The sequence below is a fragment of the Pempheris klunzingeri genome, chromosome 2 (assembly GCF_042242105.1).
Source record: "Pempheris klunzingeri isolate RE-2024b chromosome 2, fPemKlu1.hap1, whole genome shotgun sequence".
In the NCBI taxonomy this organism is placed as follows: domain Eukaryota; kingdom Metazoa; phylum Chordata; class Actinopteri; order Acropomatiformes; family Pempheridae; genus Pempheris; species Pempheris klunzingeri.
This window is the reverse complement of record NC_092013.1, coordinates 3,888,366-3,942,365: the sequence shown is the minus strand read 5'-3', so window position 1 is coordinate 3,942,365 and position 54,000 is coordinate 3,888,366. Positions and strand designations below refer to the sequence as shown.

General features: G+C 45.7%; 3 protein-coding genes across 4 annotated transcripts; 1 reads left to right on the top strand and 2 right to left on the bottom strand.

Moving 5' to 3' along the window:
* Positions 1-13,233: 13,233 nt before the first annotated feature.
* On the bottom strand, positions 13,234-23,227 carry LOC139214477 (RNA-binding protein 38-like). Its single transcript, XM_070845347.1, has 4 exons — positions 22,718-23,227; positions 20,414-20,537; positions 20,017-20,071; positions 13,234-15,064 (listed from the first exon to the last, which is right to left on the bottom strand). The coding sequence occupies exons 1-4, from the start codon at positions 22,928-22,930 to the stop codon at positions 14,725-14,727; spliced, it is 732 nt and encodes a 243-aa protein (XP_070701448.1). The 5' UTR covers positions 22,931-23,227; the 3' UTR covers positions 13,234-14,724.
* A 2,116-nt stretch (positions 23,228-25,343) lies between these two features.
* rae1 (ribonucleic acid export 1) lies at positions 25,344-31,663 on the bottom strand. 2 transcript variants are annotated; one of them, XM_070844533.1, is made up of 13 exons: positions 31,570-31,663; positions 30,729-30,845; positions 30,537-30,641; positions 29,688-29,780; positions 29,506-29,592; positions 29,334-29,420; positions 28,553-28,624; positions 28,340-28,447; positions 28,087-28,193; positions 27,828-27,903; positions 27,144-27,338; positions 26,295-26,380; positions 25,344-25,752 (listed from the first exon to the last, which is right to left on the bottom strand). In XM_070844533.1, coding segments are annotated over exons 2-13 (1,107 nt in total). In that variant the 5' UTR covers positions 30,819-30,845; positions 31,570-31,663; the 3' UTR covers positions 25,344-25,751. The 2 variants fall into 2 exon arrangements, with proteins under 2 accessions (XP_070700634.1, XP_070700626.1); XM_070844525.1 differs by lacking the exon at positions 25,344-25,752 and having other exon boundaries at positions 26,291-26,380.
* Positions 31,664-35,759: 4,096 nt separating this feature from the next.
* LOC139211647 (bone morphogenetic protein 7-like) lies at positions 35,760-44,375 on the top strand. Its single transcript, XM_070841964.1, has 7 exons — positions 35,760-36,156; positions 40,223-40,418; positions 43,116-43,264; positions 43,534-43,740; positions 43,846-43,919; positions 44,027-44,137; positions 44,226-44,375. The coding sequence occupies exons 1-7, from the start codon at positions 35,760-35,762 to the stop codon at positions 44,373-44,375; spliced, it is 1,284 nt and encodes a 427-aa protein (XP_070698065.1).
* Positions 44,376-54,000: the final 9,625 nt, after the last annotated feature.

Below are 54,000 nucleotides of genomic sequence, written 5' to 3'. Positions count from 1 at the left end.
TCAGTGTCCTTGAGCACAGCTCCGAGCTCACAGCCAAAGCTGGAGGCTCCAACAATGGCCCAGTCATCACGTGAACGCCCCCCCACCCCCCAGTTTAGGCTGGTGTCCTCTACACAAATTCATAATGCCATCAGCCCATTTGTGCCCGAGCTTTTAATAACATGCGGCCCTATTGAATCCTCCTCTCAGGTGAATGGGAGGCTGAGCCGTGCCCCTCCAGGCTGGGGCGTATTGCTCTCTGCCTTTGTTGCATTTGTTGTCATTAGACCTAAACTGAAGGGCAGGTGGGTTTTTGTTGATACACTGCTCATACATGCTCAGTGATGCTCGTCCGCTGTTTGCACATATTGAGCTGTTTTTTTTCTTTTTTTTTTAAGTCAGACTCCTTTTTGATGGCTCCTTCCTGAGGGATCTGTGAGGCCCCTGGCTGCTCCAGCCTCAGCTCCATTTGGCCTCACAGCTCTCTCTCTCCTCTCACCGTGCGAAATTCAGCTACGTGGTGAGCTTCTTCACTCCTCTCTGTCATGGCCTGTAAAGCTTTACGGCTGTTTAAGGAGAGGGCTCTCTCTCCACGGCGGGGTCTGAGTAAATAAATCGAATTTAAGTATTCCGGCACAAGATGCACGTCTGGGAGGTTTTTTTTTTTCTGTACCTCCTCTGGCAATTATGAGAGGACAAATGGAGTGTAAATACAGTGCAATCATGTGGGCAGGCTGTGTGTTGTGTGTCCACATGAGCACACACACACACACACACACACACACACATCTATGCCTCTATCATGTCTGATCTCCTGTCAGCGGGGGCCTGTCTGTCCATTGGCTCTTTGTTTGGATGGTTTTGTACGAACTATGTTTCTTTCTCCGGGGCTCTCCTCCTACTCCACCTCCGTCCCGGCGTTCCTGAGCATGGAGAGAGAGAGAGAGAGAGAGAGAAAGAGGCTGACACACACACACACACACACACATACAGATACATAGGGATTTAACATAAATCTGTCGATCCTTTGTCCCAGCGCTATGTCAGCTCTCATGCTGAATTGAAGTTTTGCATGGGACAGAGACATACAGACAGAGGTTGAGACAGCTGCTGGTCCACTGAGAAGACCCTCTGTCCAGCCAGGCCACGCCTCGGCTCTACTCCTGCACAGAGACGTATTGTCTTCAGCGCTGCTTCCACTATTCTGATGTCATGGTTTGTCCTTCCCCAGAGGGCTGCTGCTGCTGTTGGTAAAGCTTGACAGACCTTTTAGCCCGCAGTCAGAAGCACAAATGGCTTCATGGTGAGACAGTTGCAAGTATCACACCCACAAAAACTCCACTGTGCTCTCACCTCTCTGACCCTCCCTCCACCATGGCCTGCTTTGAATCTCATTTGCTTCTCGTTTGCATGGCAGTTGATGCTTTACTTGTGTGACACACATGCAAATCTCTCTGCCTGGTTCAGCCTCACCTGTCTGAGCTATGCTCATCGCTGAGGAGAAGATAAAGATTCCTGGGTCCCCTTTTCAGCCTGCCATTCCTCCAGGGTGTTTTGTACAAGATAAGCACAATCAGCCACAGACAACACACTCAACTCACAGTATCAGAGACCACAAAGCCAAGTGTCGTCTATATAACAGTGGTTATAGACCCCTATAGACCTGTATTACATAAGATCCAGCCTGTGTGATCCATGTTTAACTAGATTTAGTTATTCTGAAACTGCTGACACTGCAGATTAACAGTGAGGAGATGGAGATGAAGTCGTTATTTGGCTTCACTTGTAGTCAGTAAAATAACAGTGAAATTAAAATATTCCACAGTTTTCTTGGGACACCCTGGAACGCCCTGGTCTGTGAGGTGTAAGGTCATTATCAGCTGTGCTAGTGGCAGTTTCCGTTTGTGTCTGTTTGCTGGTCGCTCAGTGGGTCAAGTACTGATTTAAATAGCTCAACAACTATTGGATCAGTTGCCAAGAGACTTCACACAGACATTCATGGCGCCCAGAGGATGAATCCTACCGATTTAGTTGAACTCAGGCTGAACTCACATTTATATTTTTTAGTAAAATATCTACTGGATAGTTTCTCCATGATTTTGCAGCACCAATATCTTAGCGTTAAATGTTGACTTTTCCTCTAGCACCTCCACGAGACGACATTTGTGGTTGTAAGTGAATTATCGTGACGACTATTAGATGGACTGCTATCAAGTTTTGTAGACATTCATGTCTCCCTCAGGACGCATCCTAAAGAGTTTGGTGATTCCCTGACTTCTTCTCTAGCGCCAACAACGGGTCAAAGGCTCAGGTTGGGAATATAAATGATTATGTTCATCAGATCTAGTGAGCAAAGTCGATACCAATCTGGTGACATCTGATGAGATCACAATTAGGGGGCTGAAGATAAGCACGAGGTCTGATTGCTGTCACACCCGAAGACCACAAGCCACTATGACGAGCTGTTAATAATCACGAGGGCAATTGTCAGCCCGTGTTTGCTAAAAGTTTTATCAGCCAGTCTTTTCTAAAAGCTCAAGTCAAGCCAACTCCCTGACCAGCCCTCATCTGAAGATAATAAGTACCCAAAGCTTTTTCTGCTTTTCACCTCTGCCTCAGTAGCAAAGTCCCCTGAGAGCTGGCTTGGGGCCACAAGTGTTTGACCATACGTTGTTAGAATCACCAGGCAAGAAGAGAGATAAGAAAGAGAGCGGTGGGCGGATAAGAGTGTGCCATGTTAGTGTGCTGTTTGTCATTGGCAGTAAATTTGGACAGCAGAGGTCAAAGCTCTTGAAAAATTTGCTTCCCTTTAGAGAGATAAGGGTAGCAGAGCTATGTAGTGGGGACCCGTAACAGGACTATGTTTGGATGTACTTTAATTTCCACACAGATTTTTAAAGCCCCTCAGCATCTCCATGTAGAGGGTAAATTGGAGCACCGGAGACCCCTTGGGTGGCTGTGGGCCCTCAGTCTCCTCCCCGTGGAGTCTCCCCCATGGGGCTGGATGGATAAAAGCCCCTTTTGAAGGGGCTTCCTCCGAGTTGTAGGAGGGCCGCGGGGCGAAGAGGGGACATCACCGGCACTCTGGTTAATAGTCGTCTAAGAGCGAAGGAGCCACAATGAAGAACACTTCTCTCACCACCCACCACTTCTCTGTCATCCTCCCTCCATCCTCCCTCCATCTCTCTTTCGTTTCCTCTGTTATTATCACCCAGATCATTATCAGGCTCACTCTCCCCCTCGCTGCGATGGAGAGGAGGGCCTGCCGCCCACATGGCTTTGGTGAGAGATTTCTAACAGCAGCGCAGGAGGAGCGGGGAGAGAAACGAAGACAAGAGGCCCAATAAAGTCCATCTAAATATAGAGGCAGCAGGGCCTTTTTCCCCGTGTCCTTATAAAGAGCTGCTGGTGGATCCGGGACGATCCTCCTCGCTGCACTGAGAGCTGATCGCTCCCTCCAGGACCGGGAACATAACTGTTGGTGCATGGAAACACACACACACACACACACACACACACACAAACACACAGGGCTGAGTTGTTTTATGAGAGCGAGTGGGAGCTTAGTGAGTTTTTTTTCGTTTTCTTTACACGAGAGGGCAAATTATGTTTGGTGGAACATACTAAAATAGGAGAGGTTTGAGGAAACTCCGAGAAGAAATGATGGGAGAAATGAGTGACGGGGGAAGTTTCTGGCCTGAGAGTTCAAGACAGATTAGGGAAGAAGATAGAAGACAGACAGACGGATTCATGACCAAAAATATCTGGAAGGATGGATTTTACAGTTTAATCTATATAAACACAATCTCCAGTTTCCATCCATCGACGACCTCTTTTTGCTTGTTTACATCTCTAATCCAACCTCAGTCATCGTCATCATGTTTTTCCAAAGAGAGATCTGTCCTCTAAATTAGCGTTCAAACTAGCATCGTGTCTGTGCTGGTTGCCTAGCAACAACAAGACCCAGCCCCCGGCCAAGCCCTTTGTAAAAAACACAAATTGATGTTTCAAACTTAAATTTCTGAATGGATTAAACAAATGTAATATAACATGTTAAAGGTTTTTTTCTGGTATTAAACATATTTCAATGCCGTCAGTCGCAAAAATGGGCTGCAATGTGATTCTTTGGGGCAACTAATGGTCCACTTTTGGTCCACTAAAAGTGCTCGTTTGTGCCACTGACAGATGTTTATTCTAAGTGGGTTCGAAATGACTGTTATTCTGTGTTAGTTTGTCGGATCCAAACTAACCCCAAAACACCAAACACTCGCCGTAACACAAACAAACTAACCGATCAAGGCCGCAGCAACATAAAATTACCATTTTTGTCTATGGAGTCTGGTGGCTTTGAGAAGAGCGGCATACCAGCTGTTTGTGGTTAAACCAGAAGGATCTTCCAGGTCTCTCTCTGTAGGGATCCTTTCCATGATGCTGTCACACACTTAGAATAACAATCTGAGCCTGTCAGTGGATAAAACAAGAACTTTTAGTGGACCGACTTTGATCAGTTGTCCCAAAGGATTACGCTACAGCCATTGCAGCCTGTTGGTGATCTACTGGACCAATTCTAACACTTTTTGTCCTACTGCTAGTCATTTAGACACCTAAATGTAGACAAATGCCAGCGTTATCCCTTGAAGGGTGGACTTCTGAGGTTTTGTTGCCTTTGACAGTGATAGACAAGCTGTTTTCCCCCAATTTACAGTCTTTGTGCTAAACTAGGCTGCCCAGTTTCTTCCTGTAGCCTCATATTTACAGTATGGATGTAGGAAAAAAGTGAATACGCTCCAAAAAAATCAAACTATTTCTTTAAAAATGTCTTTTTTGACCACTTAGTTTCTCAGTTTTCCATCTCTTCCCTGCTCAGAGTGCCGTACTGTGTTTGCAGATGAATAAAACGACGAGTTGAAGCTCTCCACTGTTAAAAAGGGAAAAGACCTTATCAGTTTTAAACAATCAGGCCGCAGTCAGCAGCTTAAAGGTGACCTCTTCACTCAGGACCCCCCCCGCCCATCGCCTCCATGACAAACTAACAAACCCAACAGCTGTGTCATCAATGCAAGTGACTAATGTGACTTACTCTCATATGCCGCACACTGCTGCTGTCAGTCTGAAGTGCAGTTATCAGTGACGGCCTGTTTTCTGCTGTCGTGGTTTGTGACATCAGCAGCTGCTCTCTACCATTAAACGACCACACGTGTTATAAACGGTCGTGCGCTGGTTAACGCGGACCACAGAGAGACGTGTTTCAACAGAAGCGGGTCACTTATCAGCACAGATATAATGTTTGCTGCGCTCTGCATGAAGCAAACAACAGGTCATTTTCGCAGCTGCCCTCGTTTGCCAGCATGACAGCAAAAGTTCAGAAGTCAAACAGGAGGAGGAGAAAAAAAAAAAAGGTTCACTGTGTGTTTTTAACATCCTCTTTTACACCTGTTGCTTACTGTCCCCTGCGGTGTGTGTGTGTGTGTGTGTGTGTGTGTGTGTGTGTGTGTTTGTGGCCACACACACACACACGCTGAACACGCACGCAGAGCAGTTTCACAGTGGATGTGTGAGCTGAGGCCGTGCACCAAAACCAAGCACAGAAAAACCAGAATAACATCACACACACACACACACACACACACACACTGAGCATCAGCACTTGTTACATAAGAGCTCCTCGTCCACACAGACAGCTCCACAGCACAGTCCGACAGAGTCAATGTCAAACTCTGCATGACAGCGAAAATGGGTATAATTCGTGCTTGACCACTCAGTTGTTATGTGTACAGCTGAGGTGGATCGATCAGTGTGTGTGTTCTCTGTGTGTGTGTGTGTGTGTGTGTGTGATGGTGTCAGTTTGTGGTTGTGAAAAGCCCCTCTGAGAGAGGAAGCTCAGCTGTCAGTAGCTGTCAGGCACTGGGCCTCTCCTCCCTCATTCTTTGCTGATCCTGTTGTAGTTAACATCACCCCCCCACCCCACCCCACCACCCCCACCAACCCCCTCCACGAACTCCCTCCCACCCCCTCCGTCTCTCATTTTCTCCCCTCCTCCTCTTTTCTGCCCCCCAACAGTGGCTGTCTGGGTTTGAGGTCGAGGTGGAGGCGTTCATTTGTACAAGCATGTTGGCCAGAGATAAGGAAATGTGGCGGAGGACCAGCCAACCTCCCTCTGGGCTGGACATATTTCAAACACACACACACACACACACACACACACACACACACAGCAAAGGACGTCAGAAATATTGTGGCCAAATATCAAGAAACTGAATCTGTGGTGCTGTATGTGGTGCCGATATTTTAACCTCTAACCCGAAGCCTAACCCTGGATTTACCACTTTTTGCCAACTCACCTCCCCTCTTGTCTCATTGCTCTCTGTCTCACCCCGTGCAGGGTATTACCCATGCTACATTAGCTGCTCACGTGCACGGTGACACAGAACAAACGTCCTCTCTCTGCAAAGCTTGTTCGGGGAAGGGGGGGGGGTGTAATTTCTGTGGGTGCATGCCAGCACTGCCAGACTGGTGTGGCGTGGTGTGAAGTGGACGTGAGGCTGAAAGCGTCTGTGGCGCCTCAGCTCCGCTCGCTGTTGGGGGATGTGGAGTGTTTGGATGGGGGCTGTTGGTGAGAGGAGTGTGTGTGTGCGTGTGTGTGTGTGTGTGTGTGTGTGTGTGAGGGGGGGTGTTGGGGCTTGTGATTACAGCTCAGCTCTGATGGATCTCCCCAGGCTGTGATGGACTGAGACAAACTCAGACCACATTACAGAGCTGGAGACTTGGATGTCTTGGACACAGAGTGAAGACACACGTTTATGAAATAACAAGCACACGTTTTATTTCCCCACTTCTTCAGACTCTTCACTCAAGAGTGCAACCTGCTCCGGCTGTCTTTTTCTGTCTCGCCAGCTAATTAACTAATCTCCACTCCTATTAGCTCTGATAAACTTTGCCACAGGTATCAGTCTGAATGGGGCCATTGCCTCATTATCAGCCGCCCCAGCAGAAGTGCCAGAAGCAGCTGGAGGTGTGAGAGCGGCGTGCAGAGCCATCGGAGCGGCTGATAGGATGCAGGCCTGATGGCGGATGAGCGTCTGTTTCTGCCAGAGCCCCGAAAACTCACACTGATCCAGAAATATCTCCGTCTTTATCACCGCGAGACTCCACAGTCCTGGTAGTCTCCGTCTCTTCCCAGTAACATCTTCACTGACCTACAAATGACAGAATAATCATTTCTCAACACAAAGTCATAAACTCTGATGAATGTTCTAAACATTAGCAGGATGCATTGAATAGATTCATATTCCAGTGGATGTATGACATAAAGTAGGCGTGCTGCTTCCTCATAAGGGAGTAAAAGACAAGTGCATTCTTTGGGTGGTCAGAAAAACTAGCGGTTAAAGGGACATTATGTAACTTTTGACAGAAAGAAAAATAGCACATTTATCTCAGGGGTTTTTAATCCTGCAGTCTTTCTTGGTCTGGTATGAGCAGTGGACTCCGGGAGCTAATGTGAGCTAACATTGCATTGTTGAGTTTGTCCCATTTCTCTACTTGGGCAACTGGGCTGCAGTGTGTTTTAGCATTTAGTGGCCTGCAAGTTACACAGCTTCATTTTGAAGCTGCATCCCCAACTAGGCCGTTGTGCACTTTGCCGTCAAAAACACCAATTTCACAGGGGACAAAGGGACACATTTATGTGACGACTTGACATGTGTCCAGTCTTACTTGCTGAACCAGCTGCACTCATCTGAATGATCAGGTTGCTCTGCTGTTGGAGGCAGCTTTGCGCCCAGTCAAACTGCTTTTAATCCTCACTTCCTCATTTCTCTCAAGCCTATGACCCTTTATAATTTGGCTTGTGGCGTCTGTGAATCGCAGGAGTTGCTGTACATAAACCTCCGACACGTCATCGAGGTAAACGATACCTTCTTTGGCACCATTCCTCACGCTGTGGTGGCATCACGGGCCGGGATCATGGTCACATAACAGCCCAGCGCCGAGCAGGTATCCCAACTGTGTGGAAATTCTTGAATGGTGACTCTGTCAGCTGCTGTTGTTCTGAGCTCCAGTTCCCATGGCTTACAGTTAATCTCTTTTGCCCTACTTCTCCCTAGCTAGTTAATATGTAAACAATGGTAATACACCAAGAAAAACAAAGTGGTATGCAGCAGTGTTTTTGACCTTCAACTAAAGTTTATGACTGATTACCAACTTAGATGGTTTCTCTTAAAGCTGAGGTAGGCAGTTTAGTTTTGGTGTCACTGGATATAATAAACTTTCGGTATGTTGTAATGAAAACTAGACTTCTGCACCTCCTCTTGGCTATTTTAAAGCTTCAGGAAATCTAGTCTGTGGGTCATTGATGGTGTCATTTTGGCCAATCACAAGTAGTCTCAGAGAGAAAGAGCGTTCCTATTGGCTGTTCTACAAACGCAGATGCGTGTGCACGTCCCTTCGGATGAAAGTCTGATTTAATGGTGGAAAGTCCTGCAGAAAAAGTTACTATTCCAGCATTGCAACAACTGTCTACACAGCAAAGCAACACAAACAAAGGAAGACAGGAGTCTAACTTTGCGAAGAAGCCGCTAACTTCATTATGTTGTTATATCTAAATGTGTCGCAGTAGTTTGTTAGCTTGTGTTACGGCTGTAATGTTATTATAAGACCTCTAATAATACATCAATTGCTGCTATACAAAATAAAGGCATCAGTTGAAGCCGCTAACTTCATTTTCTGTATGACCTGCGTGTAAATGTCTGTGTTTATCCAGTGGGAGGGAGGTTGCACAGACAAGGCAGAGCTGCGTTCCCGAGCTTTCAGCCGTCCTGCACCTCATCCTCCTCTTACAGGGACTTTTACTTTTCCCCTCAAGCCACCTGCTGTCTGTCCAAACCAGACTCTCTCCAGACCGGATCGTGTTATCTATCTGGCTTACTGGTGCGGGGAAAGAGCACGGGAAAGAGCACGTGAGGTCTTAGAGGGCTCTTCGCTATCTGACGCCACCACGCCGACACTCTCCAGGCCCACAGACACCCGTGAGGGACTGGACTCTGATAGGGCCAGTCAGGTGTAAGATGCTTGGTTTGGGTTTTAGGGGCCATTTATTAAGGGAGCATTCGTGTGAAATAATGTCACCGCATGGATCATAGCCCATTACAAAAAAAAGGAGCTCATAAAACTGCTGTTTATGACTCACTATGAAGCATTAACCTCCAGAGGAGATTAAACTAGAGAGGCTCCCTGAGTGCTGCCAATGTAATTCTATAGCATTTCATATTTATGTGGCTTGTACTTTAAATGATGACCCACTTTGTTTAGATGTAATTAATCAAGCAGGTGCAATTGCTTAGTGTACACACAGCAAGCATATAGAGCCAAAACAGCCAAACACAACAAGATGAGGCCCAAAGCTTCTATTAACTATTGTGTTTTTGTCTGTTGAGCCTAAAATGATTACTTATGCATGTATAAAATCATTCCAGCCAGCATTTCAGCTGATGTTGGCCATTAACATGTTTGATGTCTAATTTTCGCTCACAATTACCCAGCAAACACCAGGCCTCTGCTTCAATCACAACCAAGTAATGTAAGGTTTAATAAAGCTTTTCTTTTTCATGCTGAGTAATCTGGTGAAAACAATCGGGTCACTTGGTCAAATTTGTCACCAGGAGGCATTGGTGTGGATTTTTTTATTGAAACTGGGGCTTCGACATGACTGGGAGTCAGCTGCCGTCACACAGTGTTGTGTTTGTTCTGTAAAAACACTTCTGAACTTCAATCAGCACGACAAAGATAAAAATAAATACTGACACTAATAAAACTAAACTGAAACAAGCAAACCCAACTGAAACTGAATTATTAACAAAAAATTAATAATCAAATAAAAATAGAAATTAATTTAAAAAAAATTAAATATATATATAATATTAACTCGGGCTCAGGATTGAAGCACAAATGCAACATAATAGTAAAAGTAATATCTTCTAAATCCAAAAATGTCGCTTCACTCAATCACCTGAAATCAAGAGGAAACTTGTTCTGCAGCTCCTCGGTTTGTTAACACATGTTAACCACAGCACCTTTCTGTACATGATACCAACCCAGGCCAAGTCAAACTTGTCTCACATGGTGCTGAGCCGGTGAAAACAAGAGGCATCTTTGCCTGGTTGTGATTAAAGCCTGAGGCAGAGGTCTGATAAGGTGGGACTGTTTTTTTATGATAGTTCTGAGGAATCCAGTGACGTCAGAATTGCACGCCGGAGCGAGAAGCGTGCAGAGAGTGAGATTTGACCGAACCCACTTTGTATGTGCATGTGAAAGAGAGACAGAGAGGGGGAGAGAGAGAGGGAGGGAGAGAGAGAGAGGGAGAGAGGCCGTGTGGTGACTCAGCATAACAAAGTCTGCTGGGCCTGTACGACCTCGTTCATCAAGCTGACACCCGGCTCTGTTTCTGCTCCTCTCCGGTGTGATTCACAAGAAGGAGACAGAGAAAAAGAGGGAGAGAGGGAGAGAGAGGGAGAGAACAGGGGGAGGGGGGGGGACAAGGAAGAAGAGAAAGGAGGAGGGAGAAATGATGGCATGTGAGGAGAAAACAGGACCGAAGAGGGGAAGACAAGAAGAGATGAAAAACAAGCAACAAGCACAAAAAAAAAAAAAAGAAAGAAAGTTGAGTAAATAAATGTGAGAGTGAGATCCCAAACAGAGAAGAGAGGGGTGGGATGGTGTGAGATAAACAGTGACAAAGTGAGGAGGAGAGAGAGGAGGACCAGAGCTGCCTCACCACAGCAACAACACAGCAAACACAGCAACAGCTCGGACATCAATTCTGCCCGACGCAAGTGTGTTTAGAAAATCTGCAGCATGATTCAGCTGTAAAAACGACAACTTGTCCCTCGTGTTGTCGCTCGCCCTAACACCCCCCAGACATGGCTTCCATCGAGATGTGTGCGTGCTGAGCGCTCGGTGTTCACATATGTGGTTCACATCAACACACCTTCACTAAATCTGGAAGAGTTTCACACTCGCTTGACCTGCGAAAACATTTGTTTAATTTCCTCCGTGGGTCTGGAGGAGCTCTGGTGATGTCTTGAAGAAGAGATATTGTGGAGTTTAAAATAAATATCTACCAGGCAGGGCCAATCACATAACAGTTGGGTTATGGGAAATGTAGTTGTATGGTATGTTTGACCAATAAGAGAGGCCTTTAAATCATAGTGTCATCCAGAGCAGCTCTCATTGCCACTCCCCTTTTTGGGGGAAAACAACTTCCCAAAACTTCATCAACAATTTAAACCAATAACACGATGATATGCTGTCTAGTTGGCTGCACCAGGATTAAATACTACATTGCCGATTTTCTCCAGCTCCAAGCTACATGCTAACACTATGTGTTTGTGTGTTAGCCGCTGTGCTGCTAATTAGCCGCTCTGTCAACAACACAGTCAGCTGTGTTTCTTGACCCTTCGCCAGCTTCGCTTATTCAAAGGGCGCAAAGCCAAAAAACAATGTTTCAATTCATTTCTGTTGACTAATGTTAGTGGCACAGATGCTTTTAGTGATAGCACATGCAGGGCAGGACAGCGGCAGCGAGCCTCATCCTCTTTGCAGTATCAAGGAAGCTAATAATTGTATAAAAATTCACAGCCATGTCCAGCAGTTACTGGTTGGAGCTCAGGCTACACTGGTTAATGTAAGCTAAGTTATAGGCTATAGTGGTCAGTTGTCAGGGTACGGTACTGCTATCTAGCATACTATTAGTAGAGCAGGACTGAAAATTGAAATATATCACTGGTAATTTGCTTTTTGCATCAGGTAAATTGTGGAGAATGGAGGGACGTGACTGAAGGTGGATCAAATTAATCTTTTACGTGTATCTTGCACTTTCTAGGCCGAGCTGAGAGGACTTATGTTTGCCTGAACGTCATATCTTCATAAAGTAATTTTATTCAGCTGGTTTTTTGTTTCCCCAAAGAACAGGGCAGGAAGCCAAAGTTCCCAGATGTGCCGATTTGATGTGTTCTGCACTCATGGCACTCACTTAATGGTTGTGAGCATGTTGGCATGGTTATGTTAGCATTTAGCACAGCACAGCCTCACAGAGCTGCTGATACAAACCACTAAATCAGTCAGATTGTATTTGTATGGCACTTTTCATACAAACAAAATGGGCCGCACAATAAAAACAACGCTCCCCGACATCATCCAACAATAAAGCAATAATGATTCTGTAATTAATAAAGTGCTCAATAAAAACAGGAACTGAGGAAACGCTATCATAAATCTCATCCATCTACAAAGAGGAAACAGCAGAGGCAGGAACTCCCAAGCAGTAGATAAAAAAGTAAATGGAGGTTTTATGGCAGGTCTTGTTGTCCCCAAACATAATGGAAGTACAACACTAAATTGTTGGAATAACCCTCTAACAGTCTTGGAAAGAATACAATCAATCATGTGAACTGAAACTTAATGAAATGATAAGTAACATGACAGGTTGCCAACGTAATTAGGTGAAGAATTTCATGAGTAAATGGGGCTTTTATGGACTTCGATCAAAACGAAGCACCACAAAACATCTGCCATATTGTAAATCATCACCGAGGGGATAAATTACACCCTGGGTAAAGACAAAAAAGATAATGGATGTGTTTTTGTTTCCAGCAACCCTTGCCTGTGTTTTGTTCTCGAGGCCTAAGTGGGGTTTAGAAGTGACACATCTTCTAAAGTAGCTGATTTAAGCACAAACATGTAGAGACGCTGCTGGGAAGCAGAACTAGCTGAGCTTGTTTAGCAGAGGGGGGGAAGAAAAAAAAAAAAAAAAAAAAAGAAGCTCTGGGGAACGAGAGCTTAAAGCCTCTTTCTGACAATTTTTTATTTTTTTTCCCCCCTCACACGAAACTCTCTCGGTGAGAAAGAACGAAGGCCCGAGGGAACACCCAGCACCCCTGGCAGGTGGTGGTGTTGTGGCTTGATAAAAGTGTGGGCCTCCTGACCCCATCCCCCCCCCCCCCCCCCCCTCCGCCACCTCGTGCAGGGTCTAAACAGCCGTGATAACAAGCACACGCACATAACTCAACCCTGTCACCCCCACAGAGTTTTCACAGTATCATCGCAGCAGGACGGGTACGTATGTGTTGTTGTGAATACAGTGACGCTGCAGTAACCCTGTAAACACAAATAACTCAAGAGGTGGCGTGTTAAACTCTGGTGACACGAATAAAAGTCCCTCTGTGATGCTCCAGTTTAACAAAGAAGAAGTCAGGAGGCATCTTTAAGTACAAAGTCTTTATTTTTTTTTTGGTATGGCTTCTTTGAAGGGACTGTAAAAGACATTTTTATTGAAAAAAAAAAAAAAAACTAAAGAATTTCTGATGCAACCAGTCAAGGATCTACAAACAAGCGTCTACCATAGTTGCCGTGCACCCGAGCAAATCCTCCGACATGGTGACATATAACAAAATGACACCTGTTGATCTGCAGGTATGCCTCTGCAGGTTAAATGACATCAGTGCCACAACTATAGTCATAGTGACAAATAAAAAAAAAAAAAAAAAAGCTATTTTAACTTAGTAGCTCATATAAATACCTACATATAAATATTGTCAATGTACTTAATGACTGAAAACATTTTAAAATGCTGTACATGAATGTCCTTTTGAGAGCAACAGTGACAATCTCAGTGAGGAAAAAGAAACAAAAAACATAATACACTGGTGTTTGAGCTCAGTGTCAGCTACCTTTCAACGCAGATACGCAGCGCTCCTGGTCCCCATCGGCCACATACTGCATGTGATTATCTACATCCATTTGAAAGCATCTTGACCCAAGGAAGCCAGATTAATGTCACCGACTGCTGAAAGGCCAGTCACAAAGGGCTCTATGCACTTGGTTCTGTTGTGGGGACGGGGCGGCGCTGGAAAAATCAGAAGATTCAAAAAGGATTCTTTTTTTTTTTTATTATTAAGGCCTCTTTAATTAAAAAGAATTAAAAAACGTGTAGTCCTGACATCAGTCTCAAAACAATGGCGCTCCCACTGTCTTATACACTGAAACTTTCCGTTTTGTCCTTGAGGTGAAATCGCTTCTCGTCCTCCCGTGTGAGGCTGAACGTTGGAAGGTTTGTTCGCGGGGGGCCACAGATGGGCGGAGAGGCTGGCTTTAGGGCCTCCCCAGATCACCACCCTGTGGCCCACATCTCCGACTGTCCCTCGGTGTCCTAAAGCAGCAGTGCCCTTCATATCCACACCAGACACTCTGGAGTCAGGAGGGAAGAGATGGTTCATGTCCCAGGCAGCTCTCAAGTCAACAATATGTACCATGGACACACATAACTTCCACTGATTGAGCCAACAACATGATAACATTGATAATAATGGCATACAAACAAACATGGACAACGACATTAATAAAGGACGATAAAAATAATAATAATAATAATAGTAATAATAATAATAAAAATGAAGTGTCAGCTTCTGGAAGCCCTTGGAAGCGACCACATACTTGATGCTGTTTAGCTTCCCAACCTGAACCTCGACAGTCCTCCAACCCCCCCACCCCTCTTACCCTTAACCAACGAGCAAACGGCTCATCCTGATCGTATAGTGCAATAGTCCCTCCCTTTTTCCTGAAAGCCCCTGCTGACGATAGCAGGGTCGCCCTGTAGGGCGTTATGCCATCTTCTGTCCAAAGGTCCACAAACCACCACTCCCTCCTCCTCCTCCTTCCTCCTCCTCCTCCTCCTGTAACGCTCCCCTCACCGGCTCACTGCATGCGGTCCGGCTGGATGTGCTGCTGCGGGGCGTAGTGCAGGAAGGCCGACGCCGGCCCGCCCGCCGAGGGGAGGGTGGGGTGGACCGTGGCCGGAGCTGTGGCGGCGGCGGCCGGACCGGTGGCTGTGGGGCTGGTGGCGTAGCTGTAGCCCAGGAAGCCGGCTGGGGAGGCGGCGTACGGGTACTGCTGCTCAAAGGCTGCCTGGGCGTACTGGGTGTAGGCGGCGTTGTAGTCCAGGTAGGGGCTGGAGCTGACGGAGGTGGAAACCTGAGTGGGCAGCACCAGGCTGGGCTGCACAAAGGCTTGTGGATACATGTACTGCTGGGCCATCCTGCACACAGACAAAGACCAAACGGGAGGGAGGGGGGGGGGTTATTAGATGGACGGACTTAAGCAGCAGAGCAGAGAAATCCCAGGGCCTGGCTTCTATTGTTTACATTACTCCCAGAGAGCGAGCGTGTTGGGAATATAAACTCTCTGTAGGTGTTCTGAACTTGGGAGGACTCTCACGCGGATATCCACTGTTGTTAAAAGACTAAATAGATGAGAGGCAGAGGAGGTTAGGAGGCGAAGGTGACTCAACCCTCTGTCTGTGTCAGTTAGTAAAACCTACTGAACCTGTTAGGTAGGGCCTCCTGAGGTGGACGGGAGGGGAGGGGAGGGGAGGGGAGGAGGGGTGAATGATAGAGTCAGCCGTTACTGGCAGGTTTTCAAGCTCAGGCATCAACAGAGTGTTTTAACAGCTGCTGCGCTTCACTCGCTGAAAAGCACACACACACACACACACACACACACACACACGGGGAAGTGCATGAGGGCTGTGCAGAAGTTGCAGCCTCGTAGTTCTCACTTGGTGTGTAAATCTAAAGCAGACCATCACAGGTGATGCTAGCTGGGGGAGGTGATGGTGGCGGGGGAGCTCATCAGGGCTGGGTGCCAGGCTCCGCTGGGCCTCATGGGACAGCACTCAAATGCAGCTGATTAGAGCTGTGGGGTCTGGGGACTGTGGCGTCTCTCCTCTCTCTGTCTCTGCTTTGCCACTTTATCCACGGAGGAGAGGGAAGGGGAGAGGGCTTCAGGGGTCTATTTTTAGTCAGGGCTTGAAGTATCTCGCCTGGGTTGGTTGTCTACAGGGAGGGATGGTTGTGGCAGAGCGGAGAAACACCCTCCCTCCTCCATTTAAAGGGTGATGTCACTGACTTCTTTTTTTTTTTTACCCTTGATACTACGCTTTAGAGGAAAAACATCCACAGACACACACACACACCCCGAGACAAAGACAAAACCGTCACAACAAATGTCACTCGGACGAAAGCTCTTCAGCTGCATCTCAGTACTGATGAACATCTTCCTTTCATGGACTCTTCAAACTTCCATCTTTGAATGTTATTTCTACAGATTCGGTCCAGGAGAAGAAGAGGATCAGTAATGACACGGCAGACATGAAGTCAACACAGCAAAAGATGGATGCATGCACGGATAGGGATGTCATCACGCTCTCACACCCTCTCCACACTCCCCTCCCCCTCCCTCCCTCCCTCTACCATCCACCCACACACCAGTTACCACTGCAAACCCCAAACCATGCCATAATAGGGAAAGAGTCACACCGCAATCAGCAAAACCTCTTCAGTTCATATCACACAAAAGGGAAAAGATAAAAAGGCACTCCAATCCATCACAGCACACTGCACTGCACTCTCAAGCCATCACTGGCACCTTGGAGAGAGGCTGGCTGAGGGAGGCAGGAGGGGGGGACGCGGGGCGACATTTTCTGTCAGACCCCTCCTCGGGACTAGTCCTGTACTGTGGGCATCTTCTGATCCTCTGCTGGTGCACTGGTCAGCTGGCAGCAGAGGGGTGGATAGGAGGACGGCAGTGATTATTGTCAGCAACAACATTAAGGTGCTTTTGGATAATTAAGTCAAAAACAGGGAGGTGATGAAGAAGCACTCGGGGCACAGAAATGTGTAATCTCACTGTTAAAAATCAAGAACTGCCTGCCCCCTGAAGAAAAAAAAAGCAAAATCCCACCTATGATATGACAATATGAACATAAAAACACAGCTTTAGCAACAAAACCTGGAATAAATTCCCTGTTTTTCCTCCACGGGGAGAAAATCTGACACAGAAACAGTAAACACAAGTTGCAGATTCTCACTGAGGCATCTGGCGAGTGAAGGGGAGGAAAAGTGATGGACACACAACCAGACAACAGTGGCATGTAACCAGCAAGCATAAGCAAATGAATGTAAACCCCCTCCCTCCCTCCCTCCCCCCCGCCCATGAGCGCAATCTACACTTTGCCCTCGCAGTGCTATTGAGCTACTTTACAAAGAGGCATTCACTCTCACACACAGCTTTCAAACATGACCACACATTAATGCTGTGGGGCATATGTGCTTTCACTCGCATCATGTATAATGAGCCTTGCCTGCTCCGTGGCCTCAGTACGTGTGTGTGTGTGTGTGTGTTGCCAGAGGCAGTTCGCCCTGATCTGGGCTTGAAATCAAGGTAAAGACGAATAGAAAGTAATGTTAATAATATGCCTACAGCGAGTTAAGGAGAGACAAAGTGCTGTATTATATCTTTGGTGTGCACACAGAGACGTTAGCTGTAATTTTTTAGCTTCTATTTGGACAGAAAAGAGCGACAGGGACCGAGCTGGGGACAGGGAGGGGGGGTGGTGACACAGAGATGCCAGAAACCAAGTGTATTGTGGGACGGTGGCAGGGGAATGTGGATGACGGCCGGAAGATCACAGGTCAGCTGGTTTTGTGCTGACGGCCGGTCGGTGTGTGTTTGACACAGTGCCACTCTGCAGACGACAGGGCGAGACACTAGAGAGACGCTCTCACCAGAAAACATTTGACGCCCTGCAGCGTTACAACTACAGGCTGAAGTAATAATCATCATCATCATCGTCACCGTCGTGATTATGAAGGCCACTTAATGAGCTAATGTGAAAAATCTGGGTGATATCACACCGAGCTGCTAAATATTTCTACACGATATCACAAATGACCTTCGGCGCATGACTCACTGCAATACGGAGTGCGAAAACAGGCGGGGCGGGCCTGGGTGGGGGAATTAAACAACACCTTGGCATACTTGTAAGAGCACTTGGTATTCCCTCCCTCTTTGATTAAGAGGATTGTGAATATTCTTTGAAAGCAGGAAGGAGAAAAAAAAAAAAAAAAAAGGTGTTTTGTTTGGCACCTGTAGAGGTGTGTTTCCCAGGGAGCACACAGCCTCATTAAGCACTAGTCTCCTGAATACACCTCCAGACACCCTCCCCCCCCTCAATCTCCTCTCAAGCCCTCACCCTCCTCCTCCTCCTCCTCCTCCCTCCCAGTCTCACAGAGGTGTCAGTTTTCAGTGTCTCTATCCGATACGCTGGTAATGGGAGAAATTTAAGTTTAAACCAGAACTGAAAAGGAATAAAAAATAGGGATACGCGTGACGTGGGAAAGAGGAGGTGATGCATGAGAGGAGACGAATCTGCAAGCACACCGACAACTCCTCCCCTCCTCCTCTCCTCCCCATCCCATCAAAACAATGATCCTGGCCTCAGTGACCCCCTCTGGCCCTCAGTCCACAGCCTCTGCTGACCACAGCTATACACACACACACACATAAGTCCAAACCAGAACACCACTACATGCAGCCAGCACGGTTCAAAATCCTACTTCAGGCCTCCCACCATATGTTGCAGAGGGGCTTGGGGGGGGGGAGACGAGAGGCTGAGAGAAAAGCCACTTGTACGCTCTGCATCTTAGGGAGGCCTGCGTCTGTCACCCGCCACACAGAGGAAACTCAGAGGCAGGCGGACAGGTGCTCCGTGCGCCTCTCCACGTCTCTGGGGTGATGGCGGTCATGGGAGATTAAGGGGGTGTAAAAAGGCTGTAATACGAGCCAGCACCTGTCAGGCGAAGGCCTCAAAGCAGTGCTGTGCTCCACATTTCAAACCCTCGGGGTTTTGGTGCCATCCACGTCCACCACAGCAGCAGGAGCACGGACACCAGGAGGGACTTTCCACTGTCCTTCTTAGGGTCTTGGAACATGATGGGACATGTCCCGAGAGGACTCTGTGAGACTTCTGGGTCTGAATAACAAACCTCGGAGGGGGGTATGTCTGACATACACTTCTGGTAACCTTGGAAAAAAAAAAAACACCAAGTCTTCCTTATTATGTCCTTGTCCCTGTGGACTGTCCTGGGATTTCCACGAAGCTCTTAAACACATGTCCTGAGGTCATAAACCGTGTGTACTGATGACTTCAGTGCACATTAATCAGCCAAATGCATTTTCTATTAATCGACTGATTTAGTTCATGAAATGTCAGAAAATAGCTCCAACAGCACAGATTCCCAGAGGGCACGTGAATTTTGCCAAACTTGACTGAAAAACACTTAAATGATTATCAAAAGTGCTGCCTGTTTATTTTCTGGTGATCAGCTCTACCCTGAAACTACTGATTAGTTTCATTCTAGATCATATTTGTTTGTTTCAATTAACGGATTAATCATTTAGCCCGTAAGGTCAGTAAACTGTGACAGATGGTGAACGGCTGGTTTTGTCCGACAGTTTGTGACCAAAAGATCTTTTATTTTCATTAAATGTAGAAAATCTGACCATAAAGAATTGTTTTTTGTTGTTGATCGACTCAAATGATCAACCACTTGTTTCGTCTTACCACAAGACAGAACAGTTGTTTAGAAATTTATATTTCTACAAGCGCTGCGCGTCAAATCCACTTTAGAAAGTTGACTTGTGTATAATGAAGTTCTCTTCTGGTATTTTAATCTTCCAGGAGGTGAAGGATGCATTGAGAGAGTCTGCAGGGGGTGAGGAGAGTCTGCAGGGGGTGAGGAGAGTCATTACTGCGCAGAGATGATCATTAGCTGCTCGGCAGACCGCGGCACCGAGACGCCGTCCGGGCCGTTTCTACAACAACGGAGGCGCTAGTAGGACGCCTCCTCTGTGACGGAGCCCACTCAGGCAGGTACACGAGTCGAGAGGCTCCTGACAGAAGCCAACAAGTGAGTCACACATCCACCTCTGGAATGCTCTCCTATTACCACAGATATGTGAACCATCTCGCAGACCTCCCAGCCCTGCAAAGCTCAAATATGCTAATAGACTTACTTCTGGGGTTGCATGTGGACACAGAAACTGACATGTACTTTCCAGAGGCCCTGTTTGTCAAAGAAAAAGCAGCCTAGCGGCGCCCCGTGGAGTAATACAAGAGAATACAACAAGCGCCCACTCCCGCTCACTTACCCATACTGCCTCTGGAAAAGTGCTGGGTGAATGGGCTGCACTCCGATGGATATGCCTGGAAGATAGGAGGCCGGCTGTCAGACACACACACATTTGCATTTACAGAGGAGGACCAGAGAACAATGCACAGAGGGCATGGAGAGACAGAGGCAGTGCCTGTTTCCAACCTACCACCAACAGAACAACAGTTTCAGATGTGCAATAAACAGCAAAGCATGGATGTGTTTGAATGTTATTCGCTTCGTTAAAATAAAAACTGCTGCTTCTAGACAGCGTGGACCGTCTTACTGAGCCAACCCCGACCCTCCTACGCTCCATCTTACATGCTCATGAGGATGGAAGGTCTATTATTTGGTTTGATGGTTTAACCGAACCTCGATTTCAACCCGTATCTCACCTGTCTGTATGCTGCGAGGTTTGGCGCCCAGGTAGGCCAGGTTGACGTTGGCCTTCCTGCCGTCGATTATGGGGTTGGGGTCCTTGCAGGCTCTCTCTGCTGCTCCTCGGTCTGTCATGGTCACCTGGTGATGTGAAAGAGTCAGACGTGTCAACAAGGCCTCACAGGAACTTTAAGAAAAACCGCTGTCTGGTGCAACAAATAAAGACAAGCGAGGCATCCTCGACTCTCCAACAAAACAAAACCGAAAACGCTTGCAATGCATTTAAAAATAAATAATAAAAATAAAAGGACTTGGTCTGTTGGTTTCATCATAACCCCCCCACCACCACCACAGGCTTTCCGCAGTTAGGATTCTGTTTCTCTGAAGAAGAAGGGAAACTACAAACAAAGCACAATGCTAAGCTTTGAAAACTGCCCACAGCAGCAGTAGGCAGCCACTTGACTGCCACTCAGCCATGGGCAGACGTGCTGAAATATGGATCTGGGAAGAGCAACAAGGAGCTTATCCAATTAGGGACAAAATATTAAGGAGATCGTATTAGCCGGCCCCTCCTCTCTCCCTCATGGCATTAGACGAGCCCTTCTGTTTTGATTGCCACCTTCTGCCAGCTCAGAGGGTTCAGTCACCTCGGTGTGAACGTGGACCGCCGCCACTGCTGCTGCTGCTGCTGCTGCTGGCGTTGTTTAAAGAGGACGACTTTAAAAAGCAGCATGCCTCTTCATAGTGGAAGGATCCGGAACAAAGCCCACTCCAGGGCCCGTGTTGTGAACACACAGGAAGGAGCGAGGCTGTGTTTACACTGCGAAGAGCCTCGCTGTGGAGGGTGGGGTGGGGTTGGGAGGGGGTTTCTACTAATCCACCTCTGAAGTGTGTTTAGAAAAAAGGTGCGCTCAGCTTCGGGGCGCCTTCCCTTCCCTCCCCTTCCCTTCCCTCTCCTCCCCTCCCTGCTGCCAGCTACCTCTCCGACTGGAACGCTCAGAAAACAGAATTAACAGATTGTCTCATGCCGCACAAAACGTGCGTCTCGTCCTGGGGAGGCACCCACATCGGCCTGAGCCTGTTTAACCTGAAACACCAGCTTCACTGTGCAGCTACCAACACGACTCACAGGGCGGCTTTCCTCTCCTCACAGTTAAGGAGCTGATGTGTAAACACAGAGACCAATTGTCTTACAATCCTGCCTTTGGAAATAAACATCCACACATAACAGTTTTCCATTCCTTCTTTGGCCTGATAGTACATTTGTGCTGATGCGTCTCTCCAAGCTTCTGGTAAATATTTGCATTTCTCGTCCAGCTTCTGTTCTTTGTGTCAAAGGGGGAAAGACTGTCATTACCTGCCTGGAACAGGATGAATCACCCATTAGTTTAGATTTAAATTAGACATCACAAGGGTGCCTGGATATTACGTATTTAACCTGACTTAAAGCAACTCCGGGCCAAGGATCAAGCTGTGATTAATGCATCAGTAAACAGTGTTTTCATCCACCTTACACCAGGAGCTGAGATCAGAGTGTGGGCCCAGACTAGGAATGACTCTATGTTGTATGAACTTCAAAGCTTTTCGCACTGCCTGGCCGAGCGTCCGCAGACTCTCAAGAGATGAAGATCAGAGGAGGGAAATTTAGCATTAAATTTGTCGCGTACAAGAGAATTTGTTGAGGCTGGGAGCTCTTTCCCTCGGCGGCCAAGATGATGTGATGTAAATCATGTGCTGCGACTGACCGCTCCGGTCCTTGACAATGGAGGGCAGGGTGTGCAAGGTCAACCTCCCCACTGCTCCAAAATAACCATATAAAGCAAGCAAGAAGTGCAGAGACTGTGTGTGTGTGTGTGTGTCTCTCTCTCTCACACACACACACTTCCAAAGCTATAAGCTGGGGCTGCTCAGGGGTGAGTAAGGGGGGGACTTCACTGGGTGGGATTTAGGGGGGGGGGGTGAACATCAGGCATATGTTGAAATATAATCTTCTTAGTTACCCATCAACTTGTGTGATCCCTCATCCTCATTAAGCTAAAATAACAGCCAGCCAGGCAAAAAAAAAGAAAAGAAAAAAAAAAAAAAAAACAGAGATGCTGTGCAATTATGCGTGTAAGCTTCAGGGGGATTACCTTTGACATGCATCTGAATGATTACATCCAGCAGGTATAACTAATGTGGGTGTTTGGTCTGGTAAAGTTCCCTTATATGATGCAGCAGACGCTAAAACAGGCGTGTGTTGCAGGCTGAGCTGCGAGCGGAAGGTGTTAGAAGTTGTGAATGGGAGTTGCGTGCAGCATATGACCGGTGCGTGTACTCACAAAGCCGTATCCCCTGGATTTGCCGGTCTGCCTGTCCGTTATCACCACAGCCTCGTCAATGTCCCCAAAGGCCTCGAAGTATTTCCTCAGCGAGGCGTCGTTCGTGTGGTAGGGCAGCCCTCCGACAAAGATCTTGGTAAAAGTAGTGTCTTTCTGCAGCGTCGTGGGATGCATGACTTCCAGGGCTCCGTTCATGAACTGATGCAGAAGCATTGGTCAGCCGGAAGGATGACCGCAGGCGCGCTGAGAACTATTTATCTATCTATATATCTATATATCTATATATCTATATATCTATATATATGTGTGTGTGTATATCTACCCCTCGGAGCGTCAACAACGTCCAAACACCAGTGAGAATAAACCTAAAATCTCACTAATTATTCTCCTGCAGCTTCCCTCTCCTGTTGTCCTTCGCTTCAAGTTGCAGCGACCCGATGACAACAGTACTTCACCCTGCAGGGGCTCCTCCGTCTGCAGCAGCCACACCGGTTGCTTCTCAGCCGCTTCTGAGAAAAATGTGCCGGCAGCTTTTATACCCCCTCCGCCGCGGCCACGCCCACACGCACCCGCCGGCCAATCAGAGCGCTCGCTGCGTGCCAACGTCGCCTCCCATTGGTCCGCCTCCCCCGTCGGCGCCGCTGCACCTGCTTTTGTCCTTTTGCCACACAAAGAAAAAAAAAAAAAGGGCCGTACAGTAGAGGAGGAAAGCGCGGCTCTGCCTGCCACATGGTGCTTTGTCCCGCTGTGACGAGGAAGTGATTGTCCCAAGCTTCTGGCCTGAGAAAAAAAAAAAATAATAAAGTAATAAAACCACCATTGGCAGACATGAAACGTGCAGAAGTGGGAATTCACTTTGTAATCATGACATGGCACATAGAGCAGAGGGCACACACACACACACACACACACACACACACACAGAGGCATTAATAAAGTTGTTGCTTGGAAACCACAGACATTCAAATAAATACACAAATACACCCTTAATTTATATAATTCTGTTTATGCTGGTGTCATTTGGTCTGTATAAAAGGAGGATGTATGAGGGTGTGTTTATGTTCATGGTTTATTTATGTCATTTATACTTTTATGTTTATCTTTCACTTCCTATCACTTTAGAGAAGAGTTTCACTATTACTACTCTCCATGTAAATCCTCCAAAATACGGAGGATTATACATATTTAATTTGAGTCTGGAATAGTGATCGGGTACAACATATTATAACATTATCAATATTAGCAGAGATAAAGTTAGTGTGATTACTTTTAACTTTAAAAATCAGGTAATCATATGTAACTGGGCCTTCAACTAAATACACAATAAACCCTCAGTTTATGCTGTGTTCATACTTCACTTTAAATCTTTAACTATTTCCTGTTACATTATTTACCAGTGGGGAAGTGTTTACTGTCACCACTTGCCATGTAAATCCTCCAAATATGGTCCCACCACTATATTTAATTTGAGTCTGGAATAGTGTTTAAGCTCAACATATTATAGGAGATTACAATAATCATCAGATATAAAAGTTAGTGTGATTATTCTGAGCTCTTTTTATAATCAACGTTCAACGCAGCTAAACATATTTGTGTCTTTCTGTGAAATAATCTGGCTAAAGTACAGAATGACTTATACCTCTTATAACCACATCATAAAGGCAAATGATTGTTTAAAAATGAATGTCAAATGATGATTAAAATAAAACATTAACTTGAGCTCTTTTTTTTCATAGGATCCAAGGATCCAAAGCAACAGGTGAACCCAACGGTTAATGTTTTCTAGTTACTCTGCTGGTGCCTTTAGGAGCCAGTGAGTCGTCCTTATTTCTGGGTACGAGTGCAGTCGGCCTGGAGGAGTTAGGCGAGTCAGATAGGGGAAAGAAACTTGGTGCAGTCTGGCTGAACTGTGCAGGAGACGGTGGTCAGCAGCAGCAGCAGCAGCAGTGTGAGGAAGAGGAGCCGCTGAGCTGTGGCAGCAGCACGCCTTCCCGCCCCCACTGCCTTGGAGCTGCACTGCTAAGGATCAAGGGTCAGGCTAACAGTGAGGTGATACACTAATTACCTCAATAAAAAGGCATTTAATTCACACCTTCCTCTCTATGAACTGGTTCACCTTTCACACATGGCCTTTGTAGCTGCCCGTGCTCCCCTCATTCATATCCTCTTGATAAAACCCCCCATTTCCAGCTGTGCATCCCTGTCAAAAGGACTAAATCTGGATGAAGAACCCCAGCTGCCCTGCTTTGATCTCATTTGTCCCGCTCGGCTGTCTGACCTCAGCTCCTGGACCTATTTACAGGTGAGTGCTGGAGTTCACACTCTGCAGGGTAAAATGCTCCACCTGCTGGCTCAGTTGCATTAAAACAAGCAGACATGAGGGGTCGTTGCGTTACAGATGTTGTCCAAAGTTTATCATTTTGATGCTTTCAACGTCAGAGACTCACATGATGGAGAGATTTACAGCCTAAATATGAGATAGTGGTCAAGCTCATGGTTTCGCATGCACATTACAGTTCTGTGAATCCCCGACAAACATCTAAACACCAAAAACAAAAACGGTTATTTGTTATTATTTTTTTTAAACCTACTTACTCCGTTAGGTTGGAATAAACATGTTCAAATCTAATAGTAGCACTTTATTCATTATACATCCCAGTTTCATAAATGGAGCTAAACCACGGAGAAACAGTCAAACAAAAGAATGAAAAGTCTTTGGAGAGCTGTAAAAAAAAATGAAGTGCTGGACACATTTTTAAAAAAAAAAAATATATCGAAACATCAAGTTGAATGACAAATAAAGTAAAGCCCCCCCCACCCCTTCTATGATGACCTCTAAGACCAATTGTCACGCAGCTGTCATCAACGGCAGGTTGGGAAGGCCCCTCTGATTGGTCCATGCACAGTACGCAGCACCATGGCATTGGTCCAGGTGTTTGCCGAAAGGAAGGAGTCTGTCTCGAGCGTATACACACACACTAAAGCAGCAGGTCTTCCGCATTTCCCCACAAGAGATGCGACTTGGCACGACGAATCTAAAGACAGGAGGGAGCAGTCAGTCACAGCGGAAAATAAATGTAAAAAAAAAAATCTGTGAGTTTTTTGTTTTGTTTATTTCTGAAAGGACGTTTTCTGCGTCGGAATAAACAGCACATCACTCAGCAGACACAAATCAAACCTCAGTTATTGCTTGTGTTTGATATTCCCTGATATCTTCATAATTAAATAAATAAAAGTCCTTAAATACCTCTTCATGTCATTGACGTTATACATTCACAATCGTCACTACTTACAAGCTAAGTGCTGTTAAAAAAAAAAAAGCTTGTATTCACTACAACAGCAGAAACCACACAAGCCTTCACAAAGACTTCACTCAGGTCAGTGCAGCACTCCCTTACAAAACAGCTACGTGTAGCAGTGGGATTCAGTAGGGTCTGAATCGTGTCTGCCCATATCCGTGCACGGCAGGGACCCCGAGGTGCCTGTAGGGGCCCCAGTGTGAGTCACGAGGGCACTGAGGAAGTGGGGCAGCGACCGCGGTCTCCAGGTTTACGGACAGTGGCTGCCCTTCTCTCACCATTTCTTGTTCCGAGGCTTCAGCTCCTCGGCGGCGTTCCTCAGGAAGATGTAGTTCTTTTTCTGGGGGTTGTAGTACTCGTGGCCCTGAGGAATTCAGACCAGAGAAGAACAGTACAAAGTATGAGTGTAGGAGCCTAAAGCTGGTTTAGCGTTTGACCGAAGCTTCAAATGTCTCTTTTTGTACGATCAACAGTCCAAAACCCAAAGATACTGAATGTACAAGTATATAAAACAGTGAAAAGCAATAAAACCTCACATTTAAGGAGCTGTAACCTGATATTTTATGGCATTTCTACCTGAAAAGTAAATCAAGCAAATATTTGGTTCATTTTCAGCTGACAACTAATCAATAAATGGTTTCAGCTCTAATTTACTTGTGAGTATGCTCATTATGTAGAAGCAGACCTTCATGGAAGACAAGCTCCTCCTGGACCACCTCAACTAATTAGCAGGCAATATTATAGTTCATATGCAAAACAGTGACTTACATGGTTTATTGATTTAGAAGGAACATTTAGAATATTTACATGTTGATGTATTGACACTAATCTAATAAGTGTTTGATTCCTTGCACTTAAAACGTATGTGGATAATTTAAAATGTATAAAATCTGATCTGCACACCTTTAAAAGTCTTTTTGGGGAAAGCCTGGTGGACATCAGGCAAGCAGAGAGTGCAGCCAAACCGCTTTTGACCTCTTTGGAAGTGAACCATTTTTTCTGTACCAATTATTTCTTGTGTCAAAGTAAATGGTTCAACTTTACCGAGAGGACGAGCGTCAAACTGAGGCTTCATTCACTGGAAATACACCTGCTAACACGCTTTGTAGAGGTTTTACACTGCCTACCTTCGACCAGTCGTAACTGGAAGCATATGCAAAGATGTTGCCGTTGTGGTTGAAGCAGCACGCCGTAATGGGCTGGTCGAGCTGCTCCGAGGTCTTCAACTTGGTGCGGGCGTCTTTGTCCCAGAAGCTGAAGCGTCCGTCTGAGCCCACAGTAGCCAGCGTGCCGTGGACAGGATGGAAGGAGATAGCATTCACCTGAAAATGGAAATTGGCAAGTGAGACAATGGGAACTAGTCTAACTAACCGGGTTACAGTATTTAATACTGACGTTATTACACGGCTTTGTTGAATATTCTGTTCTGATTTCTGATAGTGGAAGCTTTTCTTAAGTCAGCATTGTGTCTCCAGTTGTTGATTTCTCATATATGAAGCCGTGTAATAAATGGGATAATGTACAACGAGCGGTGGCCATTATTGAGTCTTGAATCACCCGCACGTTTGAAAATCAGTGGATATGACAAATCCAACAGCGGAACACAGCAATTATCTTAAATTGGGTGCATTTAGCAAACAAATGAAACACTGTTAACAGACCTGCTTCACTCCAGTTATGACTTGTCATCAAAAAAAAAAGCACTGGTGTAATTAATTACATTGAGTTTATTTGTAGTTTAAAACCCTTGACAATGATATGATCCAAAACGGGTATGAAGACTGTAAATACTGTTTTTCAGAGTGACTTACAGCGTAGATGTCCTGCGGGGTGGTTGTGTTGGTTCCATTGGACCTGTGGCACTTAAAGGTGAAGTTGTCTTTGGCTCTAAAAGGATCGGGGGACAAATTCATGTCATAATTAGCTTCAGGCTGTTGACAATAAGAGCAGTGTTGTTTAAATCATGCAAAAACAGAATTATGATCAAATATCCTTCCTAAGACTGAAGAAACGCTTGCAGCAGGCCTTAAAACGTTTATGAACTTGTTATGAACTGTTTTAGAGACTCACGGGTTTGGAGGGTTGATGTAGTGGATGGCCACTCGGCCCTCGATGCTTCCCAGTGCAAAGCCTGTGGGTTTGTTCTGCTTGTCCTTGAATATGGCGACACAGCGGTGCTGCAGGCCCACATTGGATCAAAGATACATGAAAAGTCAAACAGTAAGTCAGTGCCAGAGTGAGTGGTACTACATGTGTGCAGAGAAATGTTAATAGTGGGGGAAAAAAACAAAGAGAAAAAAGTTCACGGAGGATGAAAACTCACCTGATGTTTGAGAGGAGAGTCTATTCTACGAAACTCAGAGGGCTGGTTCTCCAGCTGGTAAACTATCAGGCCTCTCTCGGCTGTGGCAACCACCGCCATGGGGTATACCTGCATACGACAGTCAGGAGGGTGAACAAAACACGCGAGGAAACTCCACAGAATCAACCACCTTATCAGCAGTTAGTGAACATCGTGTCCTCGTACGACACTTACAACGTCTGCACAGTAGCACCTCTCTGGCATCTGCAGAGACATCATGGGATTGGGAGAGCGGGTGTCCCAGAACTGAAGAGAGCCACAGAGGAGATGTCACGTTTGACGGCGTTAAAGCAACAGTACGTCTACATGTATCAGCAGGTTGAATTTAAGATGTTTTAATACCGCAGTTGAATCACATTTAAGGTCACGAAAATATGGCCTAAACATACACGACGTGCTGTCAATTCAAAGGTATGTGTAAGAAGAAATGACTGGTTGAGTTAAAGAACATGTGTCTGAATATGTTTATTAGTGTAATAAAATGCATTTGTCCTTAATGATATTAACCATTGCAACGTGTTGGCGTACGTTATCGAAACAGGATAACGGAGACATTTGATTGAATTGAACTCTGATTAACTGTTCAGGCATTTTGTGCTTAGGGTGGATTTTACACCAGGCTTACGGCGTTCAAGAAATAAATATCTAAGGCCTCCACAAACAGAATTTAAGACATTTTAAGACTTAAGGACCTGCTGCCGCTTTGAGAAAACACTCAGAAGTCTCTGATGTGGTTACATTTAGCTGTCAATACAAACAGGAGGAAACAAATGTCTAAACGGCCAAATCAAACACGAGCGAGGACACATTCCTGCTAGATTACTTTATAACGTTCACCTGGTAGTCATGGCAATGAAAGATAACATAATGGCTGCCATGAGAGCTTTCTGGAGTTGTTTAAGATGTTGCATGTTTAATACAGCGCTAAAAGATGTGTATAAAACGTCTGTTGTACCTTCAACGTTTTGTCCCAACTGCCCGTCATGATGCAGCTGTAGTTTGGGGCTTTTATCCAGTGGATTGCTTTGATCGGGCCGTCGTGCTGCGAGGAGAAACGGTGAGAGCTGTAAGATGATTCTGCCTCCTCCTCGTGACCACACAGCTGATGTGAGGGGCTCTCATCTCACCTGAGCAATCTGCATGGCTTGATTGCTGTTAAGATCCCACATCTTGGCTGTTTTGTCACAGGAAGCAGTGAAGACTTTGCTCCCGTCCTGGTTAAAGCAAACAGCACGTCGTAAGTCATTTTGTGGCCGCGGCAGACGGCGCCTGTTACAGGGTTTAAAGCACTTTGCATGATGAGACCTACATCGCTCCAGCAGGCATCCAGCACTGGACCCGTGTGCATCTGTTGGGCTTTGGGGACGGTCTGTCCGTTGTCCTGCACCTCCCAACACCGGACCTGAGGTCAGACGGTACAACATAGTTAAATACGTTTATTCACTGATTTGATACACCGACTAAAAACTGAACTGTGTGAGGTCTGCTTGCTTTTGCAGTGTTGAATTTTCGGATCTTTTCTTACTTGTTTTGTATGGTTTGATGAGCTGGTTTCTTTCTATCTTATCATTATTATTTGCTAGATTTGACTCTAAATGCAACCCTTCTTTATTCAAAATGTGAGACCCAGTACACCGTGTTCACTTTAAAGCTGCAACTAACAATTATTCTCATTATCGATCAATTAATTAATTACGTTCTCCTTTTATCTATAAAATTTCTATCTCAGTTCCCCAGAGCTCAAGGTGGCTTTTTTTGTACAATCAATAGTTCAAAACCCCCAAATATTTAAATTTTTGTTTGATATAAAACAGAGAAAAACAATAAATCTGTACATTTAAGGAGCTTGAGTCAGATATTTTTGGCATTTCTGCTTAAATCAAACAATTTTCAAAGTAGTTGCTAGTTCTAGTTTACTTGTGGGAGTACTCATTATGTAGAGTTAGTCCTTCGTGGAAGACAAGCCCTGTTAAGGCCTCCTCCTGGACCTCAGATCCTTTATAATAGTAGGTAGGAGCTCGGGAACCAGAGGCCAGCTGGTCCTTCTGCAGGGCACCCCTAAGATGCATCAATGTGTGTGTATAGATCCCGTTTGTGGGTGCATGTACTGTATTATGAACCTGTACGTCTGTAACAACATTATGAATGAATAACTCACATCGTTGGCCCAGGATCCTCCGATGAGGAAGTTCCCTGGCATGGTGGGGGGGCTGAAAGCCAGACAGCTGATGCTGTCATCTGGAGGCGAAGTCACTTCAACATCCTGCAGGACAAGTCAGGGACATCAGCGACAGAGAAACACACTGAGCCGTCAGGAGGGCGAACAGGTGAAGTCGCTCCGCTGGTTTACCTTCATGGGATTGTGGCTGTCTGTCGTCGTGTTTCCAAACACACCGGTCCCTCCTGTTCCGAAGCCGGTGTTTGTCCCAAATAAACTCATAGTGCATTAATTACTCCTAATGTACACCTGAGAGAGAGAGAGGGGGGAGAGAGAGAGAGAGAAGAGAGAGAGAGGGAGAGGAGAGAAGAGAGAGGGAGAGAGAGAGAGAGAAGGGGAGGAGAGAGAGAAGGGAGGGAGAGAGAGAGAAGGGAGGGAGAGTGAGAGAGGAGAGAGGGAGAAGAGGGAGGAGAAGAGAAGAGGAGAGGAGAGGAGGGACGGACAGACAGAGACAGACTCAGACTAACGTTGCATTTATTTGTTGATACCGTGAAGCTGAAAAATGCAAATTCTGTCTGAATCTAAAACGGTGAGTAACTTCAGCTACAGGTCTTCATCATGGCACCCAGTCAGCAAGCTGAACACCTGTGGTGTGTGTTAGATGTCGGTTAAACAGGTTAGCAGGTTAAAGTGAACCACAACAGGTGACACTTGACGGGGTGTAGCCTAGCTAACGTTGAAGCTAGCTAACGTTACACCAGCTTAGCTTCCGTGAGCTGACTTGCTAACACAAGAGGGCAGCTTAACAGTCTGTGATATATAGAAGACATCTGAGCCTACGTGCTACTATTTTAGCCATTTTGAGGGTCAGAAAATCAATCTGACTTGATAATTCAACGCTAGCAAACGCTAGCTAACGTTAGCTTACTCAGTCTAACGTTACAGTGGCCGATTAAAAACGTCCCTGTACGGCAGCACTTTCAAACACAGCATTATCTGCAGCAGAGCCTCATAACGGAGTGAACACACTTACCCCAGATGTGTTTTAAACTACGGCTGTGAGGGCGTAACGCCGAAAATGCCCAAAGACGATTTGGCGCAGTGAAAATGTGGCGCTTGTTTCTCGCTGTGTCGCAGGCTGGTGACGTCAGCGCCCCCTCCGGTGGTGCGCACGCAGTTTCAACAGTGGACGCGTGGGGGCAGCACGTGACAGCAGGTGAGTGTGGAGCAGGTGAGTGTGGAGCAGGTGACGGTGTGAGGCTTCATGGCCCTTTATTCTTTACATTCATATTCATTTATTTATATTTGTTTCATTGGTGCGTTTGGTTTTGACAGATCTTCTTCATTTTTGACCTTTTATCCAACTTTGACATTGTGTGTTTTAGAGTCGCACCATACTGGTAACTAGTTTACATTCATACTAATGATTTTTTAACTAGTTATATTTCTGTACACGTGATGATCGCACCTTACTGATTCTCTTAACTCTTACAGTGTGTATTTTGTGTATTTATACACTGTGTTTGTACTGCCTCCACCATAATTTCCCTCAGGACAAATAAAGTCTTATCTTATCTATATATGTATGGTACAGTATATATGGTAGAAAGTATCTAAGTACATTTGCTCAGTTATTGTATTTAAGTACAATATCCAGGTACTTTTACCTTTACTGTAAAAGAGTTCAGTGTTGCGTTACTTTACACTTGTACTAGATATCAGAGGGAAATATTGAAATATGTACTTTTCCCTTCACTACTTCTATTTAGCAACATTTATTAGATTAAACTAGTTTATAAAGTAGTTAAAATGAGCTCCAGCTGTAACATTAAAACGCTGCTTAACTATTAGAAGAAACCAATCACAGCTGACTTTGGGCGAGAGGCATAATAATAAAATAATAATTATAAAAATAATAATAAAACTTCTGCAAGGGATCATTCTACCAAACTAGTACTTTTACTTTAATACTGTAAGTACATTCAGCTGTTTGTACTTGAATCTTGAACTTTTAATGCACAAGACCAGTGAAGAGGCCAAAATAAAGTATCATGTAAAGCAGGTAATAAAAAGGCTTTAAAGACGTATTCAAGTCTTTAGTTAAGCAACAGTAGAAAAATAGTATTAAAAGAATGTCCATTTTAACTATTACTACAAATGACTTAACACGTAGGTGAGCAGTGTTTTAATAATGGAGATTTTGATCTATAACAATTCAAAATATTTCATAAACTGAAATGAATGTGAAATTTGAATCTGCAAAGTAATAACAGCTGTTGGAAATGTAGTGTACACTGTAAGACACTTCATGTTATTTCAACTTGCAAATGAAAATTCACCTGCTGCCTTGAAAACACAAATTAACTCAACTTGAAGACGACCTTCGTTTCAACTCGTGAGTTAAAGTCCATCTAGTTGATACGACTGCAATGTTCTAGTTGTCTCAACATTGTTTTTTAAGTTGTCTAAAGTGATTTAACTTTGGACTCTAACTTTGAAAACAACAACTAACCTCACATTATCAGTGCAGGAAAACCTCATTTACCGAGTCAAACAAACTCACATTTTGATATTGTTATAACTCAAGTTCAGTATTTATATAAGTTGCCATTTCAAGTTAAGAGGATTTATATTTTAAATGTGTTTCAACTTCGATGTATAAGTTATATTGACTCATTAGTGCAAGTTTGCTTGATTTATTAATCACAATTAACACAATTAACAATTAACAATGAACCTAACTTGTGGTTCTCCCCAAAACACATAACCTTACCCATAAGTCCTTGCGGCGCTGCCCTGATGCCACAATATGAAGGTGATGCCTCAGGATCATTAACAGAATCCTCCCCTTTGTTTTTTCAACTGATAACTTGATAAAGCAAGTTCAGTCAATTTGACAAAATGTTCAATTAGTCGAGACGATGAATAAATGTGAATTTAACCTGCAAGAACTAGAATAGCTGAGTTCAAAATCTAAAACTTATCAGAGCACTTTGAGTTAAAGAGAAAATGTAAACTGACATAACTAAAAGGGGCTGTGATGTTTTACAGTGTAGTGGAGGAACAACCAACAATATTTACATCTGAACTGTAGTTAACTAGAAGCTTAGACGGAGCTCCAGACGTGACGTTAGATAAGAGACGAGCCTCAGCTGTAGATGACAATGTTTCACTGGGGAGCAGAACCAATAGGACGACAGTTTAACAGTGTAACAGCTCCTAATACACAGACATAATTCAGACATTATGACACACTGTGGGATGTGATGGATGAGTCTCATCGGACTGAGTCAGAATATGAATTGAATTTTGGAGATTCAGCTCGTCCCTGAGGCTGAAACATGTCAGCAGCTACATAACGACGCTGCTGCTGCTGCGACACGGTGTGAAACTCCTTCAGTTCAACGAGTGGGAGGATGATGAAGCCGACAGCATCCTCCCTCAGCTTTCAGTCTTAAGTAGTCACCGTTTCAGCTGCAGTCTGGTTTGTAAATGTTTGCAGGGATGAGCCATGTAAAGTGACCTCTGCTGGGAAAAACATCCCCAGTGAGTGGTGTTTCATGGGAGTTTGGTCGTGTGGTTTTGGCTCATTCGCGGCGTCCGTCTGTGGAAAAAGACAGAAGTTTAAAGTAGAAGCTGAAAGGCTGAAAAGTGCATCAGTAAAAAGCCATTTTCAGTTTGTGGCTGTGACACATTAACTTCCTTCCTTGAGTTTTTATGCGCTGATCCCGTCCTCAAACCTGTAATCTGTACTCGGATTGTTGCTTTGTCATTCATTGCCCACACCCACCTTCTTTAACTCCCTATTAAGGCAGTCACGGCGGAGTGCTTCACACATTGTTGTAGTAAAGCCACGGGGCCGACCGGCATGTCCCTTCATGTGCCTGCGTGCTGCTGCTGCTGCTGCTGATCACTCAGGCCCCTCGACAATTAGGGTGGGCCTGAGTTTTTTTTTGTTTGAGTTCAAAGGTGTCTGCATTGAAGCAGGGATTAGGGGGATTTTCCCTCTTTACCTTTAGACTGATCACTTGGCAGCGTTGGAGTACCTCAGTGTGCAGAGGGTTTGATGCACAGCGACAATACACTTAAACTGCTATAAGTAAAATATACTACTACTACTAATACATCATATTTATAGAGCGCTTTTCTTGAAACTCAAAGACTCTTTAGTTGGTAGCAGAGGACTGATTTTTTTTTTTTTTTTACCTTTATTGGATTAAGGCGATCTGCTCTTTATGTTTGGATCTGATAAGTGAAGTTGGACACTGTCACCATTGTGCGTTAGGTTTTATTACTGGTTGTGGAAATCACGTACACCACTGTACTCTGTGTTCTCCTGCTAAGTCTCCTCTTTGTCTGTCTGCAGACTTTTGCACTGGTTGGCTTTCATGTATAAATCTTCCTCCACATCTGTGTGCCTACATGTGTAAAGAAAAACAAAACAAAATCAAAAAACTTTCAAATATTCAACCCCTTTTTCCCAGAATAAAGCACAAAAGGACCTGAAACTACCAGAGCTGATGACTACGGGGGCTTTGAGTCACTTTTAAAGCACTTGGGAAATAAAACTCTTTGTCACTGTGATTGTTTTTTAAAGCTGTAGCCTCATAGTTATAGAAATTGTATCTGATGTGCTGCACATTAACAGTGTTTGAAGTGTTAATGCTGCCCTCTTGGTCTCTCTAGAAAAGAGACTCCTCTAATTTACCTGGTTGTATATAGGAGATAAACATGCACACACTCAAAAGACTGAAAAAAAAAAAGATGTGCTAATCAGATATTAACGATCAGAGTCCACGTTCATCACTGGCCGGACAAACATGTCCCAACAAAGGACGCAGTGATGGGACACTTTGGTCTGGAAGGTCCACACCCCACCTATCTTATTACCAAGTGCACTTCATGATAGGACACTGATCTGTCCTCCCCCTCCCTCCCTCCCTCCCTCCCTCCGGTTGATTCAAACCCCCTCACGCTCTCCCAACCTTCCCAGTCATCCCACTCTGAACCCCTCCCCTGACACAGCGCCTCAATAAAGTCCATTCCCAGGTCGCCACCAAGGGGAGCGCACGGCCGTGTCTCACCCAGAGAGCGCGCAGCGACGCATGAATGAGTTCCTAATGCTGTGAGTTAACAGAGGACAGCTTCACTTCTAACACGAGTGGGGAAACTCTTTATACATCCGTAGGTTAGTTAGAGCCGCGCGTTACCAGTTTGGGTAAAATGTTGACGCGCGTCCTGGCGGCGACCCTGACGCTCCTGTCGTGGGGTTGCTCCGTGTTGGCCACGCACGTCGCCTTCTCCAACTTCTCCGTGGACAACGAAGTGCGCTCCACTTTCATCCAGCGGCGGCTGCGCAGCCAGGAGCGCAGGGAGATGCAGCGGGAGATCCTCTCCATCCTGGGGCTGCCGCATCGTCCGCGGCCGCACGTCCACACCAAACACAACGCCGCGCCGATGTTCATGCTGGACCTGTACAACACCATGTCCGCGGACGCGGAGCCGCCAGGATATTCCTACCACAAGCCCGTTTTACCGACCCAGGTGTCCCCCGTGGTGACCCAGCAGGACAGCCGCCTCCTGGATGACGCAGACATGGTGATGAGCTTCGTCAATCTCGGTAAGTTAATGTTTCCAAACTGTGTTAGTCACAGAGGGTTTAGTGGCTTAGTAGTGTTAGTTTATTTGACTTAATGATATTTCTCTAGTCTATAACTCTTAGTTAAGGACATCTAATGTACCTGTGACACTCAGTATTGACATAAAAGTCCCCCAAATTACCTCTACATCACCACGATTTACTGCAATAGTGTTTTCATTTTAAAAAAATACAATTTAAAAGCAAGATATCTTTGCAGAATTGTCCAAATTCGTGGCACTGAATCACATTATGATGCTCTGGGAAAGTTTCCTCCCTGTTATCTTATTGAATAATCAGAAGAATCAAGATTTTAGATGCTGTCCAATTTGTTGTCAACTCCCTTAACGCCACTACAACAGAGTGCATTAGTTGAGTTTGTCTGTGTGTGTGTGTGTGTGTGTGTGTGTGTGTGTGTGTGTGTGTGTGTGACATTGTGGCTTTTAGGGCCACTTTCCTCACTTGAAGTGCAGCATTACGCACCCTGAGCTGTAAATGTTGTGACAACATGCCTGTATCCGATTTCCCCAGAATCCCCTCAAAGGTCTGGGGGAGAGGCTTCAGCGTGGCTTTGTTCACATCACAGACAAGCTGACTGCAAGATCAGGATACAAACTGCATCTAAACACAGTGTAATCTCAGGTGTGTGTGTGTGTGTGTGCGCATTCCTGCGTTTGTGTGTTTGTTTGGAGGGCGTAAATCACGGGGGTCACAGGTGGGAGTTGGGGCTCACTCAGACATGACTGAATTCATAAAAGGCAAATCCAGGCTTTGTCTCCCTTGGAGATCCTGCAGCAGCTCTGATATCACTATGGTGAGACGGCAGACGGCACGGTGCCTGCGGCTCTTATCCGGATGCGGTTACATCCAAAACCAACCCTTGTCCTCTCCTGCCGCAGGAGGGGAGGGGGGGGCACGTGGGCCTAAAGGTCAATGTGAAGAGATGTTCCATCTGAGCTCTGAGAGACCATTAACCTTCCTGTCTGCTTGAATGTCACTGACAGCGAACTGAATCCTTCAAGGAGCCACTTTAGGGTTATTTCTCAAGCAGGCTGTAAATGTATAGTTAACACAAAACATTTGGAGACTGTAAAAACAATCTGAACAAAACATTTTATGTCCTCAGTCGCAAACTTTTAACTGACAGTCTTTAGCTAATGAGATCTGGAAAAGTAGTTTCTGAAAACTCACTGCAGATTTATGCGGTTCCACATCTAAAGAGTTTGATTATAAAGAGGAAGGAGGGGGAAAAAAAGGACACAATGAGGGTGTATTATTTCTCTCCCAGGCCCACCATGGCTCCCACACTGGGCTGGACTCTGTCTTGGTGGTCCCTGGATGATCGCTTCAAGACAGAACTGGATTATGGTATTTCCCTTCCAAAGACCACAGCTTCCAGTGTGAGGGAGAGCTGCTGTAGAGCTGCCCAGCGGCTCCTCCCAGCGCCCCCCAGGTATATCCTGCAGGTGGACAGTGCTTAGAGTGGTATTATGCTGTTATTTTAGATAAATCAGCCTCGTTCACTCCCCATCTTTAGGTGAGATTATCATCTTAAAGTGGAATCATTCATGTTGGAGGGAAAGGATTCAGAGAAGATGAACGATTTGTTTGGAAGTATTTGAGAGCTTGTGCAGTCCTACACACACACATTCGGTATTTCACATCACCGCACACGTGCTGATACACGTACGCCCTGCTTGTATTTACTTGTGTGAGAAGGCCAAGCCACGGGTCGTGCTTCAGAACCACCAGCAGGAAGCGTTCGTCTAATTGTCATGCAACATTAAACGAGGCAGCTGCTGCGACTGCGCTGCACATTTGCAGTTTTCTCCTTGCACATTTGTTTACAGAGAAATGGAGCGAGTGCATTGCTGAGTCCTGAGTCGGTCTTATCAGCTGGAGGTGCTCTGCTGCTCGCCATGTTGACCATCTTGTTTACGGCTGCTGAAATCTCTGCCTGGAGACATGCACACATGTGTTCAGCATGGCCGTCTTTTTCTTTCTTTTCTTTCTTTTTTTTTGTTGTTTTTATTTTATTTTTTTTTGCACTGACCGCAGCACACCTGCAGAGCATGGGAAAGGGCTTAATGACCAGAAATGTCACTGGCTTTGATTAAAATGGAGAGAATGCAAACTGTTCTCCTAACGGTCGGAGGAATGGCGGCGTCGCTGAAGAACAGAACGAGCATTGTGTTTTTGGAGAGCAAGCAGAGAAGAAGAAAAGTGTTTGTCCCGCTAAGCTGATCAGGAGGAAGCATGAAGAGATCATACTAAGATTTTCTCTTGCCCACCAGAAAATCTCATTAACCGTCTCATTATTTATACATTCACTTGCAGCACAATCCCCTTTTCTCTTTAGCCTGTAGCTCCGCTTGTACTGGCACGGTGGCATCTCCTGACGAGCCACTTCAACCCTACTTTTGTCTTTTAGATCTGGTGCAGAATAGAAAATAAAGAACTCACTTAAGCAGCCACGGTGCAATATCTGTTGACAAAGGCTTTTTTTTGGTGCTTCTAATAATGTGAAAGAAAAACAACTAAACTAAAATGCTGTCAAACTCACACATGCAGACATTCATAAAATTTAAAGGGCAGAAAGTGTTCACATTTACGACCAACTTTAATCCCGTGAAAATTCAAGTCTGAGCTCGGCTGAGGCCCAGAGTGACATAAATAAATCTATAAACCACCCATGCTGATTTGTAAAAAACAAAAAAAAACCCCACTTACTATAAAACTGCGATGGGTTAATGATGGCTCCGTGGCTGTGTGGCCCTGCAGTGTCAGGAGTAATCTGAAGTGTTGAAATGCCTCCCAGAGGGAAGTTTGCATATCTGAGGTCTGATCTCTGCTGCTAATGGTCCCTAACGTAAACACACCGAGTCCTTACAAGCAATTATTGCTTTCATAAAAACACCCCTCGTTCCCTTCCAGCATTTAATTGCGGTCAAACAAATGACTCGCAGAGTTCAGAATGCACTGCTCTTAACCATGAGCGGCTTGTGTGTGATTTTGAGTCGTTACAAATGTTTTTAGAGGGCCTTGAGTCAGTGTGTGTGTGTGTGTGTGTTCTGTGGTAAATATGTTCTAGTGTTGTGTGTGCTGAAACGATAGCGGGCCATCAGAGAGGGACGGCGGGGTGATGTCATGATGATGTCACGGTGTACGCCAGTGGGCAGGATGTGTTTAAAGGCGACTAATCGCTGCTCCGCTCTGCACACCTTCACCAGAGACCTCCACCGCTCTTTCCAAGGACAAACACATTGGCTAACGCTGTGAAAACACGACGCTGGAAAGCCTCAGGAAGCTTTGGGTTCTCTCTGACCGCCGCTCCTCTGGAAAGTCTGAGTGTTGGAGGGCTTCAGCGGGCTCAGGGCGCGGTGAAAACCCCTCAGCGCCATCAGCTACTGCTGCTTTACTTCATCCGCAACAATCAGAGTGAAATCCCCGGTGATACATGGCAAAATGATCAGGGAGGTGTGGGTGGTACAGACTCTGCTAGTTAAATCACACATGAATTTGTGTGTCCCTCTATACTTTACTTAAGTGTGTTTATAAAAGCACCCTGGCTGCTGTGGTTTTCCGGGCAGTGCCTTAACAGGCCTTTTCTTGTGGTCAGCACATGTGTGCAATTTAAACAGGGAGCCAATCTGCGTCCCGAGTGTGTTTTCTCTCCCCCACATTGGCACGTATGGCAGACTTGACTTAAGTGATGTTTAGATCAGTCACTTCTCTGGTGGAGGCAGAAGTTTTCCTATTTCTGACAAAGCGCTTCCGAGATGTGGGCAGAGAGACACACATCAGAGAATCGCTCGGTCGCGCTTACAGTGGTTTGCCGTTTCCTCAGATGTCCAAACTTTCCCTTTGAGGGTCAGATGTATTATTTCTGTATATATGTGTGTGTGTGTGTGTCAGCTGATGCAGACTCCAATAAATCATTCATCATCCTGTTCTCATCATCTAGCGGATTATGAATGAAGCTTTGTCATCACGCACCATAAAGCATCAATCACCTCCATGTCTTTCTCTCTTTGTCTCCTCCTGGTAGTTGATCCGGATCAGGATCAGGATCTTCTGCTCCAGCAGCACAGAAGAGAATTTCGATTTGATCTCTCACGTATCCCAGAGGGAGAGTCCGTCACCGCTGCAGAGTTCAGGATTTATAAGGATTTCACCCAGGAGCGCTACGAGAACGAGACCTTCAGAGTCGGCGTCTACCAGGTCCTGCAGGAGCCTTCAGACAGGTACGAGTAAGAGTTTAGTTTACAGGTTCCACTTATTTTTGCTTTATCCTGTGATGCATCAGCCTGATGTCCTCAGTGGTCTTTCACATTCAGGGGTCAGTTCATTCAAATTACAAACAAATAAATATAGTATTTCCACACTTACTCCGTATGCCTGCCTGATTTCTGCCACAGTACGATGGAGATGACTGGGATTTAATTTGTGGTGCTCACAGGAATGAAAATGACATCTGCTGCTACGCTAGCCGAATGCTCAAAGGTCACCATGCTAACATTAGCACAATGCTAACAGGCTGTGGAAGAATACCGGGAAATTAGAGGAATTTTCTTTTTCTATTTTACATTTCGAGAATGAAGTTTTATTTTATTTTTGATAATTCAATTTCATTGTTCTCGCATGCAAAATAATAAGAATAATCAGGCTGATGATTACAACATATAATATTTACCTTGTTCACCATGATTACTCATTAGCACTGGAGATAAACAGCAATTTAGACATTTGACCTGATGATTGCAACAAAGAAAATGTTACTACAAATAATCTAAACAGGAAATAATGTCTGCACCAAAGTTCACATCAGTCCAGTCCAATATTTGTCGAGTTATTTCCCTGATCAACACAAATTGGCACTAAAGGAGATCCCTGAAGTCATTCTGAGCATCTGTGCTGATTCTGTTGACATATTTGACTGTAGCAGTAAAAACTCCAGCAACAGTCATTGATCACTAAAGTGATTACAGCTCATCCCGACGGGGGCATGAATGGCAATCATGGCAATCATCCATAACTGTTGAAATATTTCAGTCTGCACCAAAGAGGACGACCAGCACAACACATTACGTCTCCAAAACATAATCTCCAGAAGGGTTTATTACCACAACAGAGACCTGAAGACTAAAATGATACTGGTGAACATTTTAATGTAATTTTTTTAGTACTACTGAAGCAAAAATGCTGCTTTGGCTGTCTGTGTGCATCTCCCCACAGGTTATTCCTGCCCATGTTCGTGTCAGCGCCAAAGCTGTTTACACAGACATTAGTGTCAATTACAGAAGCACAGTTGTCCCCCCCCCACCAGAGCGAGTTTACCCTCACGCAGTCAGAGCAGCACAGTCCCCAGGAGACCTGCGTTTATAACCACAAATAACACTCTCGGCCCCCAAGACGTCAGTTCTCTCTCGTTCTCTCACGCAGGTGGTTATCCCTCCACGTTCCCGTCTTGTCTGACTGCCTGTGGCTCTGCTGTGTCTGTCAGTCTGCCAGCTTCTGTGTTACTCTCACACTGTTTTCTTCTTTTCGAACCACATCTGAGATTGGAAAACGATATGACGGATCATCCGTTTGAAGAGTAATTAGACTCCACACGTCGCTCCTCTTTCTCACAAATCAAAGTTTTACCACCCACATTATAAAATCTCGGCATCCCATCAACCGGCTTGCAGCCAGGCAGACGTGAGCGAGCAGGAGGAATCAAGTGCCGGCAGCAGATTTAAAGTCCTTCGTCGGTGACAGTGGGGCTGACGATGGCGTTAAGGGCGACACTATTGTCATTCACAGACACACAAAGGCCACTCCACTCAGACGAGCAGGCGCAGGACTATAGACAGACGCCTGCCTGAGGGTCTGAAACTCAATCTGCAATCAGAGCTATTGTCTGTGAAATCTGCCATTCAGACGGCACGTATCAGTGCAGGAGTTTTCTGCTGGGACGTTAAGAAGGCGCTCCCTTGATGATGGCCGTTCGTTCGTGGGCGGATACACGATTGAGGGGAACTACCCTCAATTATTAGGCCACTACTAATTGCTCTGAGGCTGAAATGACCCAAAAGGATCTTCTTTAATCCTGCATTGAAATGATCTAAAACACTTATAATTTGTACATGCATCAGTAGTTTTGCACTGATTCCCATTTCACACATTTTCTGCTCTGTTGGCTCATATCTGATTTGTTTTTCATCTTTAATTTGGTTTTGTTCATATCCACGTCTGACGAACAATGTGCGAATGATAGAACTGTTTTATATTGAAGAGTTTTTTGGTGACGCAACAAATCTGAACAAGTTAACATGAACTTAATTATTTTACACATTCTTTGCCGTCAGTCTGGTCCTCAGCAAATCAAACTCTCTGTTGTACTGAGCTCAGCTTGTCTTGCTATATTTCACTTTTAGGGCTTTAACTCCTTTGAGTTGCCTTTAACGTATCATCTTTCCTAAAATTGGGGAAAATATGTATAAAAGTGTTATGATTCCTGCACTTTTCATTTCAAACCCAGATTGCTGGAGTATTTTGCCATAACAACATAAAACATCAACACAAACCATCGCAGGACCACACATACAGTTTTTTTTTGCCAATTAAATACTCATTTTTATGTAATTTGCATGACAGCCGGCCACTTCCCACATGCTTTTTAGATTGTTTTCATACATTCCAGACAGTTGGTGCTTTTTCCATTCATTTCAGGAATGACAATCAATTTGCTGAAACTTAAAAATGAGACATGAGTAACAAATCATCAGCATTTTCATCAGCACAGCGATGATGTGGGATGTCTTTGATGGTGCATCCAAGGAAAATGTGGAATATTTCGGTCTGCAGCCAAGGATACTCCCCCGAAAACTGTGTTTTGACTCTGAATGTGTTCGGTCTTGACATGCTCTGAATTAGATTACATCCTGTCCTCTCCTCAGTGAAGTGGAGCTCTTTCTGCTGGACCAGCGAGACGTGTGGGCTGCAGAGGAGGGCTGGCTGCTCTTTGACCTGACCGCGACCACTAACCTCTGGGTGGTCAGTCCCGAGCAGAACCTCGGCCTGCACGTGGTCGTGGAGGACATCCACGGTCAGTCACCACCATTATGTTACCAAACAAGGACCCATAACAGCAAGAATACAGTCTTTGTCTGGAGTCATGATTTATTGACTCTCTGTAAATCCTACGGTTAAAAGGATCATCACATGCTTAGTTAATGTGTGTAAAGGGTTCTTACAGAGTTCAAGCTAGGATTGTGGTGGTTGTGGTCATATTAGGATGAACACATTATTGTTTAGTAGAGACTCAGATGTGTGTTGTTGTCTCATTAGTTCTGTTCCCGCTGTCTCCCTCTGCAGGCCAGAGGAGGAACCCCCGTGTGGCGGGGCTGGTGATGGGCAGCGGACCCCAGGACAAGCAGCCCTTCATGGTCGCCTTCTTCAGAGCCAATGAGGTGCGCTTCCGCAGCATCCGCTCCGCCCACGGTCAGAAGGGGCGCCAGTCTAACCGCTCCAAACCCCAGAGGACGGTCCAAGATGCTGTAAAGGCAGTGGAGGCCGCAACAGGTAGCACCACCATAGAGTGTGGTCATAGTTTAATGACCCAGACAAACTGGCCTTTAGTACTTTCTATACTTTTGTGTACTAATACCTGCTTGTTTTTAATTTTAGAAAACCTCGGCATCTCCAAAGAGGGATGTAAAAAACACGAGCTGTATGTCAGTTTCAGAGATTTGGGATGGCAGGTATTGTTCAAACTTTAAATTTTTTCTCATTTTAATAAAATCTCACATCATTTTATGTGCAAAAGTGACAATTACCAGACATTTGCTTGTGATTTTACTCGATACAGGACTGGATCATAGCACCAGAGGGCTATGCAGCGTACTACTGCGAGGGAGAATGCGCCTTCCCTCTCAACTCCTACATGAATGCCACCAATCACGCTATTGTGCAAACTCTGGTAAGCCCCGAAAAGCCCTTGATGGGAGGCACTTTCACTACAACCTCCACTTTGAGTGAAGATTGATTTATGCTTCCTCGAACCACAGGTGCACTTTATCAACCCAGAGACGGTGCCCAAGCCCTGCTGTGCGCCCACCCAGCTCCATGGCATCTCGGTGCTCTACTTTGACGACAGCTCCAACGTCATCCTCAAGAAGTACCGCAATATGGTGGTCAGAGCCTGTGGCTGTCACTGACCGCTTGTCCCCTCCTCTGTGAGCTCCGCAAACCCGGAGGGATGCTTAGGAAAGGCGTAAGTGAAGGAACCGGAGACAAGACGTGATTGACTGGCTGGTCACCGGGGAGCTCCTGCCACAGAACGAGCTTTAATCTGGAGTCTCCCACACAGTATTAACCACTACCACAAACCAATTACAACTATTATTCACAGAGAAAGGTTGAACAAAGGGGTTTCTTTTGTTTCTCCTTTGAGTCTGACCAGAAAAAAGGCACTAAAAGGACTCTGAGCAGTGTGGAGTTACATCTGAGAAACTTTTCAGAGAGAACCGAACGTTAAAGACTATTTTCCCCACTATGAGTGATCCTCGTGTGACCGTCAGGCATCAGAATATAAAATATCGCCTGGGTGGAAACACGCATTTGGTAACTGATTTATAGCTCATAAAGGGTCAAATCTCCATCTTCCTGTTGAACCTTCTTGTTTTTTTGGAACAGCTGGAGGGACTTATTCTCCACCAAACTTCTCAGGCATTGAACTGGTTGTTCAGGAGGCCGTTTGGTGCGGGTCAGGTGTAAGACATCTGTGCGTGCGCTGCTGATGTAGAGGAGCTCAGTGAAGACTGTTAAAGAACAGAGTGCGGGACTGAAGGGCCCGTCTGATGGGCTCAGCTCCCTGGTGCAGACATATATCACCAGGCCCGTGAAAGGCACACAGCGATTCATCTTCATGAGACGGACACCCGGGGCGCACGCCGCCGCCTTCTGGTGTCAGACCAGAGCTGCAGGTGGGCAAAGGGAAACTATAATTTTATTTTGTCATATTCAAGTAGGCGAATAAATGGAAGCTATAAAATAAGAAGCAGGTGTGTGTTTTTACCTCATTCAGCCTCATTAATCCTCCTTGCAGTGGCATTCAAAGCACCTTCAGCCAGGAAATTAATATTTTGTGAGTGAGATTATTGGGTTTTGGAATGCTGTCTAAAAAAATATGCAGAAAATCTTACACGTGACATATTTATTTAGCAGTGAGAAAACTGTTTCACAAGTTAAAAACCTAATCTGTGTGTGCAGTACAGTTCAATTGTTTGTCCAAATTTAAAGTCAGGAGGAAATGACACTGCGGTGCGGACACGTGGCTCACAGATTGGGCTTTTACAGTATTTTGGACAGCACTGGCACCTCCACTCTTTAACAATGAGACAGGCGTTTAAACGGAGCATCAGTACAAAAGCAAAGCGGCTATATGCTGTAACAAGCAGGCAAACAAAGGCTCTCAAACTGACATCGACTGAGAAGCTGAGAGCTTCCAGCATATTACAACTGTGCACACCGTTAAAAACACAGATTATATGCATCTGTCACCATAAATAGAAAATAGAGGTAGAAGCGTAAAACTGAATCCTACTACAATCAAAAGTGGTGTTGATTGTTGACTGGCATTAAAGATGTGCGGTAATTTGGAATGAAATCTATTGTTTATGATCATAAAGAAGTAATATTAGGTGGAAGAGAGACTAATGTTGAATGATATGATCAGCAGTGAAGGACCTGAGAGAGTATTTTTCTGTGCTTTTCAAGGAATGTGGGCTGATTCAGTCAGAACTAGAAATAGAAATAACGACGTAATGCTAGAAATAATACGAACACTCACTTTAAACCCAGACACCCTCGTTTACAAATTCACTGTCAATGAAGCAGCCGCCTGTGGCAACACAAACGCACACTTTGGTTCTCCACTTTCCCACAATAACGTAGGAAACAGGCGAGCTCTCTCACCTGGATCCACATCTGTAATGTTTCAACTCAACTCACACAGTCGGTGTTCGATCCCCGACTGACACTGAGACTTAATCTTATCGTTCCTCTTCAGCTTTCACTCCTTAGATACATTTAGAATAGTCAAGCACAGAAATATGATTCAGGAGGTAGAAAGACAGCAAATATAGGCTGAACACAGCAGAGCCTAACCCTAACCCTTCCTGTCCATAAAACAGGAGGTGAGCTGCACTACATGCAGTTTGTCCCTGGAGCTCTCAGCTCAGGGGCTGAATAGTGTCTCCTCCGGGCCACCTCTGCCTCCCTCCCCTGCCCCCCTGCTGGCTTCTCTGGCCCCGGGGGAACCTGTGGTTGTGGTGCCTTCGGGGACTCGCACCCTCCCTCAGACCTCCTGGGTGAGGATTTCGGCTCCTGGGCGTCGGGCGGTGCTGGCTGGGGGGCTGAGACGGGGGTGAGGGCCAGGCAGACGTCCCCCACGCTGAGCTGGCGACACTGCAGGCCACAGAGATGGGCAGTCCTCTGAGGGCTGCAGGAGGACCAGCCCCGCCCACGCACAAAGAACGGGTACTCCACGTAGACATCCACCAGCTCCTGAGGGGGGTGTTACAAACACACTGCAACGTTAGACACAGAAATGCAGCTGACATTATTGTTCACCAGGGAGCGGTGTTGTTCCAGTTCAGAGAGTCTACTGATTCATGTCAAACAGCAGTGTAATAATGTTTGATGAGCTTAATGACTGCTGCTGACTTGTTTGACACCACAAAGTTTTTTTTTTTTTTTAAATAAACGTAGAGATTTCATAAATGCAAGTTTGTGCTGATCAGCTGTCTGCACGGTTAAAAGCGACACCCCTAACTAAGAGTTTCTTAAACACATGCCAAACTTTGCCATGCCACCATAATATCCCACCACAGTAATTAATTGGTATGTAATTATAGATCCTGTCAAACTTTCTGTCTCGTATCAGGAACCTTGAAGTTGTGATTTGCTCATAATGTGACTGATCAGAGATCACACATCACAAGACCTTTAATTTCGGAGCAACCTACCTGCCTGATGATAGTAGTTTCTGTTTGGAGAAAAATCAAACGATCCAAGTGAAAGCAACACATTAACTTGCCTGCCACTATCATTAAATGCTAAAACAGGAGGCTCAAATGTCAGAAATGTTATAGTTTTACAAGTAGCAGGTGTAGAATATAAAGGTTGGACTATCATAAAGAGACCAAAACCAAAATCAACCATGAGTGTCTGTTCCTACTCTACTCCTCGCCCACCCTGTGTGTAGCAGTCAGTCCCGAGCACTTTCATTTCCATTTTCAGTCTTTAAAAAGGCTAAATATTTCCCTAAAACACCTGGGCACTGCAGCTTCTAGCAACCGTTACTCAAACAGAAGTAAGTGGCACATTTGTTGGGGACTATTTTCAGCTGCGGATTAACACAAACTTTGTGTGCTTGTATCTCTACAGCACCATTTATTTTCAATACAGTGGAGCTCCATGCCACAGAACAACAAGCACTGCTACACAGACAATAGTTGTTTTTTGGGGGATTCTCATTGTATGTTGTAACATCACCAGCCTTTAACATGTCCTGAAAGGCATTTTGTCATTAGAATTTGGAGGATTTAAGCACTTGTGCTATGTATCTTAACCCCATATGACCTGAATGAATCCTTTGGTGGATGTGCTACGTAATCAGAATACTGCCAGCTAGTTGTGAGTGTTGAATACCACAGAGTGATGTTCCCCTCACCTGTGACTGCTGGTCGTGCAGCAGGATGATGAGACGTGAGATGGAGGACGAGGAGGCCGAAGGGGAGATGCTCTGCACCGTGCAGCAGCTCAGACGCAGGTCTGGACAGGCCAGTGATCCCAGCAGGAAGTCCTCTGTCTGCAGGTGTTCCACCCTCCTCAGCCGCCCGTCTCTGAGCTCGATGAGAGAGCCTGCCACGAAGTGAGGGAGCAGCCAGGGAAAGCTGTTGGAGGAGGAGGAGGAGGAGGAGGAGGAGGAGGGGGGAGAGGACTGCACAGAAGAGGCGAGAGCAGAGGATCTCGGTGCGTCCTCCTTCGTGGAGGTGTGTGTGCTGCTTGAGTTCTTGTCAGGGGAAACTCTTACGAAGGAATGTCTAGAAATGGGATGTTTGACAGCCTTTGTTGATTTGTACAACAGGTCATATTGCTGTGTGAAGTCCTCGTGTGGAGAGTGAGGTAGGCATGTGCTCAGCGATGGAGGACTTGTTTTCTCAACCCTGGGTAAGTACTCAGCTTTTCTGTCTCTTCTCCTCACATACGGCCCTTTACTCCGTCCGTTGCTCTGCCTCTCTGTGTATGAGCTCTTGTCCCTTAATGTCCTGAGCTGCTCCCAGGCGTACCCTCCACCCACACCCCGGAAACCCTCAGTGGAGACGGGGCTGAATCTGGAGGGGTGGTGTGGAGGGCACGGGTGGAGTGACGGCGTGCCGGACAGGTGTCCACGGTGCTGATAGTGGAGAGAATAGTCCCATGCGGCGTGCAGGGGGTTGAAGTCTCTCCACTCCGCCCAGCCCTGATGCTCCCTGAATGCAGAGAGGAGGTGAGGTTTGGACCTGGTGGAGGTGTGAGTCTGCATCCAGGGCTGGTACAGTGCAGGAACCCGTTTGGGTATGGTCTTAAACTCACTGTGGCTCTTGTATGGGTAGGGCGCCTTAAATGTTGCAGCATCACACTGCTGCTGCTGCGGCGGTGGCGGTGGTGGCGGCGATGAGCTCGGCCATTGGTCCCTCTTTTTGAGCGGGAGGCTGCCCCTGTCTGGGACTAGACCTGGGTTCGGTGTGAAGCTCATTAGCTCACGCTGCCTGTCACTCACGCTGGCACTGCATGCCCTCCTGCAGAAGCCGAGGAGGTGTTGTGATCACGTGCCACAGTCTCCAGTGTCTCTTTGTAGCTGGTCGGGTCCGAGGTGTTCACGATCTGAAAAGAAGGAGAAACAAATATTTGTGCACTTAATATCCTCGCAAACAAAACATCAAGACATCCAGCAGGAGAAAATCATTTGCTTCTGTGTTTAGACTCTGTTTTTTTCTGCCGTCACAATGTTCCCGATGAGTGACAGAACTTTTCTCCTCCCCTCTGAATGAGCCACCTGGTGTGATCATTGCCTGTAAATATCCCCTTGGCACATCAACAATAACTTCACCATCACTTTCAAATAAAGGCTTTCAAACCACCACTTGCTAGATTGATGGGCTGTAGTTTGATAGACGTCTACCAACTCCATTGAAAAAAAAAAAAAAAAAAAAGTTACTATGGTAACAAAGTACTGCACAGTGTGGTCGGTGGAGGAACGAGTGAGAATAATGCAAAGTAAAAGGATGACGGGTCTGAGAAGTGAGTGGAAACAGTACAACTTAATTCCCCGTTCCCTCCCCTCCCTCTTCACCAGAGAGGAGGGGAGAGCAGAGGAGGCCGTTGTGCACACACTGGAGGCTGAACAGGCTACCTGGAGATGCAACGGCCTCCACGGCATCACACAGCAGTAACGCTGCAGGACCACAGCTGCAAGAGCTGCTCGCAGAAGCTCTGGGCTGTGGACACGACCCACTGTTCTCCTGGAGTTTCCCAGATTCTTCCCCCCCACACATGATGAAATTTCAAAAGCCCATCAGCTATATTAATTAGAAATAGTCTAGTAACACAGCTGTTTGTGATTTTTATGATTATTTTTTTAATTGTTTGAACCTAAGGCGATGGAGACGACACACACACAGAGACAGAAAGGTGGTGGTGAGGCGCTGCTTTACGTTGTGAATGCACATTATTGAGGTTACAGATAAAGATCAGCTCTGGGTATGACTATAAAGGACCAGAGGAGAGCAGACTCGCTTGTTGACAGGCGCTGACAAACGTGCCTCTGGTGTGAACAGCCAGGATGCTGCTTGCCAGACAATCAACATATTACAGCGTTTTCACGGCACCTCCGCCTCCTGTGCGTCCCGTGAGTGACACCGAAGCACAAACTATGTTCCACAGAGCTGAAGTAACTTGTTTCTTCATCGCTGCTGGATTTCTCTCAGCCGTTGTGTTTGCACAGGTCGCTGCTGCAGATTTGGAGCTTGACTGAGTGGAGAGCATGCACAAACAAAAGTTACAGACTGCTGCTTTAATGTTATCTTTCAGTCAGGTTTTCATGGTGTAATTTTCCACTCGAAACACAGCAAAGTGTGTTTAAAACCCCATCATCCTTCTGGTATGCACGCACAGAAGTGAGTCAGCTCACTGGAAGAGGCTAAATATAAGCACCACACACACACACACACACAGTTTCTTACCTATTCAAAGACTCTGCAGACACATTCTTTACATAAAGTGATGCAGGGAGGTAGAGAGCAGCACAGAACCTTTACAGCCCATCAATGCAAAGCTCATCTAAATGCCCTGCATTATGTCACCATCATAACCGAGCACCAAGGCTCAATGGACCTCTTTCACTCGCCTGACAGGCATGTCTCTGATATGAGCTGTTTCTCTAATAATGTGTGAGTGTGTGTGTGTGTGTGGGATCAGACAACACCCTCACACTGACATTCCTGTGCAAGCACTCAGCATTAGACCATAAAATAGATAAGTATTTGTCAGCTAAATGCCTGCAGTCTAAATGGAAATTCATTCAAATCGGCTTGGACGTGTGGGCCACTCACTCACAGTGACTCAGGTACGATCGGATCTTGACCCAAACAGGCCGACGCTGTCACGTCTTACAGGCTGAACAACCTTATGAGGCGATCACTTCACTGCAGCTCTCTAATCTACGTAAATGAAACGTACACACAGCAGTGTCTGTCATCATGATAGTCATAATTTGCATATCAGGACTAACAATATTGCATGTAGTCCGCTTGATGTTTCTATCTATGGAGCTGTAGTGCAACACAACCAAATTTAAACTCTGGTGCTGAAACCCACAGACCACAAATAGTTCCTCAAACACGCACCCAGAGTTAGACAGATGCACGTATCACAGCTGGATCTCCTGGTGGAGTCAAACGCAGGAAGATGCCACATAAATCAAGCTGGTTTTACACTGAAGATTCATGTTGGCGGTTTACTTACGTGCTCCTCCATCCGTCCGTCCATCCGTCTCTCTGTGCGTCCATCTTCACGAAGCATGTCGCTCCATGTTCTCACACACACACTCACACACACTCACACACACCTGTCTGGCTCGTGCTGTCCTCCCAGAGGCTGCAGGTGAAGAGGCACAAACAGAGCAGAGTGGATCAGAAGCATCCAGACGCGCTCAACAGACTGTCTATCAGACACGCTCTCCCCCTTTTCTCTTCTCCTCTTCCTTTCTCTCTTCCCTCCTACTCGCTTTTACATTTTACACTCCCACTCTACTTAGTCAGTCAGTCCTGTTAACCTTTCGCAGACGGATTTGATGTCTCTCCCTCATCCTCTCTTACTTTCTCTCTCTCTCTCTCTCTCTTTCAATCTCTCACAACTGAACTTGTTCACCCTGTGTTTGCTGCCGAGTAGCACTCTCAGCCTCTCTTCCATTTGTAATAACACTCCTCTTCCTCTCTCCATATTCCACTCTCTCCCTCTCTCCCTCCCTCCCTCCCTCCCTCCCTCCGTGGCTCTCTCTTGTTGGGTGTATAATTAGAAATGAGACTGCTGTGCAACTCCTCAGCTGATGGTAGGCGTGTGACTGCCTGATGGCTTTGGCGCTCTGCCCGGTGTAGTGAAGGCGGGAAACCGTTGCTTTAGATTAGCCTGGACACACACAAGCACTGAAATAAAAAAAAAAAAAACAGGATGGCAGAACAGCAATCTTGCCATCACATCTGCCATCTGATAGCAAACAGCCCTTTCTTGTTGTTAACTCTCCCTGCTGTTCCTGCACTTCCTACTTTTGTCACCTCGGTGTGAAGACGCGGACAAATGATGTTTCATCCGGAAAGAGCGAAGATGACAAACCAAATGAATGTTTTCAAACCGCCAGTAATTGCTTTTGAGCAAAGTGTTCAAAGGTCAACATTAAGTACTAAAGCCAATCTTCTGCAGAAAAAAGGAGGCTTTTCATGGTTGTGCAGACAACATAAACAATGTCCCCCTCACTCTCACCCACATCCTGCTGCCTGCCTGCTCTTCTCTCTCTATATATATTTTTTCTTCACTTTGTTCTCGCTCGCTTTCTTGCTTCCACCTTTCATCTCATTTTAAAACATAAGAAAGAGGACTTAGTTTTTGCTTCATGGCAGCCTCAGCAGCACAGCAGCACAGCAGCACAGGTCTCTCAGCTATTGATTCTGCAGGGCCACAGCAGGTGAACCCCCAGTCATGAGAAAGCCCACGCAGAATTTAGTTTGAGGTGAAGAGGATTTCTCACTTTGAGTCACACCATGCTTCCTCTGCCCACTCTCCCTGTATCTACCTCTTTGTTTTCTCTCTGTCTCTCTGGTGTACACACACACACACACACACGCACGCACACACACATCAAAGTTCACGGCATGGTAAAATGCTGCATGGCAGTCTTCGCCACAACGAGCACATTCAGACTAAACCACCAGAACCGCTGACATTTACAAAGAGTTTTTTTATTGATGTAAATCGCCAGTCACTCCCACCACTTCCCAACTGCTACATTAAAGCCGGTATTTGAAGTTTCACTTTTCAGCTTGGCACAGGCACCAAGTGTCAGTTTCAGTAGTGAAAGTTTCCGTGCCTGTGCACTTGCAGACATAAGCACATGAAGATCTGTTGTGCGTTGTCAACTATGTGCCATGTTTTTGGTCAAATATTCTATAAAGATAACTGAAATCCCTCTAAAGACAAATTAAACATTTTCTGTTGCCCAAAGTTATTGTGGATGATCAACAAGCTTGGCCCACTTGTGCTGATTCTCACCGACAGATTCTTGCTATGACTCACACCGGGCAGCTTTTCCTGCCTGCAACCGAAGCAAAACACCTTTTTTTTTTTTTTTTTAAAGTGTCTCTAAAATGCAGACACACTGTTTTGAAAAAAGGCGATGATGTAATGCTGCTTTCTGAAGCCTCTGCATGCAAATATTGATTCATCAGCAGGTCCAGTTTAGAGGACTGGTAGTGTCAGCTGTTGTCCACTAGATGGTGACACAGATTGTCAGAAGTTGTTCTTTACTGACTCTGATTCACAGACACACTACTCACAAGAAGTTAGGGATGTTCGGCTTTCAGGTGAAATTTCAGGATGAACCTAAAATGCATTCTAACCTTTCCAGGTGAACTTAATGTGACCTTCTCTAAACCTTTGAATGCACATGTCCAACTGTTCAGTGTCTCAGTACTTTCTGCACCAGCTGCTGTTCTCTAACAAGAAGCTTAACAGCAACATTCACAACAGGTTTGATCCATGAATCCACCAATACATTTCCTGCTTCAGTTAGAATTGGTATTTAAACAGTCCTCCTCATCCTGCTGTTCACATTCTGACATCATGAGACCAAGACGACACCTAACAGTTGATCAGCAGCACCTCAACACTGGAGGCTTCAAACAGGAAGTCCTCAGACGGAGGTGTTCACTGAGCTTAGAGGGTCACAGAGTGTCATCAGGAGGTTGGAACAGTGATACAGAGACTGGAAGAGTCACAGAAAGGAGAGGAGTGGACGTCCTTTGGCCACATCCCAATTTATTGAGACACTGAAAATGTTTTGTTGTGGTTTACCTACCACTGTTGTTAGATTTTCTTTCAATAAATTGTTTAAAATGAAGAAATCACCAGTGCATGCTTCCACTTAAATGCCCTACTTTCATGATATAATATCACTGTAGCATTCACTTTTTACATTTTCCATGAATTTCACCTGAAAGTCGAATATCCCTAACTTTTTGTGAG

Bases quoted from the DNA above. Each gene is read 5' to 3' on its own strand.
- LOC139214477 (XM_070845347.1), bottom strand. From the start codon at position 22,930: ATGCTTCTGCATCAGTTCATGAACGGAGCCCTGGAAGTCATGCATCCC. The intron at 20,538-22,717 runs GTGAGTACACGC...TCACATCACCAG, and splicing joins AATCCAGGGGATACGGCTTT to GTGACCATGACAGACCGAGG. The intron at 20,072-20,413 runs GTGAGATACGGG...CCTATCTTCCAG, and splicing joins ACCTCGCAGCATACAGACAG to GCATATCCATCGGAGTGCAG.
- rae1 (XM_070844525.1), bottom strand. From the start codon at position 30,818: ATGAGTTTATTTGGGACAAACACCGGCTTCGGAACAGGAGGGACCGGT. The intron at 29,781-30,536 runs GTGAGTTATTCA...GTCTGACCTCAG, and splicing joins GAGGATCCTGGGCCAACGAT to GTCCGGTGTTGGGAGGTGCA. The intron at 29,593-29,687 runs GTAGGTCTCATC...TGCTTTAACCAG, and splicing joins TGGATGCCTGCTGGAGCGAT to GACGGGAGCAAAGTCTTCAC.
- LOC139211647 (XM_070841964.1), top strand. From the start codon at position 35,760: ATGTTGACGCGCGTCCTGGCGGCGACCCTGACGCTCCTGTCGTGGGGT. The intron at 36,157-40,222 runs GTAAGTTAATGT...TCCTCCTGGTAG, and splicing joins GATGAGCTTCGTCAATCTCG to TTGATCCGGATCAGGATCAG. The intron at 43,920-44,026 runs GTATTGTTCAAA...TACTCGATACAG, and splicing joins TCAGAGATTTGGGATGGCAG to GACTGGATCATAGCACCAGA.